This window comes from Bos taurus, chromosome 19 (assembly GCF_002263795.3).
Source record: "Bos taurus isolate L1 Dominette 01449 registration number 42190680 breed Hereford chromosome 19, ARS-UCD2.0, whole genome shotgun sequence".
Taxonomy (NCBI): Eukaryota; Metazoa; Chordata; class Mammalia; order Artiodactyla; family Bovidae; genus Bos; species Bos taurus.
In genome coordinates, this window is record NC_037346.1 from 56,819,119 (window position 1) to 56,889,158 (window position 70,040).

Below are 70,040 nucleotides of genomic sequence, written 5' to 3' on the forward strand. Positions count from 1 at the left end.
TACTATATATAAAATAGATAACCAGCAAGGACCTACTTATAACACAGGGAACTCAACTCATGCTTTGTATTACTAATAATCTATAAGGGAAAAGATTCTGAGAAAAGATACGTATTATGTACAACTGAATCACTTTGCCATACACCTGAAATTAACACGTCATTGTAAATCAACTACACTTCAATAAAAAATTCATTTAAAAAAGAGTTTGAAATCCCCAAAATAAAATAAAAAAAAGAATATGCAGATGATAACCCATTGAATGCAGAGGTACAAGCAACTCACCCAGGGTCGGCAGGTAGCTGACTGTCAGCACCCAAATATCCCACTTTGGAAGTGAAACCCAGGAGGTCCTTTTGGTTGAAGTGTTTAGTCCCTAAATAGTGTCCAACTCTTTGCGACACCATGAACTGTGGCCCACCAGGCTCCTCTGTCCTTGGGCTTTCCCAGGCAAGAACACTGGAGTAGGTTGCCATTTCCTTCTCCAGCTGATGTTCCCAATCCATGGATTGAACCTGCATCTCCTGCATTGCAGGCGGATTCTTAACCGCTGAGCCACCAGGGAAGCCTTTGATTGAAGGCAAAGTGTCACTGCACCTGCACGAGGGAAGTAGAGTCAAAAGATTTATTACTGACAGATCTCAGAAGAAGGGTTGGGGAGGTGAGGTGGGGTGGCAATGAGCCAAGGAAGGGGTGCTTCTCAGTCCCAGGTCATGAGAGAGGAGAAGACAGAGAGCACGGTAGCAAGCACCTGTTACTTAGTAGGTGGTTAGAGCAGAGGTCGCTAATTTTTAGCAGGCTTAACTCGAAGTGGTTATTTTTCAAAATGTGTTTGGTGCTCTGGGTCTTAGTTGCAGCATGCGGGATATTTAGTTGCACCATGTGGGATCTAGTTCCCTGACCAGGGATCAAACCTGGGCCCCCTGCCTTGGGAGTGCAGAGTCTTCCCTGGACCACCAGGGAAGTCCCTAAGTGGTTATTTTTAAAGGTGCCCTGGGAGCAGTAAAGCAGGAACTTCTGGTGGGAATCTTAAACTCAGATCTTTATCTGAATATCCAAGCTCTGTAGGTTATAGGAAGATAATCTATAACATGCCTAGGTAGCAAGTCAGAAAAACAAGTGTTTTTCTCAAAAGACGTGGTCATGGTGATCACGCGTTTGTTCTGATTGCAGCACACATGGCTCGCCGTCTCCTTCTGCTTGCATGACATGGTTTGAATCAGGATGATACAGTTCTGCTGATCAACATCTCAACACCACCTCTTCACATGTTTCTTCCCACCCTGGGCTGTAATGACAGTCAGTGGTCACTTGCTCAGGAAAAAGTAGGAGGAAGAAAATACTGGAAAAAAAAAGAGCAAAAGTTAATGAAGTAGAAAATAAGATAAAAATAGAGAAGATCCTCAAAGTCAATGATTGCTTTTTAAAAAGCTCGTGAAAGATATTTACAATAGAAAGATTGGGGGTCTGAATAATCAATTGTGAGATGGGAGACATCACTATATATCCTGCACATATTAAAAAGTTAACCTAGACAGCATATTAAAAGCAGAGACATTACTTTGCCAACAAAAGTCTGTCTAGTCAAAGCAATGGTTCTCCCAGTAGTCATGTATGGATGCGAGAGTTGGACCATAAAGAAAGCTGAGCGCTGAAGCCAAAGAATTGATGTTTTTGAACTGGCATAAGTGGTCGTGCTCCAACCAGTCCACCCTAAAGGAAACCAGTCCTAAATATTTACTGGAAGGACTGATGCTGAAGCCGAAGCCCCAGTACTCTGGTCACCTGATGTGAAGAACTGACTCACTGGAAAAGACCCTGATGCTGGGAAAGGTTGAAGGCAGGAGGAGAAGGGGACGACAGAGGATGAGATAGTTGGATGGCATCACCAACTCGATGGACACAAGTTTGAGTAAACTCCTGGAGTTGGTGATGGACAGGGAGGCCTGGAGTGCAGCAGCCCACGTGGCTGCAAAGAGTCGGACACGACTGAGCGACTGGACTGAATACAAGGATAAGATGATATGCGGCTACAATAATAAAATGACACTAAACAAAGTTATGCCAGTAAATTGGAAACTTTTGATGAAATAACAAATTCTTTGAAAAATAATATACAAAAGTTAGCACAAAAAGAATTAGAAAAGCTGAAATAATCTTACAACTATTTAAATGAATCAACTCCATTATTAAAAATATCCCCCAAGGAAAATGCTAGATTATTTATTGAAGTTCAATGTCAATATTTACTAAGCATTTAAGGAAGAAATAATGCCTATCTTATATATTGAAAAAAATTCTGGAACAGAGGAAAGATGTAATTCCTAATCCATTCCATAAGACTGGCATAGGTTTGATGCCAACCTGACAAGGCAGCGAAAGGAAGAAATATGATAGGCGGTTATCACTCATGAGTGTAAATGCAAGAGTCTGAAACAAAACATTGGCAAACTGAATCCAGAAATAGAAAAAACATGCCTCATGACCAATTTGGGTTTATGCCAAGCAAGCAAAACTGTTTGAACATTAGAAAGTCAGTAAGTGTGATATACCGTATTCGTGAAGTAAAGAGAATATCATATGATTGTCAGATAAATGAATTTGGTGGATTTCAATGCCCTTTGAGTGTGGAGGCCTTTTCAGACCAAATAATAAAAACAGCACTCTTACTATGCTGGGTCTTTCCCCCGAGATGGGATATGGAACAGGGGTTGGGCATGGCAGCTCTGAAGTCTGACTTAAACTCTAGAAAGAGTAGGAACACCTCCAGGGCAGGAGGGGTCCCAGGAAAGCACTGGCAGGAATCAGGGTCTGCAGGTCCCACAGAGAAGGGTCCCTTGGCCCGCGGGCTGACACTGGGTCCCACCACCTTCATCTCCTTGGGAGCAGACTCGGGCACTGACTGTGCGCAGGGAAACAGGGTGCTGGGAAAGCATGATCCCAGCCGGAGGTGGCCCTGGAGCCAGGAGAGCATCGAGGGAAGTCCAGCCCCTCCCAGCCCAGGTGGTCAGCAGAGGCTCCGTGAGCCCTCAGGACTCCGCCAGCCCTGGGACATTCCCTCTGATGGACAGTTGGGTCCCTGGACAGAGGAGGCCCTGAAGAGACACGTCCACACACACACATACTCTTACCTGGGTCAATGGTCACGTCAACGTGGTCCCCCAGGTCAGGTCCGGGTCTCTCAATCCCACACCAGTAAGTGTCTGAATCGTCCAGCCTGGGCTTCTCCATGGGTGGGTCTTCCCTGATAGCTCAGTTGGTAAAGAATTTGCCTTCAATGCAGGAGACCCCTGTTCGATTCCTAGGTTGGGAGGATCCCCTGGAGAATGGTAAGGCTACCCTCCCCAGTATTCTTGGGCTTCCCTTGTGGCTCAGCTGGTAAATAATCCACCTGCAATGCAGGAGACCTGGGTTTGAACCCTGGGTTGGGAAGATCCCCTGGAGAAGGGGAAGACTACCCACTCCAGTATTGTAGCCTGGAGAATTCCATGGATTATATAGTACATGGGGTTGCAAAGAGTCAGACACAAATGAGCAATTTTCACCTTTATTTCACTTTTCTCCATGGTCGTGGTGATTGAGTGGTCTTCCCAGTTGTCCTTGATGGACACGCGGTCCTTTTGTACTTCCTTCTCTGATCAGGGTTTTAACAACGAACTGGCAGCTGTCCCAGTCAGCCCCTTGGGACCACCACTTCACGTAGGTCTCCCACCCAGGGCTGTATCGACACCGCACAGTCGGTGAGCCCTGCTCCAGGCTGCTCATTTCTTTGGGCCTGGAGATGGCAGATGAGCCTGGAAAACCCAAATCCGTGTACCTATCACCTCCCGCCCTGAGGGCAGGGCCACAGCCTCCTGCACTGTGAAGAGTTCAACCAGACCCAAGGGCCTTCCTTGAATAACAGTCAAGGAAGGAATACACCTTCCCTAAGACAGACCTTTTGTCCTTCAAAATTCTACTGGGTCAAAGCCAATAGAAAAGGAAAATTCCACAAAAGCACAACTACAGACCAAAGAAGTAAAAACATTGACCCAGAGCAATAGTAGCTTCCTGTCATTCACCCCATCTTCCCCTGTCTGTAGCCAGTAAGTCTTTCCATTTCCAGTCATGTCTATTTGCAGTCATCTCCAAGCCAGGCAATACGTGAACCGTGACCTTCCAGATGTTCAAGCTGGTTTTAGAAAAGGCAGAAGAACCAGAGATCAAATTGCCAACATCCACTGGATTATCTAAAAAGCAAGAGAGTTCCAGAAAAACATCTATTTCTGCTTTATTGACTATGCCAAAGCTTTTGACTGTGTGGATCACAATAAACTGTGGAAAATTCTGAAAGAGATGGGAATACCAGACCACCTGACCTGCCTGTTGAGAAATCTGTATGCAGGTCAGGAAGCCACAGACCTGGACATGGAACAACAGACTGGTTCCAAATAGGAAAAGGAGTATGTCAAGGCTGTATATTGTCACCCTGCTTATTTAACTTATATGTAGAGTACATCATGAGAAATGCTGGGCTGGAAGAAGCACAAGCTGGAATCAAGATTGCCTGGAGAAATATCAATATCAATAACCTAGATATGCAGATGACACCACCCTTTTGCCAGAAAGCAAAGAAGAACTAAAGAGCCTCTTGATGAAAGTGAAAGAGGAGAGTGAAAAAGTTGGCTTAAAGCTCAACATTCAGAAAACTAAGATCATGGCATCTGGTCCCATCACTTCATGGGAAATAGATGGGGAAACAGTGAAAACAGTGTCAGACTTTATCTTGGGGGGCTCAAAATCACTGCAGGTGGTGACTGCAGCCATGAAATTAAAAGGCGCTTACTCCTTGGAAGGAAAGTTCTGACCAACCTAGATAGCATATTGAAAAGCAGAGACATTACTTTGCCAACAAAGGTCCGTCTAGTCAAGGCTACGGTTTTTCCAGTAGTCATGTATGGATGTGAGAGTTGGACTGTGAAGAAAGCTGAGAGCAGAATGGATGCTTTTGAACTGTGGTGTTGGAGAAGACTCTTGAGAGTCCCTTGGACTGCAAGGAGATCCAACCAGTCCATTCTGAAGGAGATCAGTCCTGGGTATTCTTTGGAAGGACTGATGCTGAAGCTGAAACTCCAATACTTTGGTCACCTCATGTGAAGAGTTGACTCATTGGAAAAAACTCTGATGCTGGGAGGGATTGGGGGCAGGAGGAGAAAGGAAGACAGTGGATGAGATTGCTGGATGGCATCACTGACTCGATGGTCGTGAGTTTGAGTGAACTCTGGGAGTTGGTGAGGGACAGGGAGGCCTGGCGTGCTGCGATTCATGGGGTTGCAAAGAGTCGGACGTGACTGAGCAACTGAACTGACTGTGTTATACTGGTCTGATGGGGAGGAACGAGCAGAGGACCTATTTGCACAGAAGATGACTTTGTACTGACGACCTCAGAAGGCCCAGGGGAAACCACCCCATCACCCAGCTCTGGAGAAACTGTTCCTCATGATTCTGTTTCTACTGGATCTACAGTAAAGCAGCCTGGTAGAAGAACCTTTGAAATTGACCAAAGCAGTGATGCCAATCGGTCTCCCCATGTTCTGGAATTCTTATTACCCAGATCCCATTTCTTCCCATTGAATTTCTTTAGATGATTTGTCAAAAAGCAAACACGTGAGTTCTTATGGATGCTCCATTCTTTTCCATTGATCAATTTGTCTGTGCTTATGCCAGTCCATACTATCTTGAATACTATACCTTTGCAGTAAGGCAGGTATTATAGAATTAAACAGTATTTTCTTATATATTCTTCTTGTTCTTTCTTTCACTTTCTCACTTCTGGAAGGTTCAGGGTACAGTGAAATGCTTCTTTATTATAAGAAAACACTCCTGCATAAAGAAAAGTGGCATCAGTGTCAGAGCCTAGGAGGGAGGGAGATCATGGCCATCTGGAAAGCCGTAACTAGAAAGTCCATGGGCTGTAGTGAAAGATCTCGCATGACTCAGTGAAGATCCTTTGTGCTACAGCTAAGACCTGATGCAGCCAGATGAATAAATACATATTAAAAAAGAAAGCTCCTTAGATTCACACATTCATGCACACATCCATACATGCATGCCTCCCTCTATCTATTTGTCCACCCATATTTCTGTCTTCTCGTCTATCTGGCAGCCTTGAGAAACGGTACCCTAGAAAGCAGATCTTTATTTTATTCATTTTCATTTTTCCCCCCAACACCTAACTTCGAACATGTCAGAGAACATAAACGTATTAACCTTTCTTTTAAGTGCATGGATGAATGAATAGGCCCTGTAAGGTAAAGAAACTAGAGAAGGTGAGGTTCGAAAAAAGAACGAGACTGGCACTTTACAGGAACAGATCTTCTTTAATGAGGCGAGAAGGCGCAGCAGTCATATTAGTAGGCTGCTGCACCCATGGATGGAGGAGCCTGGTGGGCTACAGTCCATGGGGTCTCCAAGAGTTGGACATGACTGAGTGACTTCACTTTCACTTTTCACTTTCAGGCACCGGAGAAGGAAATGGCAACCCGCTCCAGTGTTCTTGCCTGGAGAATCCCAGGGATGGAGGAGCCTGGTGGGCTGCCATCTATGGGGTCGCACAGAGTTGGACACGACTAAAGTGACTTAGCAGCAGCAGCAGCAGCAGCGCTAAATCAAGAAGAGAGTAGGTATATATAGAAAACATATATATGCGAAGATACATTGTTTCTTGAGTAATCCCTCAAGATTACTTTTGATTAGTTAGCTTTCAACAACTGGGGCAAGGAATTCCTGAGACCCGCCGGAGACTGGGATCGACTGGGAGCTGAACGTGATCAGTCTTTAGCGTCCGTTCCTTTCTTCGGGGGAGAAGGTTCTTTATTCTATAAGGTGTGGTGGGGAGAACCTGGGGGGAGTTTTAACTCTAGGTTACTTTGCGCTGTGCAGCTTCCCTTCATTCCAGACCCTAAGGAATACATACAAAGAGAAAGAGAGGTGGGCGTTGCCAATGTTCAGGGCTTCTTCGTGCTGGTAAATGAGGGTCGGGGTTTGTGGTCTGGGAGGAAGGAAGTCTAAGGCCCGTAGTGTTGATTTTCTATTCTAGCTGCCAGGGTCTCGAGCAGAAGAACAGTTTTGACTTGATGTTGAGAAATGGCTCGGATTCGGTCCTGGAGGAATCCCTGGAAAAGATTAAACCAACAATGTCCAAATGTGAATAGGGTGATAATGAATATGAAGGATTTGAGGGCAAAACCCAAGGCATCCAGTTCCAATCCGTCAACCGTGACTGCCAGGAGTTGCTTAATCTCTGGCGGATTTGAGAGGCTCGATCTGGAAGGCATTTTTCAGCTTCCTGAACAATACCCGACTAGTTGGCATAGAAGCAGCAGGATTCGTCCAGAAAGAGACACAAACCTCCCTTTTCTGCAGTTAGTAGATCTAATCCTCTTCTATTTTGTAACACCTCTGCTGCCAATGAATCGAGTCAATTTTGGATAGTTACTAGACCTTGGGCTATTTCCTGGAGGCTGTCTGATGGGTAGTTTTGGATGGAGGTGGTTAGGCCGGTGGTTTCTGTTCTAATTCCAGCCGCTATTCCTAGTCCCACTAAGAGGGGGATGAGACGAATGGCTCGTTTCATTTGTTTGTGAATGAGAGGAATAGTTAGGGGTTGATCACTGGGGGCTCTAAAAATGTTTGGACTGGAGTATACCAGGGTGCAGGTTCTGGTCCAATTAGTAGGTAAACAGAGGTATGTAGACTTCCCACACAAGAAAAACAGGCCAGGTGTCACCATACAACAGCTAAAGTTGATGGCAAAGAGGAGTCTTGGGTGGGGGGGTGGGCAGGGTTGATCGCTCATTCAAGAACGGTCAGGGACTCCACTAAGGTGGCCCCAGTGAGGGGAGAAGCGGATGAGTGTGCTGAGGGAAGCCGTGCTGTGAAGGCAAAGTGTCCTGCAGGACCAGGAACATTATATATAGCCTCTCCAGTGGCAAAGAGCAAAGTGGAGGGATGGCTACACATGGGTTTAGGGATTATGCCCACGGCTTGGTCATATGAACTGTTTTTAGATATGCAAAAAGGAGCTGGTTGTAACAGTGTAATAATGGGGCTTCCCTGGTGGCTCAGAAGAAGGAAAACTTCTGCCTGCAATGCAGGAGACCTGGGTTCGATCCCTGGATTGGGAAGATCCCCAGAAGAAGGAAATGGCAACCCACTCCAGTGCTCTTGCCTGGAGAATCCCATGGACGGAGGAGCCTGGTGGGCTGCACAGTCCATGGGGTCGCAAGGAGTGGGATATGACTGAGCGATTTCACTTCACTTCACTTCACTTCACTTCACTTATTCTGTAATAGTGTTACTCTCTGGGCGACAGGGCCTCCTATTGGAGGTTTTCCATTGTCGGGAGGGAAGGTCAGTGAGTAAAGATTCTAAGAGTTTGTCCGAATTCCAGATTTGATCACTAGTGTGAAGATTTAAGATATGAGACGAATAAAGGCTCTCCATGGTATGCGTGGTGTAGGGATATGTTACCAGTGGTCCAGTCTAGGATGGATGTGGGGAGGGCTGAATCTCCCGGAGGACTGGATAGACATATCCAGCAGTCTTTAGCCAACTGTGGTTTAGAAGCATTGGGGAGAGTATGGGTTAAATTAAGGGTCCGGAGTAGATAGTTGAGTTTAGGGTTTTGAAAGAGTTCTTGGGTCAGAGGAAAGAAAGAAGATAAGAAGAAGATGTTAACCAACATTTGGGGAAGTGAATATAAGATAAACTACTATGGAGAAGAATTGGATTTCAAAAGGGTAAAAGTTATAAAAGGTTCCCTGCAGCCACAGGGTGGAGATGTAATCTTCAACGTGTTCGAACGTGGATCCTTGAGGACTCGAGACCCAGATATCTGCTAGGAGTTGTTCCGGAAATAATTGTAGCCATGAAACCGATAGGCTCATTCATCGTCAGTTGGGGCCTGTTTAAGCCATGAGAACTCTAGAGTTGTAGGGCCTGGGTGAGAAACTTGATAAGTATTAGTCTGGTAAGCATTCTCATCATTGGGCTGCATAACCTTTCTCAGTTGAGTAACGTGCACCCAAGGGGTGATTTCTTTTAATTTTGCAGCAGTAGGGGTCAGCAGTATTACTGTGTAGGGTCCTTGCCATTTGGGAGTTAGATCTGAGTGGGACTGAACTGTCATATAGACTTTGTCTCCTATTTGGAGGGATGGGTACGGGAGATAGGGATGTGGTCGAGGGAGTAGGTTATCCATATGTCTTCAAAGGGCATCTCGCATCTGGGCAAGTAAGGGAAAAGGAAGGTGGGATGGCAGTTTGGGACCGTCATGGGAGTGGGGGAGTCCTAAAGCTATTATGGGCCTCCCATACGTGGCCTCGAACGGACTGACGTTTAGAGGTTTTTTTGGTAAGGCCCAGACCTTTAAGAGGGCTAAAGGGAGGAGTTTAGTCCAATCTTGATGAAGTTCGATTGTTGATTTGGTCAGAGTTTCTTTTAGGACTCGGTGGGCTCTCTTAACCTTACCAGAGGACCAGGGGCAATAAGGAATATGAAACCTCCGAGGAATTTGAAGGGTTCGTGCAGTATTTTGGGTGATCTGGGATGTGAACTCGGCCTGATGTCAGACTGGAGGGAGGAAAGCGTTCCAAACCTGGGGAGGATTTCAGTAAGAATAAGGCGAGCCACAGGAGGGACTCATTTGTTAGTAGTCGGGAAAGCTTCAATCCACCCAGAAAATGTATCTACGAAGACTAGGAGAAATTTACCCCTTTTTACGGGTGGCTTGTGGGTGAAATCTACTTGTGTGGGAAGATGTCCGCGAATTTGGTGGGTGGGGAAAGGAGGGGGGTGAATGTTAGAATTATGGTTTGTCTGCTGACAAGTGGTACAAGTTTGGGTCAGATTATTTAAATAAGTCACATCATCCTTAGTCAGCCCAGTAAAGTTCTGAAGGAAAGTCTTAAGTACTCTTGCAGAGGGTGGAAAAGGGAGTGTAAATATGAAAGCAATGTGCGGATGTTAGGCTTGTCAATCTGGACTATAGTAAAGACAGGACTAACAGAGGGCAGCCTGCCGCTTTGCTTCGTGATCTGCTATGTTGTTATAAAAGGAGATAGGACCATGTCACTGATGTCCCCGGCAACGTATTGCAGCAGCTTGTTTTGGGAGCTGAGCCATGTGGAGGAGTTCAGAAATAAAAGAAGCATTGAGAATAGGCGTACCCTTCTGAGTCAGGAATCCCTTCTCCCTCCAGATTATAATGTTAGAATGTAATATGTTATAGACATACTTGGAGTCAGTGTAAATGTTTACCTTCTGGTCGTTGGCTGGGGTCAAAGCTTGTGTAGGAGCTATCAGTTCAGCCTGCTGTGAGGATGTGTGAGCTGGGAGTGTGGCTGATTTGATGAGGCGAGGGGGATAACTTTGCCAGGCTGTCCCTGCACTATAGTGTATCCAGCCCCAAATGGGGCTTATGTCTGGGCACTGCCATCTATGAACCAGTATTCTGGGACTTTGGGGCCAGTAAGGGGATGACCAGTTATATATTCAAAGGGATTAAGTGTCATATCTAAGGTCTGAACACAGTCATGAGATAGGCGTTCTGCTTCTGGATCTGGTGTAGGGAGTAAACTAGCAGGATTAAGAGGTTTACAAGGCATAAAAGAAAGGGATGGGTCGAGGAGGTGTGTGTGGAGGATCTGTAGTCAAGCAGTGGGCAGAGAAAGGAAAGCCTGATGAGAGAGTAAATCTTTGAAGGAAGGAGGTGAGCATACATTTAGAGGAATCTTTCGGGTTAGTTTTTGGGCTTCATGTATTAAGAGGGTAGTTTCAGCTAAGGCCTGGAGACAAGGTGGCCATCCGACGTGATGAGATCAAGTTGTTTGGATAAGTAAGCTAGAGGGCCCCATATGTCCCCCAATTTCTGGCACAGAATCCCAAAGGCATGTCCTTGTCGAGAATGTACAAAAAGGAAAAAAGGCGTGGTGTAATCAGGCAAGTACAGAGAAGGGGCCTGTGGGAAATGTGTGATAAGAGTCTGTATTGGGGTGTGGAGAGAGGTGGGGGCCTGTAAGGGTTCATCTAAGTTTCCTCGAGTAGCTTGGTAGAGAGGTTTTGCGTGGAGGGGAAAATTTGGGACCCACATTCGGAAGAAGTTTAATAGACCTAATAGAGAAAGAAGTCCCCTCCTTGTTCGGGGCCTGGGGGTCTGTGTCAAGGCTTGAAGTCTCTGAGCTGGGATTATTTTGGATGTGGGAGTGAGAAGCAATCCCATGTCACTGACAGTGATGGAAGCAATCGGCGCTTTGGAGAGCGAGACGCTGCAGCCCCCGTTGCCTAGGGGATTTAATCTGTTGCGGTGTGGACTAGGACTAGGTGAGAGAAACTACCTAACAGTAAATCGTCTATGTATTGGAGTGAGGTAGTACAGCCTAGGTCTGAAGTTTGTAGCTCTCTTTGGAGGGCTTGCCCAAAAAAATGAGGGCTATCTTTAAACCCTTGTGGTAAAACGGTCCGAGTTAATTGTTGAGATTGCTATGTATCTGGGTCCGTCCAGGTGAAGGCAAATAGGGGCTGTGAAGAGTGGTGTAGAGGAATAGTAAAGAAGGCATTTTGAGGTCCAATACCTTGAAGTAGAGTGTGTTGGGGGACTACGTGAGAGAAGGGGGTAGGGATTAGTGACCACGGGGTGTGCAGGTATTATGGCCTCATTGATCTTGTGAAGATCCTGGACTAGATGCCAGGAGTGGGGTCCCTTTTCGACTGCCAGTATAGGAGTATTATTATTATTATGGGGAGAACAGATAGGCTGCAAAAGGCCGGCTTTGAGCAGTAGGGAGAGATTATTGGTTTAAGTCCTTGTCGGGATTCTGTGGTCAGGGTATACTGAGTTTGGGTTATGACCTGAGAGGGATTTTTAAGAAAAACCTATCTGGGGAATGATGTCAAGCTACTGATGGGGCTTCGGTGTCCCAAACCCGAGGCTCTATCGGGGGAAGATCAGGGGGCAAGTTTTGGGAGTGAGGGCTGGCCAAGGGTTTGGGTGCCATTTGGAGGCAAAGAATTGATACGGGATCTAAGAATGGGAGATTTATGGAAGTTTGTAGCTTAGCCAGAAGATCGCATCCCGCCAATGCCATCGGGCACTGGGGAGCTACATGAAAGAATGTGTTAGTGTTGTTTTGCCAAAGGGACAAAGGAGAGGAGGGGTTATTTGGGGATAAAAAGGGACGCCTGAGACCCTTTTGATGGCCACTTCTGAAGGTTGGAGAGGGCCCTGAAAGGAGGTTAAAAGTGAAAAGGCTGCCCCAGTGTCTATTAGGAATGAGACTTTGTGTCCAGCCACGGTGCCAATTACCCGAAGCTCCGAGTCCATCTGTACGGGATGCACTTGGTGTCTGAAGCTTGGGGTCCGTCACTGGAATAATTCAGGCACAATTGGGTCAATTCCCTTATCATTTGAAGAGCCATGGTCTGGGGTGCCAGGGCCCCCCAGAGTCTGGTTCCCGGCCCATTGCTGTGGGCCTGAGGTGGACCCCGAGATTTGGTGGGTAGTGTCTGAGGACAATCCATTTTCCAGTGGCCCTCTTGTTTGAAGGTGGGGCAGGGTTTGGTGGGTGGCCGGGGGTTGGGGCAGGCCTTCGCCCAGTGTCCCGTTTGGTTACTTCTGAAGCAGGGGCCTGGAGGGTTAGGTCCCATACGGCTGGGCAGAGGTTGGCGGGCCAAACGGGTTGAAGTTTTTTCTTGGATAGCTGCAGCGAATAAAGCATATTTGGCCTTTCTTTCCTTTTCTTTTTCCTTTTTCGCTTCTTCCTCCCTATTACTGAAAACTTTAAAGGCTATTTCTAGGAGCTCTCGCTGAGGGGTTTCGGGGCCCTTTTGTAACTGATGTAGTCTTCAGCAAATATCGGGGACTGACTGGCTTATGAACTGGACGTGTAGGTACAAGAGTCCGGCAGGGGTGGAAATATCTAGGTTAGTGTATTTCTGGACTGCCTCAGTAAGCCGTGGAAGAAAAAAGACAGAGTTTTCATCCTTTTCTTGAGTCACTTCCCTAATCTTATTGTAGTTCACATGAATGTGAGAGCTTTTTAGCATTCCTTCTAGTAAACAGGTGATCATACGATGCAGGTACCGGATGCCGGCATTGCCGGCTTGATATGTCCACCATGGCTCAGTTAAAGGGACTGCATCATCAGCCACCGAATTATCCCTGTCTTGGTTATGGAGCTGATCAGCATGAGCTCGGGCTGCCCGCTATATCCCTTCCTTTTCATCAGGGGTTAAAGCGGCGTTTAGGATGTAATAGAGATCATTCCAGGTTAAATGATATGATTGTGTAAGACGGAGGAATTTCTTCCTGTATCTAGTAGGGTTTTCTGAAAAAGATCCCACTTTTTCTTCAATTTGGTTCATATCAGAAATTGAAAGGCACACGGACCCGTGCAGTCCCCTCCAGTCCCTTCCTCTCTGGGAGGAAATCTGTGTTTGCTTCGGGTCCTGGTCAATGGAGGAGGGGAGTGGAAATCTCTTTCGGGGTTTTGGAGTCATCGCTTCCTGATTTGGAGGAGGAAGGGCTAGAGGGTGGGGTCTTGTCTCCGGAAACCTCACCTCTGGAGTGGTAGGGAGGAGGTCCATCTGCCGGGTCCAAATTGGCAGCTGAGGGTTTAGGGGGCCTTTTAGGGGCTTAAGAGTCAGATTCTTTTGTAGTGGAGGGGGAGAGAGAGCAGAGGAGGATTTGATAGGTAGAACAGTCCTTGCAGAGAGAAGGACGGCTTCGAAGGTTCCAGAAGGCTTGAATATAGGGGGCCTCCGACCGTTTGCTCTTCCGTTTGAGGAAGTTAGTGAGATCTGATAAAATATTGAAATCAGAAGTCCTGAACTCAGGCCAGTGGTTTTGGTTATCCAATTTGTATTGAGGCCAAATTTGAGTGCAAAGTGACTCGAGCTTATGAACCTTAAGATCAGTCAAGAGTAGAGGTTTGAGGCTTCATTTTACACAGGCCAAGAGAGAGTCCTGCAGGATGGATTGGCTTGACCCCATAGCAAATGGCTAATGATGGTCCAGTAGAGAGAAAATGTCATCCCCTAATCCTTCGACCTGGCAAAGGGAGAGAGACTCCGAAGGAGGGAGGGGCTTCTCCCAAGTGCCTCCCCAGAGGGTCTTTTGGCCGGAGGGTTCCCAGGGAACCCGGAAATCAATAGTCTATGGCGTCCTAGAGTACCGTCTGAACTCCCCTGGGCTACTGGGTCAGGCAAGAATTTGTGGTGGATGGAGGGAGGTCGAATGGCAAAAGGCCTCTGCCCTGGAGTTGGTCGGTCTCATGAAAAAGAGAGTGTAGAGAAAAGAGGAAGAGAGAGAAAGAGAGAGCGAGAGGCCAATATTCCTTGGGGTACGTGGAAAACCAATAAAGCCCTTATTCAGGGCTTGTACCACTCATGAAGGCGCAGGGCGTCTCTTGAGGAGGTCTTGAAGGCCTGGGCAGGAAAGTGAGCTTGGCAGGCTTCCACACTCCGAAGAGCCGGCCATGGAGAATGAGAAGGAACCTCAACCTCCTGGGTTTTGGCACCAAAAATGTAAGTCAAGGGAACTAGAGAAGGCGAGGTTCAGAAAAAGAATGAGACCGGCACTTTACAGGAACAGATCACCTTTAATGAGGCAAGTAGGGGCAGCAGTCAGATTAGTGGGTTGCTGCGCTAAGTCAAGAAGAGAGTAGGTATATATGGAAAACATATATATGGAGAGATACATTGTTTTGAGGGGATCTGTTTTTCCTCAAGATTACTTTTGATTAGTTAGCTTTCAACAACTGGGGCAAGGAATTCCTTAGACCGGCTGGAGACTGGGATTGGCTGGGAGCTGAACTTAATCCATCATAGCGTCCATTCTGTTCTTCGTGGGGAGAAAGTTCTTTACTCTGTATAGAATGGTGGGGGGGGACTTGGAGGGGAGTTTTAACTCCAGGCTATTTTGAGCCGTGTCACTTTCGTTCAGGAAAGCTGTTTACCCCATGCACAGACCCTCTCTGTGTCCCAGCCCAGCCTGGCAGGTCCAAGTTCCCGAAGCCCAGCCCCTCTCATCTGGAGGACTGGGAGCAGCCACATGGTCCTGCCCCGGTCCCCTCCCTGTGGATGATCAATGCCAGCTGCTCTCCAGGGACGCAAACTGAACCCACAGGCAAAGCGCCCTCTATGCGTTGAAATCATTAGTTTTTAGTATTTCTCATCTACTTCCCTTATGTTTTTCTGCTCTTACTTCCCCATTTCATGAATTGTTGTCCTTTAGAACATGTGATGGATGTGATAATGTGTCCTCCATGGCTGGGGACACACAGAGCATCCCAGTTGCCCAAGATCTCCCTGCAAGTGTGTGTGAGGGCCTGAGGAAGTGGCCGCCAGTCGAACAGCATGATGTGTGCTGCGGGGCTGGGAGGAGAGTGCTGCAGAGCCGGGGAGACGAGTGATGGAGAGATGTTGGTCTGTGATCGGAAAGAATGTAGTGCTCGGGGTTCAGGCCCAGCCTCGCTGGACAAACAGCCCCATCTTAGCCTCCTTGCAAGCAGCCCCGCCCCCCATCCACTGTGCATCTCAGATCACCTTCCTGCCCTGGGCCAGGGTCCCTCCCTGAGCCCCATGCCTGCCCTCTTTTAGGTTGGCCTCCTAAGGTCCAGAGTCACTAGGAAGCAGAGGCCGCCACGGGGGAGTTAGAAGGAAGGAGAGGTGCCTTCCCCACCCCTCATTCTGCTGCCGCTCCCACCTCTTCGCATATTTCTCCTGGCTCTGGGCTGCTGACCACTGAGCTGCTTATTCCACTGACTCTGCACTCCCCTCCCCACTTCCCTGCGGGGTGCCCTGCTCCTCTGTGCCCTGCCCCCTCTCCTTTATCTAAAAAAATGCATTTATTTATTTATGATTGTGCTGGCTCTTTGCTGCTGTGCGGGCTTTTCTCTAGCTGTGGAGAGCAGGGGGCTGCTCTCTGGTTGTTAATCACGGGCTTCTCGTCCTGGTGGCTTCTCTTTGCCGCAGGGCACAGGCTCTAGGCTGCTGAAGGCCTCAGTAGTTGTGGCTCCCGGGCTCCAGGGCTCAGGCCCAGTAGTTGAGGCGCATGGGCTTAGCTGCTCCACAGCACATGGGATCTTCCCGGGTCAGGGATCAAACCCGTGTCTCCTGCATTGGGAGGCGGGTTCCTAACCGCTGAGCCACAAGGGAAGTCTCCTCTCACTTGGCCGAGTTCCTCTTCTCGCTCTCATGCCCCTCACCCCGGCGTCTCCCGGACTCTGTCCTTGTTGCCCTCGTCTCTGAGCAGCATCCCCAGCGCTCTCTCCAGCGTCCCCTCCACGCACAGGGCCGTCACACGCACATCTCCGCCCCCATTTCGACTCGGCTCTTGGCTTTCAAAGCCAATGCACTTCTGCAGAGTTCAGATACGCTCAGAAGGAAATTCCTTGAAAGTCCTTGTGACTCCAGTCCTCAGACTGATCTCTTTGTGGCTAAGGCTTCCCTCTCTGGACTAGCCTTCCAAAGACATAGCCCCCCGAGTCTTCTTCCTGCCTCCTGTACCCTCCGAGGGCCTTGCAGGGGAGGGGGGCTTGGAGGTGCAGTGACATGTCTGCAGGAGCAGGAGAGGGGTGGTGAGCCGGTTCTGGGGAGGGAGCCCTGAGGAGGAAGAGGCTGAGCCGCTTCTGTGTGCGTTTATGTCCCAGGACTGAGGGTTCTTCTGGGAGGAGGCAAGGGCAGGGCAGGGAGTCCAGTGAGCCCAGATGCTTCTGCCTGCAGCCAAGAACTCATGAAGGGATGGGGGTGGGCAAGACTGCAGGGAACACCAGCTCCCTGTCTCCCTCCCTTCAGTTCTCAGTGGTTTTATTGAGGTGTGCTACTGTTCAGTCACTAACTCATGCCCGACTCTTTGTGACCCCGTGGACTGTAGCCCGCCAGGCTCCTCTGTCCATGGGATTCTCCAGGCAGGAATACTGGAGTGGGTGGCCATCTCAGGTGACTAGGTGGTAAGTATTCTTATCAATAAGAAGCCCCTTATTGAGGTATAATTGGGATAAAATAAACTGTGTACATTGAAAGTGCCGAGTTGAAATCTGTTTTCCTTTTGTTTTTCTTTTTTATTATTTTTCAAATTTTGCACAGAGTGACTCACTCTTTTGTGATGTATACTTTGATGAATTTTTTACGCAGGCATCGTTTCTTGCAAACACCGCCGCAAACATACAGCACAATTGCATCACTTTGCTCCAGGGTCTTTAACTGTGGATTCTACTTCTTTAATGTCAGGCCGTCAAGAGTTTCACGCGCTGAAGGCTTCCCAGGACTGCTGTTCCAATGGAGTTCAGCTTTCAGAGGCTTTGAGGTGCTTTCGGACCTGGCCCGTGTGCGCCACCCAGCGGCTAGTCCGTGACATAGGGGTGACCTTTCCCCAGTTCTCCGTCTGGGGTACTGTCTGAGGGTCCCGCCAGCTCGCACAGCTTGGAGGGTGAGCTGACTGCCCAGGGTCCCTTTCTGGAGCTGCTTCCTCTTCTTCAACTCCCTGACCCCTTCCCCCGGCTTCCTGGTCCTGTGGTTGGAAAGCTGAGGCTTTTGTCTTCCCTGTTGGCTTGGGTCAGCCTCCAGGGCCCGGCAGAGGGAGCATGAGAAGAAACACGCACTGGCTTCCCTGCCCAGCCGCCCCCATGCTTCTTCTTATATATATATTTTAAAGATTTATTTATTTATTTTTTGGCTTGGCTGAGTCGTTGCTGCACCCAGGCTTTCTCTACTTGTGGTGAGCAGGGCCTACTCTCTAGTTGCAGGGGGCAGGCTTCTCATTGTGGTGGCTTCTCTTGTCTCTGGGGGGGGCCCTCCGGGGGGGGGCGGGGCCCTCCGGGGGGGGCGGGGCCCTCCGGGGGGCGGCGGGGCCCTCCGGGGGGGCGGCGGGGCCCTCCGGGGGGCGGGGCCCTCCGGGGGGCGGGGCTTTGGCAGCTGTGGTTCTCAGGCTCTAGGCCTCAGTAGCCCTGGCACACAGGTTTGCTTGCTCCACAGCATGTGGAACCTTCCCGGACCAGGGGTCAAACTCACGTCCCCTGCATAGGTAGGTGGATTCTGACCCATTGAGCCACCAGGAAGTCCCGATGCTTTCTGTTGGTGGGTGTCTGAGTCGTATCAAGTTTTGACTGTTATGGGGAGTGTTGCCCTGACATTGTGGCCCATGCCTTTGGTGATCATCTATATACCTTCTTCTTAGCATTTAAAGGGACCCTGTTTTCTTTATCGGAAGAAACAATCGTGTATAGATCAGGTCAGGACCCAATTTTTATAATGGGTCTTTTCATTTTATTTCTCTAATTGAAGTAGAGTTGATTGACAATGTTGTGCCAACCTCTCCTGTGCAGCAGAGTGACTCAGCTATACGTATAGAAACGTTCTTTTTTAAAATATTCGTTTCCATTGTGATTTATCACAGGATATTGAAGATACTCCCCCGTGGTATATAGTAGAATCTTGCTGTTTATCTATCCACATGTAACAGCTTACGTCAGCTAACCCCAGACTCCGAGCCTTTTCCTTCCCTCCCTCCCCCTTGGCAACGACAAGTCAGTTCTCTACATCCGTGAGTCTGTTTCTGTCTGGTGGATATGTTCATTTATGCCATATTTGAGATTCCACATATAAGTGATATCATATGGTGTTCGTCTTTGACTTTCTGAGTTACTGCACTTAGTAGGGTAGTCGCTAGTTGCACCCATGTTGATGAAAACAGTCAGTCGTGTCTGAGTCTTGCAACCCCCATGGACTGTAGCCCACTAGGTTCTTCTGTCCATAGGACTCTCCAGGCAAGAATACTAGAGTGGGTTACCATTTCCTTCTCCAGAAAGTGGCATTATTCATTCTTTTTTATGGCTGAGTAGTATTCCAGTGTGTTTATGTATGTGGATATATACACGCCAGCTCTTCCTCATCCATCACCTGTTCACGGACATTTAGCTTGTTTCCATGTCTTGGCTATTGTGAACAGCGCTGCTATGGACATAGGGGTGCATGCATCTTTTTGAAACAGTGTTGTCGAGGTATATGCCCAGGTGTGGGAGTGGTGGATCATATTGTAATTCTATTTTTAGTTTACTGAGGAACCTCCACTCAATTTCCATAGTTTCTGCACCAACTTATATTGTCACTAACAGGGTAGGATGGTTCCCTTTTTCCCACTCTCTCTCCAGCATTTGTTAAATGTAGACCTTCTAATGATGGCCATTCTGACCAGTGTGAGGTGATATCGCACTGAGTTTTTATTTGCATTTCTCTACTATTGGTGATGCTGAGCATCTTCTCATGTGCCTACATAGAACATTGGGATGTCTTCTTTGGAGAAATGACCGGGACCTACTTTTAAGAGAAGTGGGATTTCAGCCAGGGTTAAATCCTCAGCCACAACCAGTGATTCAGGACACACATTTCCTGGAGGGAAACAGTCCCTGAGACCAGTGCACTTAAGCTCTTCACCACCTGCCCAGGTGCTTGAACCCTCAGGGTGGGCAGAAGAGGTCCGAACACCCGTTAGAAGACAGTGGCTCCCCTGCTGCAGATAAGAAAATGAGCTCCTTTCGTCATGACCAGAGGGCATACCTGGGAGTGGATCTCAAGGCACAGATCCTGGTGGTGGAATCTCATGGTGACCGAGGAGGAGTCTTTCAACGTGGGGCTTACACACACACACACACACACACACACAGCACGGGGGCACTCAGCACACTTGCCAAGTCTGGGGAGCTGGGCCCTGTTCACCTCTGGGTAGCTCTTAGCAGCACAGAAGCCACAAAACCACACATTAAATGAAATAAGCAGAACTGGCCAGGACAGAGTGAGAAAGAAGGGGTCAGAAGCTCAGAGAAACTCGCCTCCTAAAATATGACAGAGAAAAGGAGAGACAAAGAATCAGTCCAGAGAGGAGGGGGAGAGGGAGCAGGGGACACAGGGGGCCCCTGGGGGCAGTGGGGAGGGTCACACAGGAGACAGAAGAATAAGCAGTGCCTGTGCAGGGTGGTGACCAGCAGCCAGGAGCCGGGGGGCACGTGCAGACATGGGAGAGGAAGGCTCTGGGCAAAATGGGTGAAAGGAAAAGGGGCTTCTCCTTTCTGATCCTGCCCCAGGGCGGCCTCTGCTCTGCAGAGACTCAGGACCTCAAAGGGAGCTGAGCCCAGGGAGGGGTGGGGGTCAGGCTCAGGGAAGGAAGAGGGTCTGAGATGCAGTTGGGGGTGGTGCCTGCAGAGAGGGAAGGGTGGGACTGTGTCTGCAGCGAGGCTGGACCTGAGCCCCGAGCTCCGCCTTCTCCCCAAGTGCAGACCCAGTTGAGTCCATTCCTGTGTCCAACCCCTGCTCTGGGATCCTCTCTGTTCACCCACCACCAGCTCTGCCCCCTTCCCCCAGCAGCGATGTCTCGGCTCCTCATGGGCAACCCACCCGGACCCGGACCACTTGTTCTCCCCAGAGGCACAGAGGTCTGGACACAGCTCTCATCACGTGCTGCAATTCATCCTCTCAATGAGTGACAGCCTTTTCTCCTAATTTGTAAAATGCAGAAGTAGGTACTGACCATGGGAAGTGAACCAGAGACAAGTGCAAAGGAGATTCAGGAAACATCTCTCGAGGCTTGAGGGACATCTGGCGTGTCCACTTCTGACCTTGGCGCCGGTCCTTGGAGGGACCGAGAGCTCGTTAGCTCCGAGGATGGGAGGCAGGACCACGTGTCTGCTCCCGGCTCTGTTTCTTCTTGTCATCCCAGGTGAGTGGGGAGGAGCTTCCGACCCTGGAGTGACTGAGGCAGGAGATCCTGAGGGTCTGTCCTGGGGGAACATGACAGGGTCCATTCGTTCATCCAGACACTGATTTGTGAATCAAATATCATGTTTACTGTTAACACCTCACAGCTTCTATGTTAGGTGCTGAGAAACAAGAAACCAAACCAAACCCAAGTGTCCCCCCCGTAGGACAGTGTTTTTCAACCCTTGCCATTCTAGACACACAGATGAATGAGTGAAAACGGGGGTGATGAAGGAATCCACTCCTGAAGAGCTTTTTAAAGCTTTATTTCTGGCTGCACTGGGGCGTGGGGGTGCTTGAGGGCTTTCTCTGGGTGTGGCGCGTGGGCTTCTCATAGCAGTGGCTTCTCTGGTCCCAGAGCACAGACTCCAGCGGGTGCAGGCTCCGCAGCTGTGGTGCAGGCGCCGAGTTTCCTGCCCCACCCATGGAATGGGGAGTCTTCCTGGGGTGGAACCTGTGCTCCTGCATTGGACCATCGGAAAGTCCTTAAAGTTTTTATTGTGATTTTTTTCCTCACTATTTTGTTGATTTGGGGCATCCCTGGTAGCTCAGATGGTAAAAAAAATTCACCTATAAGGCAGGATATCCTGATTCAACCCCTGGGTCAGGAAGATCCTTGGAGAAAGGAATCGCAACCTACTCCAATATTTTTGCCTAGAGAATTCCATGACAGACCATGGGGTGGCAAAGAGTCAGACTCGACTTAGCGATAACACTTCCATTTTATTTTCTGAGCATGTGGAAATGTTTAACTTCTGTTTTATTATTAATTTCTAGCTTAGTTGAATTATATCCAGAGAACATTCTCAATGACTTCAGTCCTTGGAAAATTTCAGTGACCTATTTTGTGGCAGTCTCTTTAATGGTCAATTTTTGTAAATGTTCTCTATGTGCTTTCAAAAAACGTGTTGTTTGAAGTTGTTAGATCGTGTTCCACATGCTTCTAGTTGCATCTCAAACTCATGCTGAACAATCACGCTGAATGTTTATTGACTGTGAAGAAGTGGTCAGAGTTTCTGTGAGTGGGTTTGCATTTGCATGCATGCATGCTGCTGCTTCAGTCGTGTCCGAGTCTTTGTGACTCCATGGACCGTAGTCTGCCAGCCTCCTCTGTCCGTTGGATTCTCCAGGCAACAATACTGGAGTGGGTTGCCAAGCCCTCCTCCAGGGGATCTTTCTGACCTAGGGATGGAACTTGTCTCCTGCGGCTCCTGAATTGCAGGCAGATTCTTTACCCCTGAGCCACTGGGAAGCTCCGGGTTTGTGGTGACTTCAGTAAATTTAAATAATTTTTAATGGAGGTCTGATTTAAGTGATTTCCAGTGCTCGGAATGCCTTTATGCAAGTTTCAGTTCAGTTCAGTTCAGTGTCTCAGTCGTGTCCGATTCGTTGTGACCCCATGGACTGCAACACGCCAGGCCTCCCTTTCCGTGACCCCATGGACTGCAACACGCCAGGCCTCCCTTTCCATCACCAACTCCTGGAGTTCACTCAAACTCGGGTCCATTGAGTCAGTGATGCCATCCAACCATCTCATCCTCTGTCATCTCCTTCTCCTCCCACCTTCAATCTTTCCCAGCATCAGGGTCTTTTCCAATGAGTCGGTTCTTCACATCAGGTGGCCAAAGCATTGGAGTTTCAGCTTCAGCATCAGTCCTGCCAATAAATATTCAGGACTGACTTCTTTTAGGATGGACTGGTTGGATCTCCTTGTTGTCCAAGGGACTCTCAAGAGTCTTCTTCAACATCACAGTTCAAAAGTATCAATTTTTCAGCGCTGAGCTTTCTTTATAGTCCAACTCTCACGTCCATACATGACTAGTGGGAAAACCATAGCTTTGAAAAGACAGACCTAGAGTGAAAATAATGAGCAAGTGAGTGCTGTCCTGTCCTTGCTTTTGTCCTACAAAAGCACTTCTCCCAGGAATTTGGGAGTGGAATTTACAGTTCAGTGAACATAATGGGACGTGTCCTGTATGGAGTCCATAGCACACGGAGCCCCAGTAGCAACCACTGCCTTGGTCAGCTTCAAGGAGGCCCCTGCAGCACATTCACTCCACCATACCCAGTTTACCGCTTTACTACATCGTAGCCAGTGGGAACAGCCTCCCCGCAGACGTGTTAAGGGGGTGTTTCAGCTGGACCTCCTGAGGTCGTCAGTGCAGAGTCATCTTCTGTGGAAATGGGTCCTCTGGTCTTTCCTCCCCATCAGAGCAGAATAACACAGGGATGGCTGCAAACAGACGTGGCTGGAATGGAAAGACTCACTGGCCGCAGACAGGGGAAGTGGGATGATCTCAGGAAGTTGCTCTTGCTCTGTGTCAGTGTTTGTGTTTCTTCGAGATCCGCAGTTGTGCTTTTATGGGATTTTTCTGGTGGCTTTGACTAGGATTTTGAAGGGCAAAAGGTCCATCTTGTGGAAGGTGTATCCCTTCCTTGACTGTTACTCCGCTCAGGAGGCCCTTGGGTCTGGTGAACTATTCACAATGCAGGAGGCTGTGGCCCTGCCTCAGGGTGGGAGGTGACAGGTACATGGATTTGTGTTTCCAGGCTCATCTGCCATCTCGGGTCCCAGAGCAGTGAGAGGTGTGGAGCGGGGCTCACTGACTGTGCGGTGTCGATACGACCCTGGGTATGAGCGCTACGTGAAGTGGTGGTGCCGGGGGGCTGCCTGGAACAACTGTCGCTTCGTTATTAAAACCACTGGATCAGAGAAGGAGGTGAAGAAGGGCCGGGTGTCCATCAGGGACAACCAGAAAGACCGCTCGTTCACCGTGACCATGGAGGAGCTCAGGCTGGACGATTCAGACACTTACTGGTGTAGGATTGAGAGAACTGGACCTGACCTGGGGAACCCAGTAGAAGTGACCATTGACCCAGGTAAGAGTATGTGTGTGTGTGGACGTGTCTCTTCAGGGCCTGCTCTGTCCAGGGACCCAACTGTCCCTCAGAGGGAATGTCCCAGGGGTGGGGGAGTCCTGAGGGCTCACGGAGCCCCCCTGACCACCTGGGCTGGGAGGGGCTGGGCTTCCCCTCGACGCTCTCCTGGCTCCAGGGCCGCCTCCAGGCTGGGATCAGGCTTTCCCAACACCCTGTTTCCCTGCACACAGTCAGTGCCCGAGTCTGCTCCCAAGGAGATGAAGGCGGTGGGACCAGTGTCAGCCTGTGGGCCAAGGGACCTTCCTCTGTGGGACCTGGAGACCCCGATTCCTGCAGCACTTTCCTGGGACCCCTGCTGCCCAGGGGGTGCTCCTGCTCTTTCTGGAATTCGGGGTTGGGACTTCAGAGCTGCCATGCCCACCGTGTGTTCCATAGCCCATCTCAGGGGGAAGTCCCAGCCCAGTGGGGGATGCTGTGCTTAATTCTGGGGTCTGGGAAGGGCTTCACAGTCAGAAGGCTGCATTTCTGGTGCATGAAACCCCATCATGAGCCATTTATACATCTAAGTTGAAGAACACTCTCTTCCTCAGTCCTTCTAGAAGGCAAGCCACTCCTGGGCATGTTAGCGGAGGCACCTTGGTTTGACCAATTTTGTCTGTTGGTCTCTGCTTCTGCTGACCCTCGGACTGGGCGAGCCCCCTCACTGGGCACCTCTGGCAGAGAGGGGTGGACACACAGTCAATGGCTCCCTTACACATACACCCTGAACCTGGAGGCCCATTATACTTGCAAAGCAGAGCAGGTTCATCTCAGTCAATCCTGACAACACTCCTGAGAGTAACTATCCCCGTCACGGGAGCTTAATAACATCCTCCAAGTGCAGGCTCTTCCTGAACCTTGGGATTTTGCTCAGGGCTGGTCCTGACTTTTGAAGTCACAGATCTTGGCTGTGTCAGCTGCCTGGCAGCCCCCATTCTACTCCTGTCCTCGTGGATAAGCAGATGGGGGAGGCACTGGCCGCGGCCCTGTCATGAGCAGCTGGAGCATTTGAATTCTGCTGCCCTCCAGCTGCCCTTGGCCTGAGGTGACCCTGGGCCCCTCTAACCTCCCTGGACCTGTGCCAGCCCCACTGCCTCTGAGGCTCTGAGTCTCCCGGAGGCCAGGGAGATATAAGCAGTCCAGGCTGTTGGCCGCTCCTTTGGCCCTGCTCCAGACTCCTCTGGGCAAGGAGGCCCATGCTCCCCAAACCCCCATCCCCCAGACTCAGAGCCACGTTTAGGGCGGCGGGCAGGTGAGCAGGCAGAGTGGTGTGTAACCTGGTCTGTATGTTTTGCAGCACCTACAGTGTCGATCTCCACCCTCGCCACCTCCAATGCCAACATGTTCACGGCACCAGTTGCCCCAAAAGAGAATCAAGGGCAACTGTAAGTACCATTTGGGCTTTTGATCTGCACGAGATGTCTGACTGTCTCATTTTACCAAAAGATAAGCACTGCGTACCCACTCCTGCCCATCCCTTAAAAAAAAAATTATTTAATTTTTTTGGATATGTTCGGTCTTCTTTGTCCTGGGCTCAGTGCCTTTTGCAGGCGTATTGCTTCCAACGTCCATCCGTCCCATTTTTACTGTGTGAACTTCCACGTGCCCTGCACTGTGTGGGGACACAGACAAGGAGCATCTCCTGCCGAGCTCAGAGATGGAGACTCTGAGTCTGGGACTCGGTCGAGACGGCAGCCAGTGTGGAGGGCACGGCTGGTGTGTGTGGGCCCCAGCGGGGCTCCTGGTCCAGATTCTGGGAGAGCAGGGAAGGCCTGATAAGCCCTGTTTCCCCTAACTTCTGCTATGGCAACAGCAGTGACACTCATATCTCCTGGCAGCTCACAGAGGCTTTCCTGTCATTATTCTGTTAATTCTTCGCCCCTGCCTACACCACTTATGAGAAGGAATGGACAGATAGGCACGTTCCCCATTCACAGAGGAACCAACTGAGTCTCACCCATGCCCCTTAGTGCCCTGCCCAGCCAGTGCAGCCAAAGGGGCTTTCTGTACGCTGCGAGGTCCCTCTCACTTCCTCCTTCACTCTCCCTGGCCCTCTCTGCTTCTAGATCTGCCCCATTTCCTATTGCTGGGCCTTCACACAGAATATCTGTGGGCCACCCCCATTCTTCCTCCGGGAACACTTGCCTTCCCCTGTCACTTTTGCTGTGTGTTTGGAAAGTTTCTTTCTACCAAACTGCTGTGAATAAGGAATCACTAAGGATCACTAAGAAATATCTTCAATGAATGGATCAAAGCCACCCGTAAGTGTCAGGCAGGGCCTTGGATGCACATGAGATGGCCAATTCACTCACTTATCCAACAATTAAGCATTGAGCACCCACTCCTACCTAGTCCTGTTTTTCAATTAATTGGTTTATTTCTTTTTGGCTGCTCTGGGTCTTCATCGCTGAACGCAGGCTCTCTCTGGTTGTGGTCGGTAGACTTCTCTTTGCAGTGGCTTCTCTTCTTATGGAGCAAGGGCTCTGGGCTGCATGGGCTTCAGAAGATGTAGCACATGGGCTTAGATGCTTGCAGCATGTGGGATCTTCCCAGACCAAGGATCCAACCCATGACCCCTGGATTGGCAGTGGATTCTTTATCACTGGACCACCAGGGAAGCCTGCCCATCCCTGTTTTAGAAATATGAGGGGATATGAGGATTATCCAAATATCCAGCTGTCTGCCTTCCAGGTACTTATATCACCTAATCAACGTACCAGAGTTAAGTGATTGATTGGTGACTTCATTTGACAAATTTCTGTGAAGAATAAGGGATGATTCTTGTATTAGCTTGGCTGCCATGGCAAAGTAACACAGGCCAGGTGGCTTAGACAACATTCATTTTTCACAGCTCTGGAGGCCAGGGTCTGTGGTCAAGGTGTCAGCGTATCTCCTTTCTCCCAAGGGCTCCCTCCTTAGCTGTGTAGACGGCCGTCTTCCTCGCTGTGCATCTCGTGGTTTCCCCTTTTTGTGTGTTTATGTTCTAAGCTCTTCTCCTTCTGATGAGGACACTGGTCCTTTCCTGCCCAGGAGAGCAGCGAGGGTCAGAACAGGGAGACATGAAGAAGGAGAGTCTGGGGGGTGAAGGCTGTTGTCACCCTGGGGTCCCAGGCTGGCCCTCGTGTAGGGTATTGGAACCTGGGACCTGGGAGAGCTGAGAGGAGGGGACCTGGGGGGCATCTCACTTCCTGTCCCCATGTTCCCCACAGGCCCCTGCTGGGCAGCGTCCACTTCCTGCTCCTGGTCTTCCTGAAGATGCCCTTGCTCCTGGGTATGCTCGGTGCTGTCCTCTGGGTCAACAGGCCTCTGAGGAGCTCTGGGGGGAATCCCGAGAAAAACCAGTAGCCCCCATGCTCTTCAATATTGTCCAGAGATTAAAGACCCTCAAACGGAACAAAAAGGCATTTTTCTCAGGCAATGACAGTGGTCAGTGGCGACTGTGGTTCTCGAGGCAGCGTGGCCCCCCGCTTCAAGAATCAGTCCCCTAGTCCCTGGAAACCTGCTGCTCTGATGCTCCAGTCTGGCTCTAGTTTCGCCCTTCCCTGCACAGCCTCTGGCCTTCTTCATCCTGAGGCCTCCAACACAGGAGAAACTACAGGAAGGAATGGAAGAGCGGATGCCTTCTTCTGGGCCCAGTTCCTTGGAGGACATATATGATCTCAAGTCTGTGTCACACACAACGTAATGCACTTATTCTTGCATTGTGTGCGGGGCAGGGGTCAGCCAATCGTGGGCTTGAGATTCTGTGTGTGTGTGCTCGATCGTGTCCGACTCTTTGTGACCCCATGGACTGTAGCCCGAGAGGCTCCTCTCTCCATGGGATTTCCCAGACATGAATACTGGAGTGGGTTGCCATTTCCTCCTCCAGGGAATCTTCCCGACCCAGGTGTTGATCCGTGTCTCCTGCATCTCCCGCATTTGCAAGTGGACCACTGAGCCACCTGGGAAATTCTAGACCCCATGAAAGTAGAAAATGTGCAAAACGATGATAATATGCCAACTGCATGTGAAGATATGAAAGTATAAGTGGACAGAGGGACTTTGCTGGTGGTCCAGTGGGTAAGAATCTGGCTTGCAATGCAGGGGCTGTGGGCTCAATCCCTGGTTGGGGAACCACGACTGTGCAGTGCAACGAAAGATTCTGCATGACTCATGAAGATCCCGGGGGGGCGATGCAGCCAGATAAATAAAGAAAATATTTTCTTAAAAAGAGGTCAGAAGACTCTGGCATCCCTGCCCTGATGTATTTTGTGTGTTTGAAATGAGATTCTAGTACCAGCGCCATCCCTCACGTCCTGGACACACCTGAAGATGAGAACGACCTCACATCCTCTCCTTGTCACCATAAGTTCCCGCCCCATTAATATCTCCATTTTCTTCCCTGTCTTGAATGTATTCAGTCTGGCTGTGACTCTCACTTGGGGTCTGCAAGGAGATCCTCCATGAATTTTGGGGACTGTGGAGTAATCCATCAGTCAGACCCTGGAGTTAGCACAGATCTGCAGCTATGAGCTAGGGTGGGCTGTGGAGGGTGGGGCTTGGAGAGGACTCTTTTCCTAAAAAGATCGCTAGACTAAGAGTCCTGGGACATGAATTAAGTTCTTCCTGTGGTTCACTGGGAGGGAAGTGGGCAGGGCCTCAGGGAGCTAGTTTAGAAAAGGTCAACTGTTTTCTTCTTCTCAAGTTCCTCCCTGGGACTTTTACTTCTGGGTTGCCTTAAGACCAGAGAGGGAGGCTACTCATGTTGTCACTCTGAACTTGGGGGAGGGGGCTGCACCAGGAGCAGATGGGAAAGTAGCCTCTTTTTCATTTTTTAAAAAACTTCTTATTTTGTATTGGAGTATAGCTGATTAACAGTGTTGTGATAGCTTCAGGTGAGCAGCAAAGTGACTCAGCCATGCATATTCATGTATCCATTCTCCCCCAAACTCCCCTCCATCCAGGCTGCCACATAAGATTGAGCAGACTTCCCTGTGCTAGACAGTAGGTCCTTGTTGGTTATCCATTTATTATTTTTTTAATTAATTGATTTATTTTAATTGGAGGCTAATTACTTTACAATATTGTGGTGGTTTTTGCCATGCATTCACATGAATCAGCCATGGGTGTACATGTGTTGCCCATCCTGAACCCCTCTCCCACCTCCCTCCCCATCCCATCCCTCTGGGTCATCCTAGTGCACCAGCCCTGAGCACCCTGTCTCATGCATCAAACCTGGACTGGTGATCTGTTTCACATATGATAATATACATGTTTCAATGCTACTCTGTCAAATCATCCCACCCTTGCTTTCTCCCATAGAGTCCAAAAGACTGTTCTTTATATCTGTGTCTCTTTTGCTGTCTCGCATATAGGGTCATTGTTATCATCTTTCTAAATTCCATATATATGTGTTAATATACTGTATTGGCGTTTTTCTTTCTGACTTACTTCATTCTCTATAATAGGCTCATTTCATCCACCTCATTGGAACTGATTCAAATGCATTCTTTTTAATGGCTGAGTAATATTCCACTGTGTATATGTAGCACAGCTTTCTTATCCATTCATCTGCTGATGGACATCTAGGTTGCTTCCATGTCCTGGCTATTGTAAACAGTGCTGTGATGAACACTGGGGTACACGTGTCTCTTTCAATTCTGGTTTCCTCAGTGTGTATGCCCAGCAGTGGGATTGCTGGGTTGTATGGCAGTTCTATTTCATTTTTTAAGGAATTGCCCCACTGTTCTCCATAGTGGCTGTACTAGTTTGCATTCCCACCAACAGTGTAAGAGGATTCTTTTTCCTCTACACTCTCTCCAGCATTTATTGTTTGTAGACTTTTTGATAGCAGTCATTCTGACTGCTCATTGTGATTTTGATTTGCATTTCTCTGATAATGACTGATGTTGAGCATCTTTTCATGTGTTTGTTAGCCATCTGTATGTCTTCTTTGGAAAAATGTCTGTTTAGTTCTTTGGCCCATTTTTTGACTGGGTCATTTATTTTTCTGGAATTGAGCTTCAGGAGATGCTTGTATATTTTTGAGATTAATTCTTTGTCAGTTGCCTCATTTGCTATTATTTTCTCCCATTCTGAAGGCTGTCTTTTCACCTTGCTTATAATTTCCTTTGTTCTGCAAAAGCTTTTAAGTTTAATTAAGTCCCATTTGTTTATTTTTGCTTTTATTTCCATTACTCTGGGAGGTGGATCATAGAGGATCCTGCTATGATTTATTTCAGAGAATGTTTTGCCTATGTTTTCCTTTAGGAGATTTATAGTTTCTGGTCTTACATTTAGATCTTTAATCCATTTTGAGTTTATTTTTGTTTATGGTGTTAGAAAGAGTTCTAGTTTCATTCTTTTACAAGTAGTTGATGAGTTTTCCCAGCACAGCTTGTTAAAGAGATTGTCTTTTCTCCATCGTATATTCGTCTTCCTTTGTCAAAGATAAGGTATCCATATGTGCATGGATTTATCTCTGGGCTTTTTATTTTGTTCCATTGATCTATATTTCTGTCTTTGTGCCAGTTCCATAGTGTCTTGATGACTGTAGCTTTGTAGTATAGCCTTAAGTCAGCAGTTTGATTCCTCCAGTTCCATTCTTCTTTCTCAAGATTGCTTTGGCTATTTGAGGTTTTTTGTATTTCCATACAAATTGTGAAATTATTTGTTCTAGTTCTGTGAAAAATACCGTTGGTGGCTTGATAGGGATTGCATTGAATCTGTAGATTGCTTTGGGTAGTATACTCATTTTTACTATATTGATTCTTCTGATCCATGAGCATGGTATATTTCTCCATGTATTTGTGTCATCTTTGATTTCTTTCATCAATGTTTTATAGTTTTCTATATATAGATCTTTTGTTTTCTTAGGTAGATTTATTCCTAAGTATTTTATTCTTTTTGTTGCAATGGTGAATGGAATTGTTTCCTTAATTTCTCTGTTTCCTCATTGTTAGTGTACAGGTATGCAAGGGGTTTCTCTGTGTTAATTTTATATCCTGCAAATTTACTATATTCATTGATTAGCTCTAGTAATTTTCTGGTGGAGGCTTTAGGGTTTTCTATGTAGAGGATCATGTCATCTGCAAACAGTGAGAGTTTTCCAATTTGGATTCCTTTTGTTTCCTTTTCTTCTCTGATTGCTGTGGCTAAAACTTCCAAAACTATGTTGAATAGTAGTGGTGAGAGTGGGCACCCTTGTCCTGTTCATGACTTTAGGGGCTGCTGCTGTTGCTAAGTCACTTCAGTTGTCTCTGACTCTGTGTGACCCCATAGATGGCAGCCCACCAGGCTCCTCTGTCCCTGGGATTCTCCAGGCAAGAATACTGGAGTGGATTGCCATTTCCTTCTCCAGACTTTAGGGGAAATGCTTTCAGTTTTTCACCATTGAGGATAATGTTTGCTGTGGGTTTATCATATATGGCTTTTATTATGTTGAGGTATGTTCATTCTATGCCTGCTTTCTGGAGGGCTTTTATCATAAATGGATACTGAATTTTGTCAAAGACTTCCTCTGCATCTACTGAAATAATCATATGGTTTTTATCTTTCAATTTGTTAATGTGATATATTACATTGATTGATTTGTGAATATTGAAGAATCCTTGCATCCCTGGGATAAAGCCCACTTGGTCATGATGTATGATCTTTTTAATATGTTGTTGGATTCTGTTTGCTAGAATTTTGTTAAGGATTTTTGCATCTATGTTCATCAGTGATATTGGCCTATAGTTTTCTTTCCCTGTGGCATCTTTGTCTGGTTTTGGTATTAGGGTGATGGTGGCCTCATAGAATGAGTTTGGAAGTTTACCTTCCTCTGTGATTTTCTGGAATAGTTTGAGTAGGGTAGGTGTTAGCTCTTCCCTAAATTTTTGATAGAATTCAGCTGTGAAGCCATCTGGTCCTGGGATTTTATTTGTTGGGAGATTTCTGATTACAGTTTCGATTTCCATGCTTGTGATGGGTCTGTTAAGATTTTCTATTTCTTCCTGGTTCAGTTTTAAAAAGTTATACTTTTCTGAGAATTTTTCCATTTCTTCCAAGTTGTCCATTTTATTGGCATATAGTTGCCGATTATAATCTCTTATGATCCTTTGTATTTCTGTATTGTCTGTTGTGATTTCTCCATTTTAATTTCTAATTTTGTTGATTTGATTCTTCTCCCTTTTTTTCTTTATGAGTCTGGCTAATGGTTTGTCTATTTTATTTATCTTCTCAAAGAACCAGCTTTTAGCTTTGTCGATTTTTGCTATGGTCTCCTTTGTTTCTTTTTCATTTATTTCTGATCTAATTTTTTATGATTTCTTTCCTTCTACTAACCCTGGAGTTCTTCATTTCTTCTTTTTCTTGTTGCTTTAAGTGTAGAGTTAGGTTATTTATTTGATTTTTCTCCTGTTTCTTGAGGTAAGCTTGTATTGCTATGAACCTTCCCCTTAGTACTGCTTTTACTGAATCCCATAGGCATTGGGTTGTTGTGTTTTCATTGTCATTCATTTCTATGCATATTTTGATTTCTTTTTTTATTTCTTCTGTGATTTCTTGGTTATTCAGAAGCATGTTGCTTAGCCTCCATATGTTTGTATTTTTAATAGTTTTTTTTCTCTGTTGCTGCTGCTGCTGCTAAGTCGCTTCAGTCATGTCCGACTCTGTGTGACCCCATTGATGGCAGCCCACCAGGCTCTGCCATCCCTGGGATTCTTCAGGCAAGAACACTGGAGTGGGTGGCCATTTCCTTCTCCAATTTTTCCCTGTAGTTGACATCTAGTCTTACCGCATTGTGATCAGAAAAGATGCTTGAGATGATTTCAATTTTTTTGAATTTACCAAGGCTATATTTATGGCTCAGGATGTGAACTATCCTGGAGAAGGTTCATGTGCACTTGAGGAAAAGGTGAAATTCATTGTTTTGGGGTAAAATGTCCTATAGATATCAATTAGGTCTAACTGGTCCATTGTATCATTTAAAGTTTGTGTTTCCTTGCTCATTTTCTGTTTAGTTGATCTATCCATAGGTGTGAGTGGCGTATTAAAGTCTCCCACTATTATTGTGTTACTGTTATTTTTGCCTTTCATACTTGTTATCATTTGCCTTACATATTGTTGTGCTCCTATGTTGGGTGTGTATATATTTATAATTTTATCTTCTTCTTGGATTGATCCTTTGATCATTATGTAGTGTCCTTCTTTGTCTCTTTTCATCGCCTTTATTTCACAGTCTATTTTATCTGATATGAGTACTGCTACTCCTGCTTTATTTTGGTCTCCATTTGCCTGAAATATCTTTTTCCAGCCCTTCACTTTCAGTCTGTATGTTTCCCTTGTTTTGAGATGGGTCTCTTGTAGAGAGCATATACAGGGGTCTTATTTTTTTATCCATTCAGCCAGTCTTTGTCTTTTGTTTGGGGCATTCAACCCATTTACACTTAACGTAATTATCAATAAATATGATCCTGTTGCCATTTACTTTGTTGTTTTGGGTTCGAGTTTATAAACCTTTTCTGTGTTTCCTGTCTAAAGAAGATCCTTTAGCACTTGTTAAAGAGCTGGTTTGGTGGTGCTGAATTCTCTCAGATTTTGCTTGTCTGTAAAGCTTTTGATTTCTCCTTCATATTTGAATGAAATCCTTGCTGGGTAAAGTAATCTGGATTGTAGGTTTTTCTCTTTCATCACTTTAAGTATGTCCTGCCATTTCCCTTCTGGCCTAAAGAGTTTCTATAGAAAGATCAGCTGTTATCCTTATGGGAATCCCTTTGTGTGTTATTTGTTGTTTTTCTCTTGCTGCTTTTAATATTTGTTCTTTGTGTTTGATCTTCATTAAATTGATTAATATGTGTCTTGGGGTGTATGGATGTGAGAGTTGGACTGTGAAGAAGGCTGAGTGCCGAAGAACTGATGCTTTAGAACTGTGGTGTTGGAGAAGACTCTTGAGAGTCCCTTGGACTGCAAGGAGATCCAACCAGTCCATTCTGAAGGAGATCAGCCGTGGGATTTCTTTGGAAAGAATGATGCTAAAGCTGAAACTCCAGTACTTTGGCCACCTCATGTGAAGAGTTGACTCATTGGAAAAGACTCTGATGCTGAGAGGGATTGGAGGCAGGAGGAGAGGGGGATGACAGAGGATGAGATGGCTGGATAGCATCACTGACTCGATGAACGTGAGTCTGAGTGAACTCTGGGAGTTGGTGATGGACAGGGAGGCCTGGCATGCTGCGATTCATGGGGTCACAAAGAGTCAGACACGACTGAGCAACTGAACTGAACTGAACTGGGGTGTTTCACCTTGGGTTTACCCTGTTTGGGACTCTCTGGGTTTCTTGGACTTGGGTGGCTATTTCCTTCCCCATTTCAGGGACGTTTTCAACTATTATCTCCTCCAGTATTTTCTCATGGCCTTTCTTTTTGTCTTCTTCTTCTGGGACTCCTATGATTTAAATTTTGGGGTGTTTAACATTGTCCCAGAGGTCTCTGAGGTTGTCCTCATTTAATTCTTTTTTCTGCTCTGCTTCATTTATTTCCACCATTCTATTTTCCACCTCACTTATCCTATCTTCTGCCTCAGTTATTCTACTGTTGGTTCCCTCCAGAGTGCTTTTGATCTCAGTTATTGCATAATTCATTATTGATGGACTATTTCATTTCTTATAGGTCCTTGTTAAACTTTTCTTGCATCTTCTCAACCCTTGTCTCCAGACTATCTGTAACTCCATTTTGTTTTCAAGATTTTGGATCATTTTTACTATCATTATTCTGAATTCTTTTTCAGGTAAACTCCCTATCTCCTTCTCTTTTGTTTGGTTTGGTGGGCATTTATTATGTTCCTTTACCTGCTGAATATTTCTCTGCCTTTTCATCTTATTTAGATTGCTGTGTTTGGGGTGGCCTTTCTGTATGCTGGAAGTTTGTGTTTCCTCTTTATTGTGGGGGTTCCTCCCTGTGGGTGGGGTTGGATGAGTGGCTTGTCAAGGTTTCCTGGTTCGGGAAGCTTGTGTCAGTGTTCTGGTGGGTGGAGCTGGATCTCTTCTCTCTGGAGTGCAATGAAGTGTCCAGTAGTGAGTTTTTAGGTGTCTATGGGTTTGGTGTGACTTTTGGCTGCCTGTATTTTAATGCTCAGGGTTATGTTCCTGCATTGTTGGAGAATTAACTTGGTATGTCTTGCTCTGAAACTTGTTGGCTCTGGGTGGAGCTTGGTTTCAGTGTAGGTATGGAGGCTTTTCGGAGAAGGCAATGGCACCCCACTCCAGTACTCTTGCCTGGAAAATCCCATGGATGGAGGACCCTGGTAGGCTGCAGTTCATGGGATCGCTAAGAGTCAGACACGACTGAGCGACTTCACTTTCACTTTTCACTTTCATACATTGGAGAAGGAAATGGCAATGGAGAATCCCAGGGATGGGGGAGCCTAGTGGGCTGCTGTTTATGGGGTCTCACAGAGTCGGACATGACTGAAGTGACTTAGCAGCAGCATGGAGGCTTTTGGATGAGCTCTTGTCAATTAATGTTCCCTGGAGTCAGGAGTTTTCTGGTGTTCTCAAATTTTGGATTTAAGACTCCCGCCTCTGGCTTTCAGTCTTATTCTTACAGTAGCCTCAAGACTTCTCCATCCATACAGCATTGATGATAAAACATCTAGGTTAATGGTGAAAAGATTCTCCACAGTGAGGGACACCCAGAGAGGTTCACAGAGTTATATGGAGAAGAGAAGAGGGAGGAGAGAGAGGTGACCAGGAGGAGAGGAGTGGGAGTCAAAAGGAGAGAGACCAAGCTAGCCAATAATCAGTTCCCTAAGTGTTCTCCACAGCCCAGAACACCCAAAGAGATTCACAGATTTAAGTAGAGAAGAGAAGGGGGAGGGAGGAGATAGAGGTGACCTGGGGGAGAAAAAGGAGAGTCAAAAGGGGAGAGAGCAATCAAACCAGTAATCACACTCCTAACTAAAAATGGGTACTGAAGATTGGATTCTTAAAGGTACAAAATTAATAACAAATACCAAAAAAGGAAATTAAAAATCTAGAGTAGAGGTTAGACTCTCAAAAATACAGTATTAAAAAAACAACAAAATTGCAAAAATTATAAAATATATATATATATATGAAATTTGCTTTAAAAATAGGGTCTTTTTTTGCAAGGTAATAGTAGGTTTTAAAAATTAAAATTAAAGGAGTAGTAAAGAGCTTAAAAATTAAAAAAAATTAAAAATGATAATAGTAAAATACATTCAGGAATTTCTCTGGAGCTGTTGAGGGCAGTGTGGGGTCAGTTCAGTTTCAGATAATTCCTTGTTCCAGCTTATATTTTTTCTCAATGTCAACAGGCCCCTTCCAATGTAGTCAATGCTAACTACAGGTTTTAATATGTTGCACCTGTCAGTTCCAAAGCGGTTCCCTTTTCTTTATTTTGGCTCCCTCTGTTTGCAAGTCTGTTCAGGGTCTAATTTCCATCCTAACACAAGGGGGCAAAGGCAGTCATTTATTTAGGCTCACTTGTTCAACTGTGCTGTGGGAAGGGAGAAACACTGCAAACAAATATCACTGGCGTGTGTGGGCAGTGCTCGCAGTGTCTGGGCCACACTGGGTTTGCCCCCACTCACGGTGTGTGTGCTTTCCCAGTCTACACTGCTCAGGCTCCAGGTTGCTCTGCAGGGGAACTGTCTATGGTGGGCCCTGGGTTACGTGCACTTCCCAGGTCTAAGCCACTCAGGTTCAGGTTCTCGGGTACTCCACAAAGGCACAGACTCAGTTGGGTCTGAGTTTTGTGTCCTTCCCAGGTCCGAGTGGCTCAGGTGCCCAGGTGCTTGGCGAGTGCACTCTCCCCAGGTGGGCGATGCATCTTATCAACTCCCTGGTCCCAGCTGCTGGGTTTCCTGGGTGCACCGCAAGAATTCTGTCTCAGATGTGCCATGTATCTCCTCTGGGGAGCTGATCTCTGACCGCGACCCTCCTGGTAGATGTCAACTGTCCAGGATCCCAGGAAGACTTGGTTAGCAACTGGGAGGCTGCTCACAGTTTGGTGGAGGATGCCTTCTCTGGTGCCGAGATTGCCCCTCACCTTCCGGCTCTGGATGTCACCCGCCTGCCTCTCTGCCTCCAGCGGGGGATGGGCCGGTCTGCAGCTGGCTGGCTCTCTTCTGATGTTCACTCAATCCTTTGTTCAGTGAGCGGGCCAGCTTGTGCCTTAGAGCTTTTCGTGGAAAAGTTCTCTCTCTCTCTCTCTCTCTCTTTTTTCTCTCTCTGGCTCTCCCACAGTTTAGATCGCTATCTCACATTAGCTCCCCCAGATTGTCCTCAGAGCATTCAGGCCTGGCCCTTACCCTTAACATGCAGTCTGCACCTCTCTGTTCAGGCCCCGTTCACTGGTGGTGGATGTGAGTGTCTGGGCTACTTCTCTGTTGGGAGTTCTGGTTAGGCGCATAATCTGTGGGATTTTTTTTTCCCCTCCCAGTAATGTTGCCCTCTGAGAGTCCAAAACTCCCCACAGACCCACCCGTGAAAGGGTTTCCTGGTGTTTGGAAACTTCTCCTCTTTCACGACTCCCTCCCTGGGATGGGTCTCTCTTTTTATCTTTTATATTTTGTCCTACCTCCTTTCAAAGAGAATGGGCTGCCTTTCTGCATGCCTGATGTCCTCTGCCAGCATTCAGAAGTTGTTTTGTGGAATTTGTCCAGCATTCAAATGATCTTTCGACGACTATGTGGTGGAGAAAGTGGTCTCCCCGTCCTATTCCTTTGCCATCTTATGACCGCCCCTGGTTATCCATTTTAAATACAGCAGTGTGCACATGTCTATCCCAAACTTTCTAACTATCCTTTCCCCCATCCTTTCCCCTGCAACCATACATTCATTCGCCAAGTCTGGGAATCTCTTTCTGTTTTGTAAGTAAAATAATTTGCATCATTTAAGATTCCACAAGGATGTCATGTGATATTCTCCGAGAAGTCTCTTTTTCTAATCTGTTAGAGGTGAAACCTTGAGACTCTGTCTTGCCCCCTGAGAGGTGAGGGGCACATAGGAGAGAAACCAGGGTTTCAGCCTTCTGTCCTGCCATCCAGCTGAAGATTTTGCCTTCATGTAGCTAAAGCTCAGGTGGGACATTGACTGTATTCAAAGACAAAATGAGGTTGGGGAGGCCCACCCCAGACTTCCCAAAGACTCTGCTGACACAAGGAAACATCAGAGGGGCCATGTATGGGGGCCCCAGCTTGAGTACCCCAGAGGATAGGGTTATCACATTTAGCAAATAAAATTGCAGCACACTGGGGCTTCCCTGGCTTCCCTGGTGGCTAAGAGTCCACCTTCCAATGAAGAGGATGTGGATTCGATCCCTGATTGGGGAGCTAAGGTCCCACAGGCCTCTTTGCCAAAATAGCAAGAAATATAAAACAGAAGCAATATTTTAAAGTGATGAAGACTTTAAAGTGGTCTACATTAAAAAAGAAGTCTTAAAAAAAAAACCCACATGGTAAAGAATCCATCCACCTGCAATGTGGGAGACCTGGGTTGGATCCCTGGGTTGAGGAGATCCCCTGGAGGAGGGCATGGCAACCCACTCCAGTATTTGTGCCTGGGAAATCCCATGGACAGAGGAACCTGGCGGGCTACAGTCCATGTGGTAGCAGAGAGTCGGACATTACTGAGCAACTAAGCACATCACCTCACCATGATATTCACAGGGTGAGATACTCTCATAGCTCACACAACAGTCTAGGCACTCCAGCACTATTGCAACAATGCAGTCAGGCCCCTGCGTCCTTGCTCGTTTTACACTAGTCTCTGCCCAGCATCCCCGTCAAGGCCCCTCCGCCTGGAAGCCAGCTGGGACTCTTGTCCATCCTTCAGTGGCACGTGAAGTGGCACTCTCCTGGCACAATGTGCATTCTTTTGCTACAGTGTTTATGAGACATTACAGGTTGTGTTGTTTGCCAAGGCATCTCCTGACCTGAGAACACTGAAGATCAAGAATCAAAAGGAAATCCTCTGTGTCAGATGGGGACCAGGCAGGTCCTGGAGGCACCAGCTGGTCGCATTCATGAGTAGACCGGATCAGGTGGTTCCGCGTGGTGTGCTGAACCTCCTGTAAGTGAATAGCTCCAGCACTTGGATAAATGTAGGGGTGACCCGAAGGCAGCGCTTCTCATGGAGGTGTTTTGCCATCACCCCTTCCCCTGCTCCCAGAGGACATTAGGCTGGGTCTGGAGACATTTTTGATTATCACTTGGGGAGGAGTTGCAATCGGCATCTTGTGGATAGAGGCCGGGAATGCTGCTTACCACAGGAAGGTCCCTACGAAAAAGAACGATCTGGCCCCAAGTGTCCACAATGTCAAGGTTGAGAAACCCACTGTAAACCAAGCATGGAAGAGGGGAACATTTTTTCTAGTGGATATAACTTCAAGCAGTGGACATGGTTGCTAACTCCGCCTGAGTGGGGAGACAGCCAGAGGAATGAGGCTACGTGGGGTCCTGAGCAGGTGCTAACACTCCTCTGAATGGTCAGGGAAGTTGATACTGTGCTCACAGTCAAAAGTTCCAGAGTGGATTTCCTCAAGAGCCTGTTAGAATTCCCTGGAGGTCCAGACTTTGTCTCTCTCTGCATAGACACAGAGGCAGGGTCACAGTAAGAAGTTGCCTATCTGCAAGCCAGGACAGACCCTCATGATCTCCTGCCCAACCTCAGTCACTTCAGTGTCTGAAGCACCAGCCCCACTCACCTGGGATGACGAGAAGGAGCAGAGCTGGGAGCAGCCACATGGTCCAGCCTCCCATCCTCGGTGGTAACACACGCTCAATACCCTTCAAGGATGCAAAGCCAAGGTCAAGAATGGACACCCTGGATGTCCTTAGGGTTTAAGTGAAGCTGCTTGAATCTCCTTTGCACTCATCTTTGATTCATTTCCCACTGTCAGCACCTACTTTTTGCATTTTATATATTAGGAGGAAAGGGTGTCACTCTTTGAGAAGATGAATTGCAGCAGGTGATGGGAGCTGTGTCCAGAAAGACAAAGACAAACACCATATGATTTCATATATAAAGGAAATCCACCCTGAATATTCATTGGAAGGACTGATGCTGCGGCTCCAAAACTCTGGCCACCTGATGCAAAGAACTGACTCATTGGAAAAGACACTGATGCTGGGAAAGATTGAAGACAGGAGGAGAAGCGGGTAATAGAGGATGAGATGGTTGGATGGCATCACCAACTCAATGGACATGAGTCTGGGCAAACTCAGGAAGATAGTGAAGGACAGGGAAGCCTGGCGTGCTGCAGTTCATGGGGTCATAAAGAGTTGGACACGACTTACCAACTGAACAACAACAACAACAATCACTTATATGTGGAATCTAAAATATGGGACAAATAAACATATCTACAAAACAGAAACAGGCTCACAGATACAGAGGACAGACTTGTGGTTGCCAAGGGGGGAGGGCGGTTCAGGAGGGAAGGAGTGGGAGTGTGGGTTTAGCATATGTAAACTATTTTTTTTGTAGGGGAATAAACAGCAAGTATATTCTACTGTATAGCACAGGAACTATTGAAATATCCTGTGATAAACCATAAGGGAAAAAGAAAAAAATATATATATATTCTACATGTGTCCAACTGAGTTACTTTGCTGTATAGCAGAGATTGGCACAACATCATAAATCAACTATACTTCAATTAAAAAATATAATTGAAAGAACCATTAAAAAAATTTGGTCCTGGCCTGATCTATAGCACAACTGTTCTTCTTGATAAAGGAAACGAGGGTCCCTCTAACTGCTAAGAAGGAGGGGCACAGATATTTACTGAAGGCAAGAACAGCATGAGGACTGGCATCTAAGCAGGGTTAGTAGGATGAGGTGGAGCTGTCGCTAGGCTTGATGTGCCCCCCAGCCTCCTGACTCTGTGACCAGCTCTAGGTCAGAACCAAGATGGGACTGAAAGAGGGAACAGAAGGGCACATGGCACACACACACATTCACAGTATTGAAAGAGGTGTGTGTGTGTGTGTGTGTGTGTGTGTGTGTGTGTGATCAGTCACTCAGTCATGTCCAACCCTTTGCAACCCCATAGGTTGTAACCCACCAGGTCCCTCTGTCCATGGGGTTGAAAGAAATATAGCTTTCCATTTACTTATATTTCTATCTCTCAATAGAATTTTAAAGTGATTAATAATAAAAACATATTTCCCATATGAATCACCCTGTGATTCCTAGATTCCTGAGATTCCTAGAATGAATCAAACTTGATCATATTGTATCATTCTTTTAAAGTACTTCCCCAAATTTATCTTTGAGTTTTTAATATAAGAACCTTTGCATCAATGCCAATCAATGAGATTGGACTATATTTTCTTTCTCATAAATGTTCTCTTGGTCAGGTTGTCATATCAGTATTATGCTGACTTCACCCCAAAATGTTCCTTCTTTCTGGATGGCCTGGAATGGTTTCCACAGTGTTGGAAGTATCTGTTCCTTGAAGTTTTGGAAGGATAAATCACTGGGGTTTGTTCATCATTTTGAGGGTTGGAGTGGGGACTGGAGGGAATACATAGTTCCTTGGTAACATTCTCAGATTTTTCCATAGCATTTTTAAGAAAATAATTTTATTTATTTATTTGGCTGTTCTCCTTGCTGCATGGGCTTTTCTTTAGTTGCAGAGAGTGGGGGCTACACTCCAGTGGCAGTGACCGAGCTCCTCATTGCTGTGGCTTCTCTTGTCATGAGTGCTGCTCTGGAGCACAGGCTCAGTAGTCGTGGCCCACGGGACATGCAGGATCTTCTGGGACCGGGGATCAAACCCGTGTCTCCTGAATTGCCAGAAGGATTCTTTACCACTGAACTATCAGGGAAGCCCTTCCTACAGTATTTTGAAGATTTCTATTCTGCAGTAAGCTTAGGTAATGTATATTTCCCTAGAAAATTGCTGGTCTAATCTCAGTTTATGAGTATACTTGTAAATATTTTTTTCAAAATGCTCACATGAGAGTCTTTTAATTTTTTATTTATCTGGGAATATTCTCTTTTTTAATTCCTCTGTTGTATTGTCTTTTTTTCCTCACATTTTCCTCCACTCCACAAAAGGTCAGCCCTTGGGTTTGTTCATGGTTTTACCACTTTTCTGTTTTAAAATTCACTGAAGTCTGCTTTTATCTTTTTGAGAGAGAGAGAGAAAGAAAGAGAGAGATGGAGGGAGAGGAAGAGAAGTCTTCCTCTTGTAATAAGGCCACCGTCCTATCAGAACAGGGCCCCACCCTCATGACCTCATCTAATGTGGTTACCTTCCCCAGGAGGGTCAGGTCACCTAGAGGGTCAGGTCTTCAACATATAAACTGGGGTTGGAAGGAGACACAGATGTTTGGTCCATGATGGATGACTGACAGACACCTTAAAACATAAATCAGGGACTTGCCTGGTGGTCCAGTGGTGAAGACTCTGTGCTTCCAATGCAGGGGGCCTGGGTTCAATTACTGGCCGAGGAACTAGGATCTCACAGGCTGTGCAGCCAAAAAATTTAAAGACAACAGAGACAACAAAACAAGTCAGACTGGGATCTCATCCCCAAACCAGCTTTCCCACTCCAGTTTACTTGGATTCAATTCCTCCCATTGCTCCCCAAACTGGAGTGATACCCTTGACCTCTCTCTTTTGCTCATACACCATATCTGATCTGTTAAAATACCTTTCCTTCAAAATACCGATCTGCAGGATCTAACCACTCCCTCCCCTGCTCTAAATTTGAGAGCCAGTCATCATCAACTCTTGGACTTTTGCAGACTAACTGGTCTCCCAGTTCTCATGTTAGACCCCCTTCCTCAACTGAAGAGTCTACTCAGTTCAGTTCAGTTGCTCAGTCCTGTCCGACTCTTTGCAGCATGCCAATCCCACGGACTGAAGCACGCCAGGCCTCCCTGTCCATCACCAATTCCTGGAGCCTACTCAAACTCATGTCCATTGTGTCAGTGATGCCATACAATCATCTCATCCTCTGTTGTCCCCTTCTTCAGCCTTCAATCTTTTCCTTAGCATCAGGGTCTTTTTCAGTGAGTCGGCTCTTTGCATCAGGTGGCCAAAGTATTGGAGTTTCAGCTTCAACATGAGCCCTTCCAATGAATATTCAGGACTGATTTCCTTTAGGATTGACTGGTTGGATCTCCTTGCAGTCCAAGGAACTCTCAAGAGTCTTCTCCAACACCACAGTTCAAGAGCATCAATTCTTAAGCGCTCAGCTTTCTTTATGGCCCAACTCTCACATCCATACATGACCACTGGAAAAACCATAGCTTGGACTAGACAGACCTTTCTTGGCGAAGTAATGTCTCTGCTTTTTAATATGTTATGACCAATAGGTCAGTCAGAACTTTTCTTCCAAGGAGCAAGCGTCTTTTAATTTCATGGCTGCAATCACCATCTGCAGTGATTTTGGAGCCCAGAAAAATAAAGTCTGTCACTGTTTCCATTATTTCCCCATCTTTTTGCCATTAAGTTATGATTCTACAGTGGAAGTGAGAAATAGATTTAAGGGCCTAGATCTGATAGATAGAGTGCCTGGTCAACTATGGACTGAGGTTCGTGACATTGTACAGGAGTCAGGGATCAAGACCATCCCCATGGAAAAGAAATGCAAAAAAGCAAAATGGGTGTCTGGGGAGCCCTTACAAATAGCTGTGAAAAGAAGAGAAGTGAAAAGCAAAGGAGAAAAGGAAAGATATAAGCATCTGAATGCAGAGTTCCAAAGAATAGCAAGAAGAGATAAGAAAGCCTTCCTCAGCGATCAATGCAAAGAAAATAGAGGAATACAACAGAATGGGAAAGACTAGAGATCTCTTCAAGAAAATTAGAGATACCAAGGGAACATTTCATCCAAAGGTGGGCTCGATAAAGGACAGAAATGGTATAGACCTAACAGAGGCAGAAGATATTAAGAAGAGGTGGAAAGAATACACAGAAGAACTGTACAAAAAAGTTCTTCACGACCCACATAATCATGATGGTGTGATCACTGACCTAGAGCCAGACATCCTGGAATGTGAAGTCAAGTGGGTCTTAGAAAGCATCACTACGAACAAAGCTAGTGGAGGTGATGGAATTCCAGTTGAGCTATTTCAAATCCTGAAAGATGATGCTGTGAACGTGCTGCACTCAATATGCCAGCAAATTTGGAAAACTCAGCAGTGGCCACAGGACTGGAAAAGGTCAGTTTTCATTCCAATCCCAAAGAAAGGCAATGCCAAAGAAAGCTCAAACTACCACACAATTGCACTCATCTCACACGCTAGTAAAGTAATGCTCAAAATTCTCCAAGCCAGGCTTCAGCAATACGTGAACCGTGAACTTCCTGATGTTCAAGCTGGTTTTAGAAAAGGCAGAGGGACCAGAGATCAAATTGCCAACATCTGCTGGATCATGGAAAAAGCAAGAGAGTTCCAGAAAAACATCTATTTCTGCTTTATTGACTATGCCAAAGCCTTTGACTGTGTGGATCACAACAAACTGTGGAAAATTCTGAAAGAGATGGGAATACCAGACTACCTGACCTGCCTCTTGAGAAACCTATATACAGGTCAGGAAGCAACAGTTAGAACTGGACATGGAACAACAGACTGGTTCCAAATAGGAAAAGGAGTACATCAAGGTTGTATATTGTCACCCTGCTTATTTAACTTATATGCAGAGTACATTATGAGAAATGCTGGGCTGGAAGAAGCACAAGCTGAAATCAAGATTGCTGGGAGAAATATCAATAACCTCAGATATGCAGATGACACCACCCTTATGGCAGAAAGTGAAGAGGAACTAAAAGGCCTCTTGATGAAAGTGAAAGAGGATAGTGAAAAAGTTGGCTTAAAGCTCAACATTCAGAAAACGAAGATCATGGCATCCGGTCCCATCACTTCATGGGAAATAGATAGGGAAACAGTGGAAACAGTGTCAGACTTTATTTTTGGGGGCTCCAAAATCACTGCAGATGGTGACTGCAGCCATGAAATTAAAAGATGCTTACTCCTTGGAAGAAAAGTTATGACCAACCTAGATAGCATATTCAAAAGCAGAGACATTACTTTGCCAACAAAGGTCCGTCTATTCAAGGCTATGGTTTTTCCTGTGGTCATGTATGGATGTGAGAGTTGGACTGTAAAGAAAGCTGAGCGCCGAAGAATTGATGCTTTTGAACTGTGGTGTTGGAGAAGACTCTTGAGAGTCCCTTGGACTGCAAGGAGGTCCAACCAGTCCATTCTGAAGGAGATCAGCCTTGGGATTTCTTTGGAAGGAATGATGTTAAAGCTGAAACTCCAGTACTTTGGCCACCTCATGTGAAGAGTTGACTCATTGGAAAAGACTCTGATGCTGGGAAGGATTGGGGGCAGGAGGAGAAGGGGACGACAGAGGATGAGATGGCTGGATGGCATACTGACTCGATGGACGTGAGTCTGAGTGAACTCTGGGAGTTGGTGATGGACAGGGAGGCCTGGCGTGCTGCGATTCATGGGGTCACAAAGAGTCGGACACGACTTAGCAACTGAACTGAACTGAACTGAATGAGACTGGATGCCATGATCTTAGTTTTCTGAATGTTGAGTTTTAAGTCAACTTTTTCACCCCCCTCTTTAATTTTCATCAAGAGGCTCTTTAGTTCTTCTTTGCTTTCTGCCACAAGGGTGGTGTCATCTGCATATCTGAGGTTATTGATATTTCTCCCAGCAATCTTGATTCCAGCTTGTGCTTCATCCAGCCTGGCATTTGGCATGATGTTCTCTGCATATAAGTTAAATAAGCAGGGTGACAATACATAACCTTGACATACTCCTTTCCTGGTTTGGAACCAGTTTGTCGTTCCATGTCTAATTCTAACTGTTGCTTCCTGACCTGCATACAGATTTCTCAAGAGGCAGATCAGGTGGTCTGGTATTCCCATCTCTTTCAGAATTACCCACAGTTTGTTGTGATCCACACAGTCAAAGGCTTTGGCATAGTCAATAAAGTAGAAATAGATGTTTTTCTGGAACTCTCTTGCTTTTTTTATGATCCAGCAGATGTTGGCAATTTGATCTCTGGTCCCTCTGCCTTTTCTAAATCCAGCTTGAACATGTGGAAGTTCATGGTTCATGAAGCCTGGCTTGGAGAATTTTGAGCATTACTTTACTAGCGTGTGAGATGAGTGCAATTGTGCAGTAGTTTGAGCATTCTTTTGTGTTGCCTTTCTTTGGGATTGGAATGAAAACTGACCTTTTCCAGTCCTGTGGCCACTGCTGAGTTTTCCAGATTTGCTGGCATATTGAGTGCAGCACGTTCACAGCATCATCTTTCAAGATTTGAAATAGCTCAACTGGAATTCCATCACCTCCACTAGCTTTGTTCATAGTGATGCTTTCTAAGGCCCACTTGACTTCACATTCCAGGATGTCTGACTCTAGGTGAGTGATCACACCATCGTAGTTATCTGGGTCATGAAGGTCTTTTTGGTATAATTCTTCTGTGTATTCTTGCCACCTCTTCTTAATATCTTCTGCTTCTGTTAGGTCCACACCATTTCTGTCCTTTATTGTGCTCATCTTTGGATGAAATGTTCCCTTGGTATCTCTAATTTTCTTGAAGAGATCTCTAGTCTTTCCCATTCTATTGTTTTCCTCTTTTTCTTTTCATTGATCACTGAGGAAGGCCTTCTTATGTCTCCTTGCTATTCTTTAGAATTCTGCATTCAAATGGGTTTATCTTTCTTTTTCTCCTTTGCCTTTAGCTTCTCTTCTTTTCTCAGCTATCTGTAAGGCCTCCTCAGACAACCATTTTGCCTTTTTTCATTTCTTTTTCTTGGGGAGGAGATGGTCTAAATCTTGGGGAGGGGATGGTCTACTCTCCATTTATTAAAAATATATGTATATTTTTATCTGGACTGTTTTTAAAGTTTCTACTGAATGTGTTTCAATAGTGTTTCTGTTCTGTGATTTGGGTTTTTGGCCACAAGACAGGTGGTATCTCAAGTCCCCAACCAGAGATTGAACCTACCCACCTGCATTGGAAGGCGAGGTCTTAACCACTGGCCCACCAGGGAGGCCCCCATTCCCCACTTAACAGCAAGAACGATGCTTTGAAAACAAACGTGGGATCATGCCACTCCTCTGCTCAAAACCCTCCAAGGTCCCCACTTCACTCTTGAGTTTCTCTCTGACATCATGTCCAACTAATCTCCCTCCATCCCGTCCTTGGCAGCCTCACTGGCCTCCACAATGCCCTTGATCTGTGCCATCAAGGGCCAAGACAGAGCCAGCCTCACGGGTGTTGCATCATCAGGCTTCACACTTAGAAGGGCCACATGCTTGGCTGATACTCCATTGCCGCCATCTTGAAATTCTTTTTTTTTTTTTTTTTAGTATTTCTTTCTTTATTTGCCTGCACTGGGTCTTAGTTGTGGCACTCAGGATCTTCGATCTTCATTGCATCAGTCTTAGCTGTGGCATGTGGGATCTAGTTCCCTGACCAGGGATCAAACCTGGGCTCCCTGCATTGGGAGCACAGAGGCTTAGCCACTAGACCACTCCTGAAATTCTTAATATTTCCAGAATGAGGATGTTTTCATCTTGCACTGGGCCCTGCAAACAGCCGACTGTGCCCAGACAAGGCTTAGTCAATGCTTGATCACACGGGACTGCCCATGCCAGCCACAGGAAATGGACTCTCTTGACAAAGAGGAGGACTTGCTCAGAAAATCTAGATAGAATTTAACCGAGACTGGCCTGGCTGTCTGAGCAATACGGATTTAGAGAAGGGGGGATGGGCCCATCAACCACAGGCAAGGAATGGGAAGGGCATCATCTTCACAAGGAACAGAAACTGGAACTGCACATTCAAATGTGCTACATGAGAATGACTTTCAACAAGTTCTCAGCATCATCATCTGATGTCCCAAGGCCCCAGCTTCCCTCATTTTCTGACCAACTGAGAACAGCTCTAGGAGGCTGACAGAGGAAGCAGAAACGTCCCAAGAAAAGCAGAAAAGTGCCAAGAAAAGCAGAAAAGGGAAACAGTGAGTGGAACTGGGTGAGGAGGCTCCAGGCTCTGCAGGAGCCTGGAGAGATCACCGGGGGGCCCGGGCCATGCGGCTGCTGGTGGCTCTGCTGCTTCTCTGCGTCCCAGGTGAGCGGGGCTGGGCCTGACATGGGGAAGTTCATGCAGGCGAGTCAGGGCGAGCACGGTGTGAGCAAAGGGTGCTGATGGGAAGGAGAAGCACAAGGAAACAGAGGGCGCGATGTGCCCCTAAAAACCCCAGTTCAGCGTATTTGCACACTGGGAAAGGAGGAGTATGAGATGTAAAGCTTGCTTCCCACACAGACAGTACATACTGAGCCCTAAGTTTATATCTGGCCACTTGAGTCTTTATCCCCAACATGATTAAAATCAGGAATGTCGTCTTGATACACCAGAGAGAAGGGCAGGGGGTGGGCAGAGAACTAATACTAATTGGACAAATCAGTTAGACAAGATTTTCTCCTGTTACTTAATCCAATCCTTAATTCTTATTAAAACAAGAGACTGTAGTGTGGAAGGGAGGCTGAAAAGGAGGAGATATATGTAGACATATAATGGATTCATGTTGCTGTACAGCAGAAACTAACACAACATTGTAAAAAATTAAAAAATAATAATTATATAAAATTAATTATATTATTTATGCATTCAGTTCAGTTCAGTCGCTCAGTCGTGTCTGACTCTTTGCAACCCCATGAATTGCAGCACGCCAGGCCTCCCTGTCCATCACCAACTCCTGGGGTTCACTCAAATTCATGTCCAATGAGTCGGTGATGCCATCCAGCCATGTTATCCTCTGTCGTCCACTTCTCCTCCTGCCCCCAATCCCTCCCAGCATCAGAGTCTTTTCCAATGAGTCAACTCTTCACATGAGGTGGCCAAAGTACTGGAGTTTCAGCTTTAGCATCATTCCTTCCAAAGAAATCCCAGGGCTGATCTTCTTTAGGATGGACTGGTTGGACCTCCTTGCAGTCCAAGGGACTCTCAAGAGTCTTCTCCAACACCACAGTTCAAAAGCATCAATTCTTCAGCGCTCAGCTTTCTTCACAGTCCAACTCTCACATCCATACATGACCACAGGAAAAACCATAGCCTTGAATAGACGAACCTTTGTTGGCAAAGTATGTCTCTGCTTTTGAATATGCTATCTAGGTTGGTCAGAACTTTTCTTCCAAGGAGTAAGCGTCTTTTAATTTCATGGCTGCAATCACCATCTGCAGTAATATTATTTATTGTATTAAATAAATAAAAATAATAAATACATTTAGAAAAAGAGAGGCAAACTCAGAGAGGTGCAGATAATTTATTCTAAATCAGTTCATAAAGACACACAAAGCCAATGGACTTCTCCAGAGGTCCAGTGGCTAAGGCTGTGCCCTCTCAATGAAGGGAGCCTGGGTTCCATCCCTGGTCAGCGAACTAGATCCCACATGCTGCAACTAAAGATTCTGCATGCTGCAAGTAAGACCCAGCACAGCAAAATAAGTAGATAAATATGTATGTGTGCACACACACACACATATCTATATAAAAGACATAGTCAAGATTCAAACCAAATACTTTTATATCCAAGGGCATCGGTCTTTTTAATAGTACAATGTCAGTTACTTCTAAGTCCCCTAGTGAATACCCCTTTTTGTATGGAGGCCCTGACGCACTGTGGGCCTGGTGCTTCTCTTGGGGTCTGGGCTGGCCCCAGGTTGGAGGGCGCGTGGGGCAGGGCGGGGGTGTTTCTGCTCTGTGGGCCCCTGGAAAGTAAGACTGCTGGGAATATGGTCAGTCCTGGTCTGAGAGAAAAAGTCAAGGTTTTTTTTTGAGGCCCTTGGGGGCAGGGAGCTTGCTCTAGGTGGGGCTGGGGGAGCCGCTCTCGCTGGCTCGGGGTCAGGGTCTGGAGGAGCATCAGAGGGCAGGGAGGTTCTGGAACGTTCCCTCACGTTTCCCGTCCGCATCTGAGGAAGCAGCGCCCCAGATCTTGAAGGGTGGGTCCCGGGCAACTGAAAGAGTCGAATGTCAAGAGTCCAGGCCAGAAGTCGCCCTCCTCCCGCGCTCTGTCCCTCCCCTCCTCCCCTCTTCCCTTCCCCTCCTCCCCTCTTCCCTTCCCCTCCCTCCTATCCTCTCGGTCAGAATCGGACAGAACAGCGCCCCCAGAGCGTGAGCCCAGAACAGCTGCAGATGCACAGAGACGGCTTCGCGAGGTTGCCCCCGGCTCGCCTTGAGTCCCAAGCCTCAGTATGGAGGTCCTCCGGCTGGGGCATTTCGCCCCCTCCAGCAAGGTTGCTGGACGTCAGCACTGCTGACATGGGGGCGCATCGCTCTGTGTGGTGAAGGTGCCTTGTGCCCTGAGAGATGTTTAGCAGCATCCCTGGCGTCTGCCCACTGGATGGCAGGAGCAATTTACACCCTCCCTCTCCCCCCTCCCCCCACCCCGCAATAAACTAAACTAAGTCGCTTCAGTCGTGTCCGACTCTGTGCAACCCCATAGACGGCAGCCCACCAGGCTCCACCGTCCCTGGGGTTCTCCAGGCAAGAACACTGGAGTGGGTTGCCATTTCCTTCTCCAATGCATGAAAGTGAAGTCGCTTAGTCGCGTCCGACTCTTCGCGACCCCATGGACGGCAGCCCACCAGGCTCTTCTGTCCATGGGATTTTCCAGGCAAGAGTACTGGAGTGGGTTGCCATTGCCTTCTCCGCCCCGCAATGGTGATCCTCAAAAATGTCTTCAGACATTGCCGGGTATCTCCCGCGGAGACTATCGCTGCTGCTTGGGAACCACTGCACTAGGGGATGTTGGTGGGAGAAGTAGACAGCGTTCTGTTGCAGAATATAGGTCAGTGGGCCACTTGGACTTGCTGGGAAATAAAGTGTCCAAATTCAAGATATTAAAAGTGAAGAAGTGGGAATTCCTTGGTGGTCCAGTGGTTAGGACTCGGCACTTTTCCTGCTGGTTTCGATCCCTGGGGCGGGGTGGAGGACTAAGATGCTGCAAGCTGGGCAGCTCAGCCAAAAATGTTTTTTTAAATGAAGGAGCAAAAATGTACTTTTTATGTTAATTTGAACATTAAACAAAAGCAAAAGGCTCCCAATCTGTGGGTGACAGTATATTGCCTGAATGGTTGGTTGGATGGGTGGGTGGGGAGAGAGAAGGAAAGAGAAAGGGAGGGAGGGAAGGATGGCTGGATGGACAGACAGATAGGTGATCAGTAAGTAGATTATTTGGGCTTCCCTGCTGGCTCAGATGGTAAAAAACCTGCCTGCAATGACAGAGACCCGGGTTTGATCCCTGGATCAGAAAGATGCCCTGGAGAAGGAAATGGCAACCCACTCCAGTATTCTTGCCTAGAGAATTCCATGGACAGAGGAGCCTGGCGGGCTATATAGTCCATGGGGGTGCAAAGAGCTGGACACGACTTAGCGACTAAACAACAACAGTCATCACCGAGTTCTGGCCTCCTTCACACGTTTGTTAGTCAGTATGATAGCTTGTTAGTCACAAAGAGTCAGACACAACTGAAGCGACTAACACACACACACACACACACACACACAAGTATATTACACACACAATTCTTTTTCAGCAGTTTGGTACTTTGCCAAAACCGTTTCTCACCCGACCTTTACACTGGGTTAACAAGCTGCCTCCTTGGCTTCTGATCCCTCCTTCCTCTGGCCTCAGGGTGACTTCCAGGCTCCCAGAGGACTTGACCCCCCAGGCTCCCCTGGCCCAGGCTCTTTAGGATGAAGACAAGACGGACTGTGTCTTCCAGGCTCTTTGTCCCTGAGAGGCCCCAGCACCGTGACGGGCGCCGTGGGGGACTCCCTGAGCGTGGAGTGTCGCTACGAGGAGGAATACAGCGAATTTCACAAATATTGGTGCAGACAGCCATGTTTCCCGCTTTGGCAGCGGACTCTGCAGACCAGTGGGCCCGAGGTGGAGGTGAAGAGCGGCCGGGTGTCCATCACGGACCATCCGGAGGACCTCGCCTTCACAGTGACCTTGGAAAGCCTCACTGCAGACGATGCAGGGAAATACAGGTGTGGGGTTGCAACGATGCTGAAGGAAGAAGGACTCCTCGGCTTCCTGCCTGATCCCTTTTTCCAGGTTCAAGTGATTGTCTCTGCAGGTAAGACCCCCCTTCTCTCTAGTACCGGTGGTGAAGGAATCTGAGCTCAGCTCTGCGGGGCGTCCCAGGAGATCTCAGCCCAGGGGAGAGGAACTGGGCCTGGTGTTTGTGTGTCAGAGCTTCAGGGCCAAGTGCGTCGTGTGCATGTGAGTGTGTCCGGTGTGTGAGAGTGTGAGTGTGTAAGTGGCTGTGAGAGTGAGGGGGGGCACCCGGGTTCCTGCCACCGCCCAGGCCCTGACAACGTCTGTGGGCCTCGGGGATTCTGAGGCTGGCTGGGGGGGAGGGCCCGCTGTTATCCCGGATCCGTCAGGACTGAAGGGCTCTTGCCATCTCCCTGTGCCCACAGGGCACAGGTGTGTGTGTGGGTGGGGGGTCCACTCCCGAAGACTCTCTTGTCACTCTCCCCTGGCTTCCGCTGTCAGAACCGGGGCCTCTCAACAACCCAGATCCTCATCCAGGAGCCCCGAGTGACCCAGGCTCAGAGACGGCCGAGCCTGCCAGGCTCACCCCTCTGACTGCATGATCCCGAAGGGCAAGCCCCAGCCCCAGCTCCTCTCCTGGGCCTTTCCTCAGCCTCTGACCACTGTGCTGACCCAGGGAAAACCTGTTTCCCGGAGGCACCAGCAACTGGGCTGGGGGCCAAGGGGATTGATTTGTAGGCAAGGGAAAGCCCAAGAGGGAGCCCCCAAGCCTCTGGCCCCTGTCTGGGCCTTAGGAAGCATCACTACGAACAAAGCTAGTGAAAGTGATGGAATTCCTGTGGAGCTATTTCAAATCCTAAAAGATGATGCTGTGAAAGTGCTGCACTCAATATGCTGTGCATATTGTCTGTGCTGTGCATAAGTGCTGTGTCTCTGTCTGTCTGGCTTCCTCTCTGTCTCCTCAGCTTCCCTCTGCTTCTGCTCCTTTCCCTTCTGGACTCTGAACCAGGGTGAGGGAGGGGTGGTATGTGGATGCACTGGCTAGGCGGTGGGACCTGAGGTCCAACTCTTGTGCTGACCTTCATGCACTCCTGTTTTCAACGAGGTGAGGAGAAGGAAAATGCTTAATGCTAGAGGCAGCGACGCCGGTCCTGGTTGTCTCCACCTGGACGCAGAACAGGTGGGGGTGGAGTTGGGTGCAGATACTCCTATACGCTGGTCAAACCTGGGTCTGAGCGTGAGGAGGCGATGGTCCCAGAACACCTGTCCAGTCCCTTCTGTGAGTTTCCTCTCCTCTGTGGACTGGGAACCATGCAGGTGACAGGCAACTGGCTGGGAAGAGTCGTGGACAGGACACCGTTCTTCACCCTCCACAGTTCTTCACTCCACCCTCCATCACAGCCTCCAGTAGCAACAGCTCTACGTGGACTTCTGGATCGCTCAGCCAGCAGCAAGGGTAAGGTGCATGACTCCTGGTGTCTTCTGTCATCTTCACAGCTTCTTCCCTAGGGTAGGGCTTCCTAGATACGGGTTTCCTTAATGAGTCACCACTCAACAAACATTTAATTTACTTGCTGTGTGCCAGGAACTGATCCAAAGGCTAGGTATATGACTGTGAACTAATGGGCAAGGTTGTGCTTTCATGGAAGTTTCTTTCAGATGGGTAGATTTTAGACAATGGCAAGATGGATAAGAAGATAGACAGATGATAGGTAGGTAGGTAGATATGGATGATCGATAGATATAAAGATACATACACACATAGGAATAGACAGAGGACAATTGATAGAGATGTGTGAAAGGAAGGATAGCTAGATGTGGCTAGATGGATGGATGGATGGATGGACAGATGGACTGATGGATAGATAGATGGATGGATGGGTGGATGGGTGGATGGATGGGTGGGTGGATGGATGGATGGATAGGTGGATGGGTGGATGGGTGGACGGACGGACGGACGGATGGACAGACAGACGGACGGATGGATGGATGGATGGGTGGGTGGGTGGACGGATAGATGGATGGATGGATGGGTGGATGGATAGATGGATGGGTGGATGGGTGAACAGATGGATGGATGGATGGGTGGATGGATGGATGGATGGATGGATGGATAGATGGATGGATGGGTGGATGGATGGATGGATGGATGGGTGGATGGATGGGTGGACAGACGGACAGATGGACAGATGGATAGATGGGTGGATGGATGGATGGACAGATGGATAGATGGATGGATGGATGATACATACATAGATGAATATAGATAGATATGGATGGATGATTGATAGATACATACAGAGGATAGTTGGTAGAGATGGAGATATGTGACGGGATGGATAGATATATGATAGATAATAGGGGTAGATGGAGAGGTAGATACTTGGATAGCTGATAGATAAATAATAGAGGAAATGTCAGTTAATGGCAATCACTGTGAGGCAAATGAAGCGGGTGTGTAGGGTAGGGTGAGAGATGTTTGGGAAGATGACGGGCATAATGAAGGCTACCAAGATGCTCAGTGAAAACAAATAACCAAGAGACTGTCTTGGTTTAGTTTCTTCAAACTCGATCCTAAGACACGTTTTGGCGAGTAGATCCCAGGAATAATGGTGAGGGAACAGGGAAGCAGGGAACGCCAGTGAAGCAGACACCAGTGAAAGAGGTGTCACCATAGCAACGGGGCTCACTCCCCCTCAGAGAGACTCTGTGGGGCATCCCCTGGGTTGGTCCCACAGAGCAGTGAGGAAGCCAGGGTGGTGGTCCACACACACTGGTCCTCACGGTGGGAGAAGATGGAGAGGCTGGCGGTTTTCATACAGAGTGGTGAGGGACGGCCTCTCAGAAAAAGTGACACTTGAGCAGAAACCTGAAGAAGTGGGAGAGCCCACCAAGAAGGAGCCTGGAGGAGTGTCCAGGCAGGGGATTCTATAGCATGTCTGGCCTGCTTGGTGCAGGAAGCCACGCACACCCTAAAAACCAGAGATCGCCCTCAAGCCAAGGATGTGGGAGACCACTGGTGGGCTCAGTACTGTCCAAGCAGCCAAGAGGTCATGTGGGCAAGGAGGGCACGAGGTGGGGTACCAACAGGGTTGGCCACAGGAGCCCAGTGTAATCTTGGAGGTGACCCTGGAGGGCCGCCTTAGGCTGGGAGCCAGGCGGAGGGCCGGGGAGGCAGAGTGATTAAGCAGAGGCTCAGGATGGGAAGAGGACATGGGACTTGTGAGGAGCTGGAGTGAGGGCAGGTCCTGGGACCCAGAGGTGAGAGAACTGGCCATGGGCTGAGCGAGGAGTTGAGGTCGTTGTGGTTGAGACTGCGGACCCATTTAAACAGAACAGATGCTCTCCCACGCGGTTGTTGAGGGTGAGTGGGATCTTCCCCAGTGGTCCAGTGGCTAAGACTCCACGCTCCCAATGCAGGCGGCCCAGATTAAACCCCTGCTCAGGGAACTAGGGATTCTACTTGCCACAACTAAAGATCCCGCATACCGCTTACTAAGACCCAGTGCAGCCTCAATACCAACCAGACTGGACCTTGATTTTGAGTGTTGAGGCCATGGGACCTGAGCACAGAGGAAGATGGGGGAGGGGCCTGGGCCTCCTGTTGAAGCAGAAACTTACCACCGGTCACCGCATCCTCCCACAGGCCCCTGCTGGGCAGCGCCCACTTCCTGCTCCTGGTCTTCCTGAAGGTGCCCCTGCTCCTGGGCATGCTCGGTGCTGCCCTCTGGGTCAACAGGCCTCAGTGGGCAGTTTGTGGGGAGACAGAACCAGTCTGACCAAGACAACCTGCAGCCCCGCCCCCCCACCAATATCCTGTCCAGAGACACAGCTGCTCAGACTAGAGAAGAACTGACCTTGAATTTCATGTTGCTTTTCACCTTATATCCAGAGACTCGATTAAAAAAAAAAAAAAAAACCAACTTTAAAAAGTTTAATGAAATATATCACATATACAAGTGTCTATATGATGTTCACCTGCCTGGTTTTTGGCTGGGGAGAACTGGGAAGAGCGTTTCACAAGGGCACCCAGAACCCCTCATTCCCTAGGAGGGAGTCCCAGGCACAGCACCACCGCTCGTCAGGGGACCCCAGGGCCTGATTTTCTGCCATCTCGCCCATCTGCGTTCCTTTCCCCCAGGCGTAGATTCTCAACTCTTCATTTCTTCATTCACTCACCAAATACAAAGAGCCTGGCATGTTTCTAGGTGTCGGAGAGAGAGCAATCATTAAAACATGGGTTTATATTCTAATGGGAGTTTAAAAAAAAAAATAAAGATATAACACTGGTTTATAATAAGCATTGTGGGGACTTCTCTGGTGATCCAGTGGTTAAGACTTTGCCTTCCAATACAGGGGGTGAGGGTTTGATCCCTGGTCAGGGAGATAAGATTCCACATGCCTCATGGCCAAAAAACCAAAACATAAACAACAGAAGCAATGTTGTAACAAATTCAATACACACTTTAAAAATGGTTCACATAAAAAAAAAAAAAAAGCCTTACAGAGAAAAAAACAGACCAGAATTCAGAGGATGGGGCGACAGGAGGGCAGAGACGACCTCTCGGATGAGAGCCTCCAGCTTGCTGGGGGAGGGGGGAGGTGGACGGGCAGGACAGAGGCAAAGGCCTGGGTTAGGGTTAGCAGGGGCTGTGACAACCCCCTCTCTCCAGCCGGGTGATCTCCTCTAAGTCAGCCAGCATCAAAAACAGTCTCCATGCAACACAGCCTCTTGCTCTCTGGGAAGTGGGAGCTCGGGTAGAGGTGCAGTTTACCTCGTTGGGACCCATCCCCCGTGTCCGAGCCCCAGGTCATCCGGAAACCGTGCTGGGTGGATGTGGTGTCTCTATTTCCTGACCTCAAGGGCGAAAATAGAAGGCAACCACTCGGGTTTCCCAGGTGGTGCTAGTGGTAAAGAACCCGCCTGCAATGCAGGAGACATAAGAGATGAAGGTTTGATCCCTGGATCGGGAAGATCCCCTGGAGGAGGGCACGGTAATCCAGTCCAGTATTCTTGTCTGGAGAATCCCATGGACAGTGGAGTCTGGTGGGCTATAGTCCATGGGGTCGCAGAGTCGGACACGACTGAGGCAAGTCGGCACACACCAGGGCACACTTGTGGCAGTTCTTCAGTCCACCACCAGATGGTGCTAGTGGCCTCTTGCAGAGCTTCACTCCTTCAAGGACATATGAACAATTCTACTCTAACCGGATTGCCTCTCAGCTGCTGAATCTGATCCTGGCCACCGTGAGTATCAGAACAAGACCCGTTGCATCTTGACAGCCATTCTTCTCCAGGCTGAGTCCTACAGCCCCTTCCCTCTCGTCAGCCTGAGCTGTCTGAGTAGGGGTCACCTTCCCACCCTGGGACCGACCAGACAAGGACCCAGACATCCAGGGGTCGGATCTTCAGCTTCCCTGAGCAGCAGCTCCCTAACTGCTCTTCGGGATTTCTCTCTCTCCGGGAGGAGTGGAGAGACCCAGCGCCCCCTGCTGGACGTGTCTGCTGCTGCTGCTGTTGCTGCTAAGTCGCTTCAGTCCTGTCCGACTCTGTGCGACCCCATAGATGGCAGCCCACCAGGCTCCCCCGTCCCTAGGATTCTCCAGGCAAGAACACTGGAGTGGGTTGCCATTTCCTTCTCCAATGCATGAAAGTGAAAAGTGAGAGTGAAGTCGCTCAGTCATGTCCGACTCTTGGTGACCCCTTGGACTGCAGCCCACCAGGCTCCTACATCCATGGGATTTTCCAGGCAAGAGTACTGGAGTGGGGTGCCATTGCCTTCTCCGGCTGGACGTGTCTACTCGCTTGGAACTCGAAGTGGTGACGACTGTCAGTGTTTCCTTGTATGAGTGAGAGAAGCTGCTATTCCTATCAAACCACCAGTAGATATATAAATGAGCAGGGCCCTATGGGGCCTTCCCAGGGTGGGGCTGTGTGTGGGGTGGTCAGGCCTTCCCCCTTATCCCCTGCTTTAGCTCCTCTCTGAAGTACCTAGGTAATCGTATGTGATGCACATTTCCTGAGCTGTTTTGCAGAGGTGGAAACCCCCCACCAAAGGGAAGATGTTGACTACTTGAAGACCATGAGCACCGGGCCCCAGGCCTCCTGGAGCCTCAGTACTGGTGGATGGAACCCCTGTGACACCCCCTGCTCCCCCTCACCAGCCGATCAGAGGAACGTGGGGAACCCGGCGACTACACACCCGCCACCCCCGCCAACCTGGCTTTTAAAAATGCTTTGCTGAAGTCTTTTAGGGAGCCCAAGGCTTTCTAGGCCTCCTCTTCTTGCAATGAAACTTCCTTTCCTCTGGACTCTGACTTTCCAGTTTGTTTGGCCTCACTGTGTGTCGGGCACACGAACTTGCATCAGCAAATTAAGTTTTAATCCAGTAGTCATTTTATAGCCAGTTAATTCTACTTTATGTAACAGAAAGTAACAGAAAGTTAACAGAAAGTCAGTTTGTGAACTTGGCGCATTTAAAATACACTGCAATTTTTATAATCTTCTTTTGGCATCGCTCCTTTTTTTGAGACTCTAAGCGCTTCAAAAAATAAAAGGCTTTGAATAAAAGCCTTTGACTGTGTGGATCACAATAAACTGGAAAATTCTGAAAGAGATGGGAATACCAGACCACCTGACCTGCCTCTTCAGAAACCTATATGCAGGTCAGGAAGCAACAGTTAGAACTGGACATGGAACAACAGACTGGTTCCAAATAGGAAGAGGAGTACATCAAGCCTGTATATTGTCACCCTGCTTATTTAACTTATATGCAGAATACATCATGAGAAACGCTGGGCTGGAAGAAGCACAAGCTGGAATCAAGATTGCCGAGAGAAATATACATAACCTCAGATGTGCAGATGACACCACCCTTATGGCAGAAAGTAAAGAGGAACTAAAGAGTCTCTTGACGAAAGTGAAAGAGGTGAGTGAAAAAGTTGGCTTAAAGCTCAACATTCAGAAAACTAAGATCATGGCATCTGGTCCCATCACTTCATGGGAAATAGATGGGGAAACAGTGGAAACAGGGTCAGATTTTATTTTTTGGGACTCCAAAATCACTGCAGATGGTGACTGCAGCCATGAAATTAAAAGACGCTTACTCCTTGGAAGGAAAGGTTATGACCAACCTAGAAAGCATATTCAAAAGCAGAGACATTACTTTGCCAACAAAGGTCCGTCTAGTCAAGGCTATGGTTTTTCCTGTGATCATGTATGGATGTGAGAGTTGGACTGTGAAGAAGGCTGAGCGCCGAAGAATTGATGGTTTTGACTGTGGTGTCGGAGAAGACTCTTGAGAGTCCCTTGGACAGCAAGGAGGTCCAACCAGTCCATCCTAAAAGAGATCAGTCCTGGGTGTTCTTTGGAAGGACTGATGCTGAAGCTGAAACTCCAATACTTTGGCCACCTCATGCAAAGAGTTGACTCATTGGAAAAGACCCTTATGTTGGGAGGGATTGGGGGCAGGAGGAGAAGGGGACGACAGAGGATGAGATGGCTGGGTGGCATCACCGACTTGATGGACATGAGTTTGAGTGAACCCTGGGAGTTGGTGATGGACAGGGAGGCCTGGCGTGCTGTGATTCATGGGGTTGCAAAGAGTCGGACACGACTGAGTGACTGAACTGAACTGATTTTATAAAGTATCTACCTTATTCTCCAGGTTTCTGTGGAACTTAGAGAGACCCTGAAACCCAGAGGGAAATAAAACTCATACTCCTGATCCACTCCCCTTCAAAGACAGGTAATTACTTGTCTTTAAGCTCAGTCAGTAAAGAATCCACCTGCAATGTGGGAGATCTGGGTTTGATCCCTGGGTTGGGAAGATCCTCTGGAGAAGGGCATAGCAACCCGATCCAGTATTCTTGCCTAGAGAATTGCCATGGACAGAGGAGCCTGGCAGGCTGCAGTCTATGGGGTCTCAAAGAGTCAGACATAACTGAGCGATTAAGCACACAACTTTTTATTAATTATAGTTTTCCCTAGTGAAGTTCAGTTCAGTTCAGTCGCTCAGTCGTGTCCAACTCTTTGTGACCCCATGAATCACAGCATGCCAGGCCTCCCTGTCCATCACCAACTCCCAGAGTTCACCCAGACTCACGTCCATCGAGTCAGTGATGCCATCCAGCCATCTCATCCTCTGTCGTCCCCTTCTCCTCCTGCCCCCAATCCCTCCCAACATAAGGGTCGGACGCGGGGTAACTCCTCTCGTTGCCCACCCCTGACCTCGGATGCGGTGTAGCTCATCTTGGCCATTCCTGCGCCGTCACAGCCTGGCACTCTCGGCCGCTGCCCTTGACCTTGGACGTGGGGTAGCTCCTCTCGGCCGCGCTTAGTGCACCGGCACCAATTTGAAACTGTTAGGTGTCGTCCAGCGGGCTCCAAAGAGCTCTGTACCACAGTCCTTTATGTCTCAGTGCAAAGAATTCAGTGAGGGCAAAGTGGTAGATAAGAAATCATTTATTAGAATAGGATGCTTGTGAGGTTTACAAAAGGGTGGCTGAGAGACACCACGCCTGAGAACTTACTGGGCTACAGTTTTCTAATCAAAGGAAAAGGGAGGGGGAGGAGAACTTTGTCTTCCTTGCATAGACGTAGTGCTCCCATCATCAGCTCCTCCAGGTTGAGTAGTGGAATTTTCTTGTCCCTACATGGTCAAGCTAGGTCCACAAATTATTGTTTTTTTATGTGTGCAGAGATCATTAATTAGTGAGCTCACTGGACAGGATGTGGTCATGCCACCATCGTTTTATTTTTGGGAGGTTTTGTTGCTAAGCAAGCTTGCTTGGTTTTGTGGTTAAGCAAACCTGTTTTCATGAGTAATCATGAAATTACAAGACTTGTAGCTCAGCTGATAAAGAATCCCCCCTGCAATGTGGGAGACCTAGGTTCGAACCCTGCGGTTGGGAAGATCCCCTGGAGAAGGGAAAGGCTACTGACTCCAGTATTCTGACCTGGAGAATTCCATGGACTGTATAGTCCGTGGGGTCGCAAAGAGTTGGACACGACTGAGCGACTTTCACTTTCACCCCTGCCCCCACACCCATTTATTTTCTACTTACAATCCCTAGTGGGGTGACTATTTAATCACCTACTTTGTCCCTTTACTCTGTCCCTATCAAATTAACTCTGTGGTTGGTTCCTATGCTATTTAATGCTCCACTTGACACTTCAGGCTTTTTGCTCTACATGTCTCTCTAGGAGCCCACTGAAACACAAACAGTTCATCAGCTCCGGGGAATGTCTGCGGAGGGGGTGGGGATGTCACTCCATAGAAGAGTTGCCATGCCCTCCTCCAGGGGATCTTCCCAAACCAGGGATCGAACCCAGGTCTCCCACATTGCAGGCGGATTCTTTACCGCCTGAGCTTAAAGCCACGTAATTGCTCTTTGAAGGGGAGTGGATCAGGAGTATCAGCTTTATTTCCCTCACAGAGGTTTGGGATCCCTGTTGTCAAGTCCTCGAAGGAAATCTTTCTGAGTTAGGTCTTCACGTGCAGACTTGAGAGTTGAAGAAGAAAATTCCCACAGGGCCAGATACACACCTATGTTGGTCAACACTCTCTAGAGAAACAGAACAATGGATGTTTGCATATGAAGAGATGTATTATAAGGAACTGGCTCACCTGGGAATACCACCGTCTGTTGTCTGTATAGTTCACGCCAAGGTCAAAAGTTTGAGAAACAGAAGTGCCAAGGATAGGAAGCAACCAGGCAGGAAGGGCTGAATACCTGTTCCTCCACCTGTCAGGCTAACTTCATCAGACCGACTAAAGGATGCCCACCTACCCTGGGAGATCAAATGAGATCCAATCAGTCAATCCTAAAGGAAGTCAACTCTGAATATTCACTGGAAGAACTGATGCTGACACTGAAGCTCCAATGCTTTGGTCATCTGATGCGAAGAGCCTACTCATTGGAAAAGATCCTGATGCTGGAAAAGATTGGAGGCAAAAGAAGAAGGAGGTGGCAGAGGATGAGATGGTTGGATGGCCTCACCACGTCAGTGGGACATGAATCTGAGCAAACTCTGGGAGACAGTGAAGGACAGAGGAGCCTGGCGTGCTACAGTCCATGGTGTTGCAAAGAGTTGGACACAACTTAGGGACTGAACTACAACAACAGCCTACATTGGGCAGGAGCAACCTGCTTCAATGAGTCCACCCCGCCCACGCTAATCTCACCGGGAAACGTCCTCACACACACCTCCAGAATTGTTTAATCTGGGCGCTCTGTGGCCAGGCAGGTTGATGCATAAAATTAACCATCACAACAGGAACCCCTACAGAAAACCAGATGCATTTCCTGAATTACTGTTGCCATTGCCCGTGTTGATTCTTCCAACCAATCAGCACAGCCAGGAGCCGGCAGAAACTGCTTTCGGCTCAAGAAATGTTTTTCTGGAAAGGAAGATTCCCTGGGGAAGTTAGTGAGAAGGGAGAGATCTTGGTGGGTGGAGAAGGTGTAGGAAACAGTCCAGATCAGGTTTCTCAATTGAGGTTACCATGGTGGCCAACAAAGTTTCGTCTAGTCAAGGCTATGGTTTTTCCTGTGGTCGTGTATGGATGTGAGAGTTGGACTGTGAAGAAGGCCGAGTACTGAAGAATTGATGCTTTTGAACTGTGGTGTTGGAGAAGACTCTTGAGAGTCCCTTGGACAGCAAGGAGATCCAACCAGTCCATTCTGAAGGAGATCAGCCCTGGGATTTCTTTGGAAGGAATGATGTTAAAGCTGAAACTCCAGTACTTTGGCCACCTCATGTGAAGAGTTGACTCATTGGAAAAGACTCTGATGCTGGGAGGGATTGGGGGCAAGAGGAGAAGGGGATGACAGAGGATGAGATGGTTGGATGGCATCACTGACTCGATGGACGTGAGTCTGGGTGAACTCTGGGAGTTGGTGATGGACAGGGAGGCCTGGCGTGCTGTGATTCATGGGGTCACAAAGAGTCGGACACGACTGAGCGACTGATCTGATCTGATGGTGACCAACAAACCTCCCCTTCTGCTTCCTGGCTCTGATGACTGTGCTTCTCCCTCTTGCTGGCTCCTGGCTCTTTCCCCTTCAGAGTCACCATATGGTGAGGAGATACTTGGGCTGTTGTGCCAGGGGGATCTGGGTTCGGGTCTTGACACCGTCACTTATGATATGCTTCTGGCCAGTTTGCTTGGGCTTCCCGGGTACCGCAGCGGTAAAGAATCTGCCTGCCCATTTAGGAGATGCGGGTTCGATCCCTGGGTCAGGAAGATCCCCTGGAGAAGAAAATGGCAACCCACTCCAGTATTCTTGCCTGGGAAATCCCATGGAAAGGGGAGCCTGGTGGGCTGCAGTTCAGAGGGCTGCAAGGAGTCAGACACGACTGAGCGACTGAACACACACACATACAGTTTGTTTACCTTTTGACTCGTGGGAAAGGTAGTTGGGGAGAGGTGAGGTTTATCCCTATACTCTTTACTACAGGAAAAAGACCAGTAAATGATCAATTTCCACCCCCCCACCAAAATCAAGCAAACTTTCCGAAGCATAATTTCATGACTTAATTTTTTATTTCCATGTTTTGGTTTTTAAATTCTTTCAAAAAAGGTTTATTAATTACAATGTTGTGTTGGTTTCTGGCGTACAGCAAAGTGATTCAGTTACACACATACATGTATTCATTTTCGGATCCTTTTCCCATATAGATTATTATAGTATGCTGAGTAGAGTTCCCTGTTTTACACAGTAAATCCTTGTTGGCTATCTATTTTACGTAGAGTATTATGTGTTTGTTAAGCTCAAACCCCTAACGTATGCCTACCCCACCCACATTTCTCCTTTGGTACACCGTAAGTTTGTTTCTGAAATCTGTGAGTCTGATTCTGTTTCGTAAATAGTTTATTTATATCATTTAAAAAAACAACTGGACTCCATGTATGATACATGATATTTGTCTTTCCCTGACTTACTTCACTCAGTGTGACATCCTCCGGGTCCGTTCATATTGCTGCACACAACACTATTTTGTTCTTTCTAAACTGGTGCTTAAATTCTCTTATCGAGGTAGAGCATGCAAACAGGAAGGGCACAGGAGGATTGAGATGGAGACAGCTGTAATCACAGTGTTGTCGGGAGAGAGGGCTATTGTAATGCCAGAGGGAGAGGAGGGAGAAAGAGGGAGAGTTCGAGAAAGCCAAGACTACAGGATTTGGGTTCCAGGATTATTGTGGCCTCTGATCTTGATAAGGCAGTCTAGAAGAGGGAGAGATCTGGGAAGAGAGTGTTTAGGAGGAAATCAGTAGACCTGGCTTTTGCAGGAAAAGGTGGAGAAACGCATAAGGTGGGTGAGATGACCCTGTACCTGGACCGACCTGCCTGTCAATCCCAGGGGAAACCGACCCTAAACCATGACGTCATGAGGACGAGTCACTCTGAGTGAGGACAGACCTGCCTGCCCACCTCCTGGGAAGGACCACCCCCCTCTCTGCATCTCTGCTCATCACTGCGAACTTAAAGAGAGGCCAGCTTGGGTGTCTTCGGGCAGACCGCCCCCATATTATACAGCCGCCCCCTCCACGCTGTTGGGTGGAGGGTAAAGGGCTGGAGTGAGTTCCCTGGGTCCCAGCTTTCCCCTTAGCATCTTTCACCACTGAACTGCCCTCGCTCACACTCAGTTCTCTGTGCTTGAGGCTCACGATGCAGTCCACTCTCAAGAGTAAAAAGTGAGGGACGTGGAGGGTTGGGGTCAGCGGCTCCCCGTCTGTGTCAGGGATCCAGGAGACACACTGGGAGGGAAGCCATGGGCTATGGGATTTGCTCTTGGACCCAAGACAGGACCTTCTGGAAGCACGCTCTCACGGGTGCCTGGGTCTGCAGGTTGGCAGGACACAGACCCACTGTGGTCACCACCCAGGCCAGGGAGGATGGAGGAAACTGGCACCTGCCCCGGAGCCGTCCACCCTGACCACAGAGGAAATGATGTATCACCAAGGGTGGGACGCACCTCGGAGAAAGAGCCCAGCGTGGCCCAGGTGTTGGGGGGCGCGCGTGAGACCCACAGGGGCAGCTGTGGGCTGAGCAGAGTGGGCCGCTCATCCTCGGAAGGTGACCGCGGACGTCCAGTCACGAGACTGAGAGAAGCCGGGGGTCACCGGCTGGCGTTGCACGGCCCTTCTGCTCCTCACCCCGAGATTTCTGCACGCGGCTCAGTACTGGCTGCCAGGAGGACTGTGGAGACCAGGGACAGGGCTGGGCCAGGAGCAGAGAGGCCCAGAGGAGCAGAAGTGGGCATCGGGGGGGAATCCCCTGAGGAGGCCTGACCCTGTCCCTGCCCGGGGCCTGGCGCTGCTGCAGGTGGCATCCCTGCCGGGGAAATGACCCCGAGGGGCAGGGCCGGGTGGCTGCCTTCAGCTCTGCTGCTGCTCCAGCTCCCAGGTAGGTAGTCAGCCCTTCCTGGGGGAGGGGAGGGGCAGGGCTGGAGCTGGGTGAGTGGGGGGCCAGCAGCGGGGGACGGAGAAAAGGTTCCAGAAGGGCTGTCGCCTGTCTCAGCAGCGAGCAGGAGGGTTCAGGGTGCGAAGCAGGTGAGCCTGGTCCACTGTGCTGGTGGGAGGGGGCGCCTGTGAGGGTCAAACCTCAACAGTCACGGTCAGAGATGACCTCTTGGGGCACCACACACACACACACACATACTCACATACACACGCACACACACCCTGAGTTTTCTGTCTCCACGGAACCCTCTCCTCTGTGAGGAGGGACCTCCTTCCCCATTCCTCCACACCTGGGTCTGAGGAAGGGCCTGCCTCCTGCCTTGGCCTCCTCCAGACCCCACGGGCCCTCGATGGACCTGCATCCAGGGCTCCCCAGACCCAGACTCACTCGATGGAGCTGGACTCGGTTGTGTTTTACAGGCTGTTTGTCCCTGAGTGGCCCCCGAAGCGTGACAGGCATCGTGGGGGGATCCATGAGCGTGGAGTGTCAGTACCAGGAAGCATTCGTGGACGACATCAAATACTGGTGCAAACACCCGTGTGTGTCACCGTGGAAGATTGTGGAGACCAGAGAGTCAGAGAGAGAAGTGAGGAGGGGCCGCGTGTCCATCAGAGACCGTCCTGCAAGCCTCACCTTCACAGTGACCTTGGAGAGCCTCAGAGAGGAGGATGCGGGAACGTACGGATGTGGGATCTATGTGCCACTTTCACGTGACCCCACCTTCCAGGTGGAGGTGTCTGTGATCCCAGGTGAGCCTGAGACACCAGCTCTAGGGCTGCTGACGTACCTGGGACCCTGACCCTCAGGAAGGACCTGGAGCAGAGGGTGTCGAGGGTCAGTGATCAGGACCCAGGCTCTGAGTGGTCGGCAGGCACACAGCACACGTCCACCTCTGGTTCTTCGAGACCCTCTCTGTGTCCACCCCGACACACCCTCACACCTGAAGCTCTCCTGGGTGGAAAGGGAGGGGGAAACGCCCTGAATCTGGGGGCCTGCTGCCTTGCCATCTTCACAAGGGTCAGGTCCACTCTGAAGGTGACCCTGTGTCTCTTCCTGGACTTCTCTGGCCAGCCTTATGGGGCGGGGACCAGCAGGGCCAGCAGGGGGCACTGCAGTGTCGTGGAGGGCTCCTGGGGCCCCAGCCTCGCGGTGGTGGTCCTGGGGGTCTGCAGCAGCCGCAAGAGGGGGGAGGTGGAGTCCCGGAGCCCACGTGGGGCTCTGGATGCTTTGGAGACCCCTCCCGCCTCCAGCCTGACCTTGCCTAACCCTCTTCCTCCGGCACCTGGCACCCGAGGAGGAAACCCAGAGGAGCCCGTTGGGCAGAGAAGGATGAGGAACAGGGCTCTTAGGAGGTGTTAAGGCCCTCAGCGGACCGCCACGTGCTGCAAATGAATCTTTACACTTTTCTTTCTTTCTTTGGCTGTGCTGGGTCTTGGTTGCTGCACGCAGGCCTTCTCTGGTTGCAGCAAGCAGGGCCTGCTCTTTGCCGTGGCGCTCGGGCTTCTCGCTGCCGTGGCTTCTCCTGCTGCGGAGGACGGGCTCTAGAGCCTGGGCTCAGTTGTTGTTCATGCCTAGTGGCGTGTGGGATCTTCCCCGACAAGGATCGGACCCACGTCCCCTGCGTTGGAAGGCAGATTCTCTGCCACTGGACCGCCAGGGAAGCCCCAGTAAGTCTTTAACAGAAGGCTGCTCTGGTTTCCTAAGGACCCAGTCACGATACTATGCCCATATATTCGCTTTCTCCCCTTGACTTCTTGTTCTGAGGTTGTGCCTGGCTCCCTGAGTTCCTTCCTGTTGGCCGAGGCTTCTCTCTCACGAGGGAGGTTTCCTTTGTATGTTTCTGTTTACAAGAAAGGAACCGAGAGTTACTGGCTCCGCAGGGTGTGTCGGGGAAGGGCTCTGTCCACTTACCTCAGGAGAGGCCACATTTCACGGGGTCCACCAGGTTGATATCTCTCTAGATCTTTCTGGTCACGCCCTCCCACGGAGAGGACTGCCTGGGGCCCTGGGCCTGGCTGACAGATGACACGGGGTCTCCTGATTCAGCTCAGGCTCAGCTGCAGGACTTTGATCTGAGCTTCGCTCCAGCCACTCCCCTTGCCCGGCACTGTCTGCCCCGTCCCTCTGTGTTAATCCCAAAAGAATACGTGTCACCTCGTTTGTCCCCTGGCAGGGTGGGCCAGGAGGACAGAGGTGTGGCTGTGCCTGGGGGTGACCTGGAGCCAAGTGCCCTCTCCACACTCTCACATCCCCCGGGGAGCAGGGCCATATGCCTCTGACAGTGCCCACCTGGCCAGGGGGCATCTGGAGAGGGGCAGGGAGGGAGGCCCAGGGAGTTGGTCAGGCCTGGGTGTGGCCGTGAGGGTGGTGGACACAGCACGTCCATCCAGATGTTGTGAGTGACCTTGACTGTGAGTCAGAACCACACTGGGATAGAGGCGGGTACCCAGGGGGTGAAACAGGGCCTGACTTGTGTTTCTCCCTCAGTCTCTATGACAACCACCAGCCCCAAGAGGTCCACAAGCACCCCGGAGTCTCCCACTACCTGGGCAGTGCCCACCTGGAGCGCCGTGTCCGGGCAGGAGGCCCCTGACCCCAGCCAAGCGCATCGGTAAGGGACCCCCATCCCAGAACATCTCACCTGGGTGATTTCTAGGTGAGACCGGGGAGTAATAGGCAAGTCTCCCTTCACCAAGGACCCTAACTTATTCAACAAATTCTGTAACAAGCAGTAAAGGTCCTACTAAGTGCCTGGAGCTCTCGTTGACTTGGGATCCAGCAGCAAAGCACACAGACACAGTCCTGCCCTGACAGAGCCGTGTTCTAAGTGGCGATTCACACGGTGAGCAGATCGGCACGTCGGTTGTGTAAATACACCATCTACTGATGAGTGCTTGGAGGAAAATGCCACCTGTGGAGGGGCCAGCATGTGTGGGAGGCTGGTGGAGTTTGCTGGTTAAAACACAATGATGAGAGGGCCCCTAATTGATTACAGACGCTTGAATGGAGGCCTGCAGGATCTGGGAGCCAGGCATGCCGGGATCCTCAGAAATGAGGCAGCGGGCACAAGGTGGGGCAGGCTGAACAAAAGGCCCCCAGCCCAGGGCACGGCAGGAACAGACACTCTGGGCGTTGGTGACCCCTCTGTCCCCTGGAGCCCTGGTCATCTGTATCATCTTGCTGAAGAGCCCTGGCCTCTGAGGGTGCAGAGCTGAGGGGCTCACTCTTTCATCAGCCAAGGACTTTGAAGGACTGGAGCTTTGGAGACCCTGGGCAGGTCCCGGCTGCTCACTGAATAAGACAGAACAGTCCCTGCACTCAAGGCGGCTGTGCTCTTTTGGCTAACAGACATCAACCAAGTCTCCCCAGTGTTGGGTTCTGTACCCTAGACTGCAAAACCCCACCTGAGGAGCGTGTTAGTTGTTTCAGTCCTGTCTGACTCTTTGCGACCCCCACGGACTGTAGCCCACCAGGTTCCTCTGTCCATGGGATTCTCCAGGCAGGAAAACTGGAGTGGGTATCCATTCTCTTATTGAGGGGATCTTCCTGAGCCAGGGATCGAACCTGGGTCTCTCCTGCATGGTAGGCAGATTCTCTACCCTCTGAGCTGCTGGGGAAGCCCCCATGAGGAGGGCACAAATAGAAAACCTCCTAATGCCCAGGTCCCCCTTGGATCTCCAGTCTCCCTCACATGATTCTCATGGCGGCATCCACCCTTATGTCCACAGTCCTAAGTCTCAGGGGCAATTCTTGAGATCAGGGTCCAGAAGTCCTTCAGGTGAGGCTGCTCTGTGTTGGGTTGATCCTTGTATAGATTCTTGTAGCCACAGAATCTGTGGGGGCAATGTGGACTCGGGGCAAGCAAGGTGGAGACACCAGGGCCTCCCCGAGGATGCTGCTCACTCTCCGTCCCCGTGTCCTCCACAGGCCCCTGCTGGGCAGCGTCCACTTCCTGCTCCTGGTCTTCCTGAAGGTACCCCTGCTCCTGGGCATGCTGGGTGCTGCCCTCTGGGTCAACAGGCCTCTGAGGAGCTCTGCGGACAGGCAGAGTCAGTCCATTTACGAGAACTGGTAGCCCCCATGTTCATCGTGTCCTCTTCGATGATGCAGTCGGACCACTGGATGGAAGTGACCTTCTGTCCATCTGTTTTGTATCACCCTCTACCTCTCTTTCAGAATACTGTGTTTGTGGATTTCCTTGTAGCTTTCTTTCCTTGCCCATGATTCTCTAAAACCAAAAGCATACCTCCTCAATAGGTGCTTCTGAACTGTACCCACAGATCAATATCGAGTACAGAGCTTCCAGCTCATCCGTGGAGCATCATTCATGCACTGAACTCTCAGGCGCTCTCTCTGCAGTCTTCAAACCCCAGGAGTGTGGGAATCTTGCTTTTGGGTGTGTTTTGATGGATCCAGGCAGTTCCATGGTTTCCCACATGATCCATGCTACCATAATCACCCACCCTCCACAGGTCTCGGATCCATCGTGGGGAATCTTCCAGTTGCTGAGTGTGTCTATTTAATTATGCATTCTGAAGCTCAGGAAATAAATAGCAATGCAGAGATTTGATGGTCCAGGGGGGCAGCATGCATGGGACCTGAATCCAAACTCCATTCTGCACGAACCTCCACACCCCACTGTCCTGTCTAATGGACCAAAGGGCCATGTTGGGTTTCTCCAATTGGTGTGAATTCAGAACAGAATCCACCATTGCATGGAAAATCAGCTTATTCCCCTCCCCATGCCCAGTCAAACTCGTTAGTGTGTTTAGGTCCTTTGCGGATGGCTGGTAGAAGAATAACAGTACAAAATTTATGCAACCATCACAGAATCC

At 48.6% G+C, this 70,040-nt stretch overlaps 3 protein-coding genes across 3 annotated transcripts; all 3 read left to right on the forward strand.

Annotated features, from left to right (window-relative positions):
* The first annotated feature begins 20,568 nt into the window (after window positions 1–20,568).
* On the forward strand, window positions 20,569–27,918 carry LOC509881 (CMRF35-like molecule 5). Its single transcript, XM_002696191.7, has 4 exons — window positions 20,569–20,749; window positions 23,338–23,667; window positions 25,004–25,091; window positions 26,916–27,918. Exons 1-4 carry the CDS (start codon window positions 20,695–20,697, stop codon window positions 27,049–27,051), a joined length of 609 nt encoding a protein of 202 aa, XP_002696237.2. The 5' UTR covers window positions 20,569–20,694; the 3' UTR covers window positions 27,052–27,918.
* Window positions 27,919–47,674: 19,756 nt separating this feature from the next.
* On the forward strand, window positions 47,675–56,035 carry CD300H (CD300H molecule). Its single transcript, XM_002696192.6, has 4 exons — window positions 47,675–47,801; window positions 51,458–51,814; window positions 53,053–53,191; window positions 55,382–56,035. The coding sequence occupies exons 1-4, from the start codon at window positions 47,762–47,764 to the stop codon at window positions 55,512–55,514; spliced, it is 669 nt and encodes a 222-aa protein (XP_002696238.1). The 5' UTR covers window positions 47,675–47,761; the 3' UTR covers window positions 55,515–56,035.
* A 7,411-nt stretch (window positions 56,036–63,446) lies between these two features.
* On the forward strand, window positions 63,447–68,738 carry CD300C (CD300c molecule). The gene is made up of 2 exons (XM_015459015.3): window positions 63,447–65,954; window positions 67,693–68,738. Exons 1-2 carry the CDS (start codon window positions 65,555–65,557, stop codon window positions 67,818–67,820), a joined length of 528 nt encoding a protein of 175 aa, XP_015314501.2. The 5' UTR covers window positions 63,447–65,554; the 3' UTR covers window positions 67,821–68,738.
* The last annotated feature ends 1,302 nt before the right edge of the window (window positions 68,739–70,040 follow it).

Coding starts and splice junctions, on each gene's coding strand:
- LOC509881 (XM_002696191.7), top strand. CDS start 20,695: ATGGGAGGCAGGACCACGTGTCTGCTCCCGGCTCTGTTTCTTCTTGTC. Junction 20,750..23,337: donor GTTTCTTCTTGTCATCCCAG/GTGAGTGGGGAG, acceptor TTGTGTTTCCAG/GCTCATCTGCCATCTCGGGT. Junction 23,668..25,003: donor AGAAGTGACCATTGACCCAG/GTAAGAGTATGT, acceptor TATGTTTTGCAG/CACCTACAGTGTCGATCTCC.
- CD300H (XM_002696192.6), top strand. CDS start 47,762: ATGCGGCTGCTGGTGGCTCTGCTGCTTCTCTGCGTCCCAG. Junction 47,802..51,457: donor GCTGCTTCTCTGCGTCCCAG/GTGAGCGGGGCT, acceptor TGTGTCTTCCAG/GCTCTTTGTCCCTGAGAGGC. Junction 51,815..53,052: donor TCAAGTGATTGTCTCTGCAG/GTAAGACCCCCC, acceptor GGAACCATGCAG/GTGACAGGCAACTGGCTGGG.
- CD300C (XM_015459015.3), top strand. CDS start 65,555: ATGGACCTGCATCCAGGGCTCCCCAGACCCAGACTCACTCGATGGAGC. Junction 65,955..67,692: donor GGAGGTGTCTGTGATCCCAG/GTGAGCCTGAGA, acceptor TTTCTCCCTCAG/TCTCTATGACAACCACCAGC.